This window comes from Anopheles ziemanni, chromosome 2 (assembly GCF_943734765.1).
Source record: "Anopheles ziemanni chromosome 2, idAnoZiCoDA_A2_x.2, whole genome shotgun sequence".
Taxonomy (NCBI): Eukaryota; Metazoa; Arthropoda; class Insecta; order Diptera; family Culicidae; genus Anopheles; species Anopheles ziemanni.
Genome location: NC_080705.1, coordinates 27,054,823 through 27,126,911, shown reverse-complemented (window position 1 = coordinate 27,126,911; position 72,089 = coordinate 27,054,823). Strand labels below are relative to the sequence as shown.

The 72,089-nt window shown below is 45.5% G+C and overlaps 4 protein-coding genes across 4 annotated transcripts; 2 read left to right on the top strand and 2 right to left on the bottom strand.

Annotated features, from left to right (window-relative positions):
- The first annotated feature begins 25,232 nt into the window (after window positions 1–25,232).
- On the top strand, window positions 25,233–29,236 carry LOC131287629 (anoctamin-10). Its single transcript, XM_058316697.1, has 6 exons — window positions 25,233–25,248; window positions 25,787–26,180; window positions 26,257–27,454; window positions 27,528–27,907; window positions 27,980–28,154; window positions 29,066–29,236. The coding sequence occupies exons 1-6, from the start codon at window positions 25,233–25,235 to the stop codon at window positions 29,138–29,140; spliced, it is 2,238 nt and encodes a 745-aa protein (XP_058172680.1). The 3' UTR covers window positions 29,141–29,236.
- A 2,507-nt stretch (window positions 29,237–31,743) lies between these two features.
- On the bottom strand, window positions 31,744–47,745 carry LOC131282342 (mothers against decapentaplegic homolog 3-like). Its single transcript, XM_058311775.1, is given in 10 exon segments — window positions 31,744–31,972; window positions 32,045–32,189; window positions 32,257–32,462; window positions 32,598–32,775; window positions 33,031–33,226; window positions 33,228–33,326; window positions 33,378–33,522; window positions 33,595–33,692; window positions 33,762–33,855; window positions 46,846–47,745. Coding segments are annotated over 10 exon segments (1,485 nt in total). The 5' UTR covers window positions 47,046–47,745; the 3' UTR covers window positions 31,744–31,848.
- A 1,275-nt stretch (window positions 47,746–49,020) lies between these two features.
- Window positions 49,021–66,316, bottom strand: LOC131290869 (intermembrane lipid transfer protein Vps13D). Its single transcript, XM_058320058.1, has 11 exons — window positions 66,220–66,316; window positions 63,934–64,670; window positions 61,457–63,816; window positions 61,241–61,383; window positions 60,321–60,461; window positions 57,176–60,234; window positions 56,664–57,099; window positions 55,502–56,421; window positions 55,235–55,402; window positions 49,577–55,153; window positions 49,021–49,489 (listed from the first exon to the last, which is right to left on the bottom strand). Exons 1-11 carry the CDS (start codon window positions 66,314–66,316, stop codon window positions 49,418–49,420), a joined length of 13,710 nt encoding a protein of 4,569 aa, XP_058176041.1. The 3' UTR covers window positions 49,021–49,417.
- A 1,772-nt stretch (window positions 66,317–68,088) lies between these two features.
- Window positions 68,089–69,615, top strand: LOC131293308 (RISC-loading complex subunit tarbp2-like). Its single transcript, XM_058321387.1, has 5 exons — window positions 68,089–68,380; window positions 68,478–68,559; window positions 68,640–68,952; window positions 69,146–69,289; window positions 69,367–69,615. The coding sequence occupies exons 1-5, from the start codon at window positions 68,089–68,091 to the stop codon at window positions 69,613–69,615; spliced, it is 1,080 nt and encodes a 359-aa protein (XP_058177370.1).
- Window positions 69,616–72,089: the final 2,474 nt, after the last annotated feature.

Genomic DNA, 72,089 nt, shown 5'->3' with positions numbered 1-72,089 from the left:
CCGAATGGATATAAAGTAGCCGAATTTATATTTATTCAATTTCTACATACCATTTCGTTGGCAGTATTTACCGGTTCGTCCTGGGCGTCCCGGCTCCAGCTCGCAAGATCAAGCCCTCCCGGGGAGGCCACAGGACCATCTCCTTGCACGAATGGGACACGAATTAAGGCCTGGTACGACCCGGATGACCGTTGCTTCGCTCATCGTTGCATTCCGTCGACGAACGGCCGGTGCCATGGAGTAATTTAATTTCCTTTCAGTGCATCGCACAGACGGGTTTGAGGCTTTGGAGATGGGAAGAGATTAGGAGTTAGGAGAGCACACAAAACGCTGCATAATACGTGACGTAGATGTATGCATATCTAATTTCGGCTGCACTCGGCTTTGGAAAACCATAAGGCGCTTTTGAAATGTGCATCTAACTAAACTCTTTCGACAATCTGATGAAGAAGGTAGTTCCAGATGTGTAGAAAGACATCTTCAAAGCCAAACATCTACTAAACGACCTTTATTGGGAAATAGGGACAACGTTGTCTTATTTTTTCTGGCAAAACAGTTGTCTAAAACATTTATTTATACAAGAAAATCGTTTCTTGTCTCTGATTTAATGTGGCAACACGTGTTCTATTTTCTAAAAAAACTTTCACAAGCTAGTCAAACTTTAATCAACAATCGCTGACGACTAGTATTACTACTTTTGAGACATCTCTTTCAAACCATTTGTATCTCTTTCCGTATTTACCATTTTCCAATGGCATTTGAAAGTTATACTTTTACAACTTTAAGCTATGTTTTATTTGTGTTGCTCTACCTTCCTTTCGCTACAATTAGAATTGTATTACTTACTCGGCCAACATACTAACACTAAGTCCTTGTATCCCTATTCGTATGCATTAGAATGAAATAAACTGTTTGACACAATGAGCCCAATTAAACAAAAAATCATTAAATAGTCATGCCTATTCCGAAATAAGCCATAAATATATCCTCGTCGCTTCAGACCAAAGAATACGAATAAAGTTCTACTAATGTCTTTAGCAAATTTAGTCTACCCCTATGCGCCATACCGTACTAAAAGAATCATCATGCAATGCAATGACACCACGCTGTCGATAGAACATCGGGGGTCACATAAAACGAGAAACGTTTGGAAGTTTTCCTTTATCTCAAATCCTCTATTCTTCGTGCTCATAAATTGCTTCAATTGGTGCAGTTTTTATGCCATGGTTCTTCAACTTTTGCTATCGCTCCTTAACGAGCCGTGCCACTCCACTCGTATTTGGCCGCGCGCGGGTTCGTTTTTTACCGCACACGGTATGTAGTAGCCCCGTTTCAGTGTTGGACCCTCCGGAACCGTTGGGCTCAAAAACGGTGAAAATTGAATATTCATAATCGTGAAAATGACTCATGAATAAAACATATTGGATTTCTTTCTTCCGATTATTTTTTTATTCGTTCATATGGGGAAGGTTTTTTTTTTCTTTTTGTTAGACCTCTCCATTCCACGCTGCTCACGTATTAGCGTTGTCGAAACAATCGCGACAATTGTCGTGCCAGTTTTCCGGAGCCCCGGTTTAGGATCCCGAGTGACCACGGACCAGTCAGGAAAAAGTCAACTCAGGGGGACACACGGAAGCGGGGAGCGTCGCACCGAAAACATTGACGGGCAGGAAAAATTGGCCCACGGCCAGGTGAAGCTTTTCATTTTTCTTTTCATTTTTATTCAAGCACAAATTTAGAGAAAAACCATGTCGTCGATAAAAATACAACTTCCGAAGTGGCAGCCCCGTGAGGACGGTCGCATGCTTTTCCGGCACGATTGCAGTTAAATTTGGTGTCTGCATTTATGAGCGCAGCAGGGAGTGGTGATTTTTTGTCGATTTTTCCGCTGATGTGAAAAATACACCACACCCAAGCGCAAACCAGAAGGACCAGAAGTCGGCCCAAAAGCCCACCGGTAAAAGTCAGTCATTCCGGGTGGGAAATCGTGGAATCGCACGTTCGGCAGACGAGTTAGCAAATTAAAATACCATGCAATTCCGGGCGGATTACGGACCGAACACCGATCCCCCGCGACCGGCAGACACCGAATATTGGCATTAGTTGGTGAATAAGCAAGCGAGCGTAGTGTTCCTGCTCCGTTTGCCACCCTAACGCGAACCGCGCGCTGAATTTTGACCGAAATGCATCGAAACGCAAACGGTAACAACGATACAGCGACCAGATATGGGGAGACATAAAAACCGCTCGGATGAAGAGGGATAACTTGCATCAGAAGAACGGTTCTACCCGTGGCAGGTGAAAAAAGTATCCAAACGAAAAAACGCAAAAAAGTGCATAGAGCAGATAAAACAACCATATGGTAATGTCACGTCGATACCGAACAAGTGGCCCGCTTCCGGTGGGGATGGTTTGGTTCCGCAAAAAACGGAAAACTAACAGTTTGACTAAAATCATAGTCCGGTGCACGAGCAGGAATGCTGTTCGATGGTGTTGAATAATTCAACCAGGTCGACACCGTGCGACCAAATCCTCCTAATGCTCCACGTCACAAATGGTGGGCAGTGATTTGTGAAATTTATCTGGAAATACGTTGGTATTCAGATCTGTGGTCCGTTTCATCCACTGAAACATCCACCGGAAGAGGAACAAAGGCGCGAATGTGATCAAACATCGAAACGATTAAACATGCAGCTGTACGATAGCATCGATGTCGACTGACAGGCACATGGTCACGGATTGAATTTAGAAAAACCATAAAACGTGCTGGTAATTGTTCTAGCAAACCAATCGAATCAATAGGTTTCTATTTTTAAATTTGGATGCAACTTATCTTGTCTCTACGAATGTCTTTACTTGTATTGACATCTATCTTGTCTTGATGATTTTGACATCTATCTTATCTGTTCTGTTAACAGTTAAAAAATTTGGTTAATTAACTTGGAAAAAGCTATGTTCAAACATTAGTTCATGACTTAGAAATGTTCAGAAAAAAATCGAGCTGCAAAAATGCAGCTCGTAACCGCCGACTGCATTTAAGGAACCAAAATTATTCTTTGCCCCGGCAGACAAACTCAACAAATCCCAAACATGTTGCAGTTTTACAATGTTTCTGGTGAAATCAGTTACTTTTAAGGTAAGCATTTGTAATTTGGTCTCAAACGGTACGTGCACCATAATGTGACAGTTAGGCCCGAAACGACTTACCATGAAAGCAACCGGCATCCATCGCGGGGAATGTACATTCGGACAAGTTTTCCCTTCCTTTTTCCGTCCTTTCCGACACTTTCTTGGAGATTTTTTCCCCCTTGGTTTTGGGTTCCACCGAGCCGGTAATGAAGTGTCAGTGTCTTCACTCCAACCGTCCAATCTTCCAGCGCCTGCGAAGGTAAGAGGATAGCTTGAGATACTAGCGACGAATCCGGACGGTGATCAAATGACTTCTAACATTATTACCTCCGGTGGAAAAGTTACATTGTTAGTTACGTGTTCGGGGGCGGATGAGCTGCGTCCTTTCTCGGCTATACGCTGGCGGGTCCGGGTGAGCTCGCGCATCGGCGTCAAAAGTTCCACTCTCTCGACGCGACCGGCAACCATAACCGGTAAAGTTAATTTCTCGTTCCGCCAACACCAGCAACGCACCCGAAGTAAAGTAGAGTGAAAGAGTCGAGTGGCGCACGGGATTCCGGCAGGACTTTTACTGCAGCGGAAGTTGTTTGCTTTTTCTTCTGCTGAATAAATGATGCACAATCTAGCGAAGGATCTTTGGCGAACATACACACACGCACGCACACAAAGAAGTCAACATGCGCAATCATTTCTCGGGGAGTTGGGAAGTTTACCTCTCCCTGAGCCAGGGGTTTGTGATGCGCTTCCGTCCCAAGATCTGCAACAAAAAAAAGGACTGCTCCAAAAGTTTTGCGCCAGAACAAACTTGTCGCGACACCTACGAAATCACCGAGCAGTACCGCCGCACACCTCTTTCTACACGGAACTGCGGTTAACTTTTGACAGGTGAACGGACATGTTTGACAGCCAACCAAAGCCAACTGTGACGAAGTGCCGTCCGTTTGATTTGGGCAATGAAAGTTTAATGCGTTGCATCTTGCCCAGTTGGCGTTAACGGTGTTTCACAACAACTTGCTACCGGGTGATGACTGGAATCCTTGACATTGGTCGTAGCAGGCCATTATTTTCTTTTTTTATTTGCGACCATTAAAAAAAATACTTTTCCCAGTACACGTGTCTGAGCAGGGGGAATGCTCGGTCGTGTCACGTTTCGTTCTGCCGTCCCGACGGAACATTCCTTGTCCTCGCGACGGCGGGCCAGATTTGGTGCTTGCATTTTTGGCAGACATTTGTTATAATTAAATTTCCGCCTGCGCACCATTAGCTTGAACTGGAAATTTTTCACCTCGCAACATTAAAATGGACCTTCCTTCCATGCCACGCTCGCGGTCGCTAATACTTGCCGGAGCAAAGTGCGGGTATTAGTGGCACCACGTGTAAAAGGACACCAAAAGCAACAGGAAAAGCGCAAGCTCCAGCGCGCCAAGAATAAGGCTCGTCGTGTCGTTCAGGCTGAGCCATTTGAAAACATAATAATTTGTTACAAAAAAAAGCTCTGAATTGTTGGTTCTTTTCATTTCTTATGCCCGTTTCCGTTTGTATTCGCTGGAGGTTGATATGGAAGCTTACGCTGGCAACACATCCAGGCGCACCAAAAATGGTCTATTTCATTCGTAATGAACCTCGTGGGCCTTCCAGCCGTGGCCGAGCTAAGCGTAAACGAAGATTTATGCCACTTAATTTGCCAGCTGTAAACATCTAAGAAACCTCGCCGACTTCAGAACGGCAATGGAAGCTGCTGAATATTTGATGCAGTGTCGGCCCGGTTGAGAAGTTAACCCGTAGGATGAAGGAAAGATTAAAAGGAGATAATTCATCGAAGGAAGTTATCGTGATGCGTATGTTTCCTTTGGTGGCTTAAACGTTGTTTTGAAAAAGGTTTGTGATGGGAGGAGGTTTTGAGATCGCTAGAAAAAATCAACAGAATCCATCATTAATCATCATCAAAAATAAAAAAGGATTTAAATTAAATAGCATGATAGTTTTGGTTACATTTTATTTTGATCAAATTTAAAGTCCATAATAGCGATGGTCATGCCTCTCAAATCCATTCCGATTCCTGCAAATTTTAAATATGGCTCGTAGATCCAATTTTCCACCTGAATTGTATCACAAACATATCACACGGACAATCCTCATGTTTTGCCGCATCGATCAACAAACATCCCATAATTGGGTCCCGGTGCATGTAGTCTGCGTGTACAATGCAGGATTTATAGGAACTGACCCCGTCGGCTCTGGTCCTCTCCGGCAACCCACCCCTCCGTCGAAGAATAACATTTCGAAAACATTAGTTTAGGTTTTTGTTGACAGTGAGATTGCGTCACAATAACGCACCTTTCCCAAAACCATTCGCAAAAAAACACACATCAACCATGGAATGCCGTAGAAAAATGAGAAACATTTCATCAAGCACCCCCGACTCGATGGGTGGTTAAGGTGGTTTAATTAAATTTAAATTACTATCTAAAATACGTACGGCGTGGTACGCTCAATCGGTCGGTCGGTCGGTCGCTAACTAATCGACACGTTTGGGACGCGACGCACGGTACGGTTTCAGGATTTATGCGAACCCATAATTAAGCGACTGTCCCCGTGCTCCCACGATATTTGATAGTGTCTCATCTCTCCGGGCCGCGTCCTCTCCACTGGATAGGATAATTTAAAACAGTTAATGTTGTCGAACAACACACATTAGTGGGCACGTGATCGCTGCGCTTGAACCACACAAATTATTGCAAAACTGGTGCCTGGAGGAATTATGTTGGGTAAATTAATGCTAATGCACGCCCGAATGCTGGGCAATGTGTATCGAGTTGACGGTGGCATCACGTCAAAAGGCAATGAGTAAATATTATTCTACTAAAAGGGCACATAATGTACCCCTAATGGTTGTTATGGTGTGTATAATTTACATTCAATTAGGATTAGATCCAGGAAACCATAAATATATTTTCCGTTCAAAGGGACCTTCCGTGAGACATATTGAAAATATTTCTCGAAATAATAAAATATTCCAAACATATTAAATGGCATATGTTTGCCAGTGTCAATCAATTTCCAATTCGCACCGAAAAAAGGTCACAATCATCGATAGGCATCAGGCAAAAGTCAATCTCAACCGATTCCATCCCGGCGGTTGCGATTGACATTTTCGATCATTATTGCCATGCCGTAACCGACCAAAAACTTGTCCAAATAAATCACACCGTACCAAAGACAACAGCTATCCGACCGGGAATGCCTGTACGGGATGAATATCGCAGCACAACCGCTATCAGTAAAACATACACACGGCAAACGACACGGATCGGATCCCCAGGATCTGCCACCGAAAATACCGGGCCCATACTGCTTTGGTTTTATTTGTTTTATTTTCATTGCTTTTATTTGCCTGGCTCACAAAAGCACAACCACGAGCGTCTTGTCGCCCGGTGATCGGCTGCTGCTCGGGTATGTTTTATTTGATAAAATCAAATTGTGTCTCCCGATGAAGAGGAGGTTTTCCTTACCCGAACACATGGCCGACGCGATTGTTCTCCTATTGGTTTCATTTTTTTTCCCGGGTTTTCCTCACCGGTGCTCACCGTGCTGGCTTTTCCCAAGCGCCGTGAACAGATTGTACCACCCAAAACAAAAAACCGCACCCGAATGATAGGAAATCAATTTCCTCCGTTCGGCTCGCGCTGGGAAATGGCGCCCAATGCTTGGCGGTGTGCGGTGTATCGATGCGATAAAAATTCGTATGATTGTTTTATTTCTGTTTGTCCGCCTTGTTATTTGTTATTATTTCCACTGCTTCCGTTCATGGCATCATTTTCCGGCCCATTCCTTAGAAGGCAACACGGGATGAAACGTCTCTCGTTTCGACATCGTCGCCTAAACCGCTTCGATTACGAACGTACGATGGGAGCAGATGAAAGCCTAAGAAAAGCTTTCTAAGACCGCCACCCGGTGTCATTCCTGGGAGATCCCTGCAGATAAGGGGCGAAAGAAATATTCAAATATCGATACACCCCCCACCAACTCTCCCTCGGTGTCCCACCAGCCCGCCATTCATTTTCGCAATATTTATTATCAGTACCGGCATCGGAAGACGATTGCAGCGACATCCAACCGGTGTCACATCCGGCGAGAGAAAGCTTGCGCATCGGTTGAAGGATGACGAAAACATGCAGAGTTCTTCGGTATGCGGGCATCGAAGGCCACAGAAGATAGAATAGAAATCAAATTATTGTGGAAACACCCTGGGCAGGTCGGGAAATGTGTGGCAAACAAACACACCAAAAAGGACCTCATCTCTCCAGCGTTCCCGTTCCAGGATGTGGATGTGAATTTTATTCGACTTCCTTCGTTGACATTTTGATGCCGTTGATAAGTTATTGCCTTTCTAGTAGATGGCAGATAATGAACGTATGTACGACGTTTAGGTACGACGAACTCTTCATCTCGATTGTCGCAATAAACGGTATCGAGATGAGTCGATGATTTGTCTTGTTTTTTGACAAATTGCGTCTGAAATCTAAAAGAAATACACTGTACCCATAAAGTCAGTACACAGCAGGCTAAACCAGCTACAAAGGCCAGTTACTTTGTAAGGAACCAATGTTTTAAAAAAGTAAAAACGAGGGATTGTTTCTGGCACTATCCTCTTCATTTTGATGTAATTTGGCCGCGATACGACTTTGGGTTGCCGAGATATGGTCAAAATAGTGTCACAACACCCTAAACACGCACCAAAAAAGTGAGTACACAGCAGAATGTTTCATCATGTTTTGTATTGTAGTTTCCTTTTGCGTGGTATTTTGGTGGTTGTTTGAAGTTTTATGACATAAAATGAGAACGTTCTAATCAATTCATCAATGGTTGATAACGAATTCTTTTTTGGCCCAAAATGGCCAGAAACGGAACTCCTTTGCAGAAGAGGTTTGATATCATCCAATTGTTCGAAAATGTAGCAACAAGTTAGTATGAAGATGCTATCTTACTCAATATAAACCAAACAACAGTAGCTAGAGTGGTTTAGCAACGGAAAAACGAGGACGGTGTTGAAATTTGATCGAGAAACTATAGTTTTACCGTCATATCGAACCGGATGTGGCGCATGATTGAGACGATTGTGGCTGCTGGTCGCAATATAAGTGGCCAAAACAGTGTTAACAATAGTGTATGAGATCTATGCTGACATACTGATCAATTTGGCTTTTATAATTTGCCGATTCCCTACCCCTCTTGCACCCATACAGCCCCATACTATGACGCCTTCATCTTGGTATTTAGCGTATAGCGGGATTCAGTTCTACCGTGGGTTTTCTCCACACTTTTGTTCCACCATCCCTTTGAAAAATAGTAAATTTACTCTTGATCTTTACTTGCATTGTTATGAGAACCCGAGGGAATCGTTTATTTAGTTTTTTTGGGCACCCTCATCACCGCTGGGAATGTACGGCTCTATTGCGAGACTTCTTACGTTGATTGTATGCTTTTAAGTTTAATGTGTGCATGATTTTTGAATAGATTCAACACTGATTGATATGCCATACCTCTAATGAAATATTGTCCACCAGTTTGGCCACTTGTTTTGGGCCCAGCAGCCACAATCGTCTCAATCATGCGCTTCATCCGATTCAGTATAACGGTAAAATGATCGATTCTTGATAAATTTTCAAGACGGCTAACCATTTCACATCGCTAAACCACTCTTACTACTGTATTTATGTTCCAGTTCAATAAAATAGCAACTTTATTGTACCGTTTTCCTTCATTTTTATGTAATCGGATGATATCGGACCTCTTCTGCAAAGGAGGTCCGTTTCTGGCCATTTTGGGCCAAAAAAGAAGTGAATTTGTTATCAACCATTGATGAATTGATTAGAACGTTCTCATTTTATGTCATAAAACTTCAAACAACCACCAAAATACCACGCAAAAGGAAACTACAATACAAAACATGATGAAACATTCTGCTGTGTACTCACTTTTTTGGTGCGTGTTTAGGGTGTTGTGACACTATTTTGACCATATCTCGGCAACCCAAAGTCGTATCGCGGCCAAATTACATCAAAATGAAGAGGATAGTGCCAGAAACAATCCCTCATTTTTACTTTTTTAAAACATTGGTTCCTTACAAAGTAAATGGTCTTTGTAGCTGGTTTAGCCTGCTGTGTACTGACTTTATGGGTACAGTGTACGTTCATTTACTGAACATTAAATTAGGTTTAAAATACATTGACAAACCTTCCTGGAATTTTCGGTTCAACAATTCTCTGATCATTCTGTGCCATGCTTCACCGTCGGCCCAAATTACCTTCGCATGAATCTAAAACTCATCACAGAACAAGCGCACCTTTCCATACCGATTGCTACCCGATGGGACAGAACTTCCGAACCATCATTCGAGGTTCAGTCACAATAGCGGCCCTATTGCGGTGACAAAATCATCCATAAGCAATGGAAGGAAAACTTCATCTACATCGATTTTCCATTTGCATACATTTCCGGCAGCATCCGTTTTTTTTTCTCTTTCCAAGGAAAACCCGAAATCCGACCACTTTCTCCTGTGGTAATGTGCCGCCGGCGCCTTCCTTTGAGCCCACACGCTTCAGTGAGAAGTTACTCGTTGGTTACAAACAAGTACGAAAATAACAACAGCCATTGCTATCAGTTTTGATAGAACCACTTTTTCCCGTATTTTTCACACCTTTCAAGTGTCTCGAAAATTCAAAATAACTCCATTTTACTTGTATTCGCAGTACGTTTTGCACGATGGAGATCAACAACATTCGCAAATTGATATTAAGAGGTTTTCAACATTCTGGGAGAAAAAAAAACGATTCCCCAACATAAAACGTACAATAAATTTCCATTTTCCATTTAATGAGATAAACAACAAGACAACAGCGAGTGTGAAGAAAGGACAATTTAAAAATCTAAAGTGGAAACCGAAAGCCACCGAAAGCCTTGCCACAACGCTGTATTGTTTAAACTGGTTAGTCTGATCGTTTGAGGGGTGGCCTACTACAACGAGACGTTTACAGCAAACATGAACCTACCATAAATCAACCGCCCTAGCCGACGATGACAGTTCGGCTGCAATGTGTGATATTTATTTTTCTGACGTCAACGAAAACGAGAAAAAAAAAGTTGTACATTGCCGCGCAAATAAAAACCCGGAAGGTGAGAAGAGATAATTTAATCAATTTGTTGATTAATTCATTGCATTAAAAGTTTACTCGTAAATACTTTTTCCCGCTTCCACCAGCGGAAAACTCTACCTGTAAATTTGCTTAAATGGCGCACCGGAATGCAAATGTAAAAGCACTGTTCGAAAGCAATGGGACACGTACATTTTGGAAATTTCGCTGGAAAATTTTACCCCCTCCCCTTGTTGTGCTATTGAATATTTTATCCCGTGGCATAAAGGGAACTATACAATCTGTACGTGTTTACGCATGACAGATGATGCTGAAATGGCATTGGGGAATTGCGTAAAAAAGGCTTCGTTGACATGAGAAAGGATGCTTGGTGTCACCTGTTGGCGGCAATCATACTAGCGGTGTAAATGCCACATCATTTAAAATACATCTGGAATACATCGGAGCTGGTTTTTACATTATTGTGTTCGTTGATGATTCATGTTTTCGGATTAAAAAAAAACTTCTTATTAATTTTCTTGAAGCTCTTCAGGCATTTTAATTGAATTTCAAAGACAATTATTGAATTCAAGATGGACCTAGGGGATGGAAACAACTTCGATAAAATAACTTGCAAACTATAAAAAAAAAGACAATTACTGAATTCAAGGTGGACCTAGGGGATGGAAACAACTTCGAAAAAATTACTTGCAAATGAAATATACGTTGCTTTAATGGATAGATGTCTGTATTCTTTCAACCACACTAGTGCCAATCACTTTTACTAAAACGAACGTTCCAATATTTGGCCCGTGGAGAGTTTTGCTGCAGAATTCATTCATCGCTGATATTAGCCAGGTCGGATCATTATTTGTGCTATTTAATGGGTGGCCAAAATGTATGCAAGTAAATTTCAAACATTTTGTGGATAATGTTCCGATACAGAGTAGCAAATAAACTTCGAGCCGTCTACTTTTGTGTACATAATTAATGTATAGAAAATGTGTTTGAGGTTATTCGTCTAAAAACATCAATTTGATTGGATTTCCTGAAATAATGTTCCATATAAATCTAATAACTCAACACAAACCAGTGTTATGGGAATTGCTGAAGTGCTATTCACAGAAAGCCTACATTTCATTTCGGTTTATTTAGTAGCGAGCTTTGCAGCACAGTTTAATGGAAATAAAGGATAAGAATAGATTGTACAGATTAAACAATCAAATAATACACTGTTTCCTAAAACTCAGCAAATAGGTTTAATGAATTCATCAAAAATAGTACGGAATCGAACGGGTCAAAATTATGGTTTCATTTTGACAACACAAAGCAAATATAAATCTGTAAGCATTCACATATGGAATATATGTAAGAAAGGGTTTAATCTGAAAACTGTGCTTAAAAATAAATAAATCTTTTAAACATATCATAAACCAATAAGAAAAGACTCACACGTAATTATGAATGTACGAATGAAAAGCTAGAGAGAGTGTTCTATCTTCCTGTAACCGTGTTTAGCATTCAACCACAAACGTAGGTCAACCATGGTTCGGCCCGTTGTGGCTCGTAAAATTTATGCACACCGGAAACACGCAGTAAACTAAGGTGAAAAACATGCTGCTCCACCGTGGAAAACCCCACTTCTGCACCGCCGGGGAAGCACTTTGCCCATCCATCAGCATCAGCCTTGTGTGGGAAAGATTTATTTCCGTCCATCCATCCATACACTTATCCATCCATCCATCCATCTATCCATCCAAAGGCTAACCGGGATCGGGCCGCCCGGCGCGGCGAAGTCCTTTGACCGGTCAACCATGAGATGATGAGCTCCGCAGGAATCCGTCCCGAGGACCGACTAACTATTGGAATGGGGTGGCCAGCGGCAAAACATAATCGCACGTGATGGGGACGACGTTAGCCACTTTTCTGGTCGAATTATTCCTAGCCGGTGCCGGGAGTTGGAGTGCTCCGGAGCGTTGTTCCCGGGAACGTGCCCATAAAAAAACAAACCTCATCAACGCCGGCGAAGTGCACGCCGGGGCCCGAAAAGGGGTTAGAAATGGCTCGATTTGCTTAGGCACACACAAACTCGGTGTGGCAAAAACGTGGCCACGTCGGGACCGTCGTAAACTTTTGTCCGAAATTTGTAAAAGGATAAACCAACCGACTGGCCCGCGAAGGTCCCGGGCTCGCTTGCCCGGAAAAACAACCCCATTCACCTGAAGCCACCGCCAGCAACACGGACCACAAACAACAGTTACAGTTTGCGAGGTGCATTTCCGACCACCCTTGTGCGAAGGACCCGGTCTGTTTGTGGCACACAACCCGGTGAAAACCCCACGAACCCGGCACGGAACTTTCGGTCGTGAAGCATTCCGGTATACCATTGGGCTGGTTTCGTTTTTTGCTACCCCTCCTAAACATTCCAAAACACAAATACACACACACACGCCACATGCACACAGTGGAATGGAAGCGTCCGGAATCAGGTGATCCGTACCGGTAACACCTTATCGCCGACCATTCCCACGGCTGCCGGCACGCACTTTTCACCGAACCATGGGTTTTCGAATATTTGTTTCACAGCCGAACAGTGGTGTGGTGAGTGGTGCTGGCAGAGGGGGAAAACATTCCTCATCCCCCACGGGTCCTCTTCGCTCACTTCCTCTCCGTACTAATTGGGTGCGTGTTTATTTTCCTTCCATTTTTGGTAAATCATCACCACAGGGACCTCCGCACGCAATGTGTTGTCGGTTGAAGTGGTGGGAGAATGAAATTTGGCGAGGAGGGGGAGGGATGTTGGAGGTGGATTTTCGCGAAAAGCGCTGAGGACGAGCAGATACGGCCTGTCCTAATGATACGTCTGCACGTACGCCAGCGGTCCGGTAAACCCGGGGCATATCCTTCCTCCGTTTTCGGTTCCGTGCGGTTTTCGTGTGGATGTCGTTCGCTTACGTGTAGGTGTGTTTTTAAATCAACCACCCAGCTCGGTTACTAATGACACCAGGGAGGTGGCCCATTACCACCGTGGGGCAACGGGGGCGGGAAGGAAAGCGTCCACAACAAGGACATCCCCAGCGAAGTGGCCTTCCAGAGTTACTTCACGGAATCCGTCAGTCGTGAGGGAAAGCGATGCTCCCAAGGTCCCCTTTCTGGAGTGTGTTTCCGAGTTGGGTAGGACTCGCAAGAAACCCGTACCAGCTTCTCCGGGGACGGATTCCCGGAATCATTGGGGGCCACAACCAAGATCCTTTGGGGGTGAGTGTTTGCTGAGCGATTTCGAAACAACTTACGGTCACCACCGTCTGCGGTGGTTAGCATGGGGGTAAACTTGTGAGGGGTTAACTAAGCGCTTCAAAATTGATAATTATAACCAGTGCCATGGGAATGGGAGTTTGGGTAACATTGTACTACGGCGTTGTGAGTAGAACACGCGTGTTTGATGGAAAACTTCGCACTTTTGCGGTGAACCGACTTTAAACAATCGTTCCACTTGGAGGAATGTTCAAATACGCTCGGTTAGATCTGGATTTGGGAGAAAGTTCTTGGCCTGTTCCGTGTGTTCTGTGGAATAAGAACTTAAACCTACATTTTCTACTAACATTCTTTAAATGATCAATTGCTTTCAATTTATTTCAATTATTTTAATCATCATAATTCGTAATTTACCTTGATTTCAAATTATATTCTACTAATCAACTGCTAGCGCCGAACAACTTTCCACACCAGTTCATTTTCGGTATACTTTGCAGACCCTGTTTTCTATCTCGATTTCACAACTGAAACTTCACCAACAAAACAAAACTCCACAGCAATAAAAGTTCTGCATCGTCGTAAAAATATTCGGACCACTTTCAAACTCCTTCAGCGGAGGGAACGAGAAAATCGTAAACCCGCCGTGTGCGCCGGAAGTGAAAATTAATGCAACAACTGACGCAACCGGGGGCTACCGCCTTTGCCGATGGTAATGATGGAGACGATGATGATGACGATGATGATGAACTCTGGTAGATGGGAGAAACTATTGTGGCGAAAAAAAAAACCGCAACGGAACGGAAAACAGAAAACTTTCGATTGGTCCTCGCCGTCGCCGATGGAATTACAATTTTTCCATCCCCTCGGAAAGGTAGGGGAAACAAGAGAACAGGGGATAGATTGCTAGTTAAGTGGAAAGTGGGGTCTCAAAACTAGCCAACTGTCCGTCTAGACGAGGAAATTGCATAACCGAAAGCGGTTGGAAGAAAAAGTTTACGTACTTTTGCTGGTGTTTTGTGGGGCTGTCCCATTTGATTTTCTATTGTTTTAATATACTTTCGGGTACCGCGCGTTGTTCAAAGTTTGAAAAAAATAAACAAATAATGCGTCATGGAACAAAATCAATTAACGATAAACAAAGGTACAATCAATATCGTAAATTTTTGCTAAAGAGATCAGTAGTATAAAAGTGACGTTCATTAAATTAATAACTATTTTTCTGCAATGGGTGTTTGTTTGCTTTCGTGAAAGCCTTTTATTATTAATACAATGAAAGCATTCCTTCTAAACCGAGCACGTCCCGTGCAAATCGCTGCCATTCCGTTTTATTATTTTACTACATCCACCATGACGTTGCACTTGAGAACGTTTCAATACTTTCTAACAAAACAAAAACTAAAATGGAAGAATTCATATTCCCACACCGAAACAAGCAGCACCTGCCGCTCATTGCGCGAGATTCCATGCTTTTCTGATGAGATACTTTTGCGTGATCCACTCGCAAAGAAACCCGTCTCAAGAAAATGTACAACATACAAGCTTTCCTACCTGCACTAGGACGAAAAACTCAACGAAACCCCGAAACAAAACGCTAGTGAATCAGCGAACGTGAAGACACATGCACGAGGGGGAGAGCAAGCGATCGCATAAATTCCTACCGGCGTAATTACACTCCATCCGTCTTGTGATGCAGCGCCACGGAACGCGTCGCCATTTTTCCGTGCGGATGCCATATGATTTTCAACTTCACCCTTTAGAGCATGCGGAACGGAAAACTCACGGCAGCTCACGTCGTGATGGGATGAGATCACCATTTTATAGGACTTCCAGTTTTTGAATGATGTTGCTACAACCTTCAACAGGGTGTGGTATTTTCCGTTCGTTTTTCCCGCTGTACAATGTTGGTGCAAAGAACGCGAACAACATTGCAAGTTTACGTCGTGTTTGCAATTGTTTGTGGAGATGTTTATTCTGGAGCATGTTCAAGTGTAACATAAACAACATCAACTGACCGGCACGAAACAGCAAACGTTGGAAGATAAACTTGAGGCATGCATTTTGGATATGATTGAAGCAAAAAACATAATAATTTAATGAAAATCAAACTAAGCGTCAACATATTAACAAAAAATACTCCCGAAGTGAGACGTACAGATCAAATTAATTGTAGCGCAGCAGACAAAGGATTCGTCAATCAAATAATAACATTTTGAAATGAAATCCATCCAAAACACCGATAGTAACATATTTCTATGATATGGTACACGACTGAACAAAAGCGAAAGCTATTGATTACATTTCAAAACTGTCATGATTTTACGTCGTGTTTGTAATTGTTTGTGGAGATGCTTGTTCTAAAGCATGTTCAAGTGTAACATAAACAACGTCAACTGACCGACACGAAACAGCAAACGTTGTAAGGTAAACTGGAGGCATTTTGGATATGATTGAAACAAAAAACTTAATAAATTTATTATAATCAAACTAAGCTTTAACAATTTAATTAACAAGGAATACTCCCGAAGTGAGGCGCACAGGTTTTTAATCAAATTAATTGTAGCGCAGCGGATGGAAAAAGGATTCATCAATCAAATAATTACATTTTGAAATAAAATCCATCCAAAAGACCCATAGCAACATATTTCTATAAAACGGCTGAACAAAACCGAAAGCTATTGATTACATTTCAAAACTGTCCGGTAGCAAAATGTTCTCGTATGGATGCGCTGATTTCATTGGCATAGCAAGGAAAAAATTCACAACAACATGGAAACGAAAAATAATTTTTCTATTATGTAAAAATACAAAACGGGTTCCACCTTTTCTGCTACGTATTTTTTTAAAGAACTAGTTTTAATTTTAATCACTTCCGTATGGAATCAGAAACCGAGAAGTATGCATTTCTGTATTTAATCAGCTCGAATACGAACCTGCCCGGAATAATTATCGAAGAAAAATAAATCATCGGCAGCATGATATAGCGCAGTGCAACGCGTCCATGGACGGCAATAAATAAGAGACTTACCTATCGACAAGTATTCTGAATGAATGGGCACACCAATTTCACCGAGCCGTTTATCGTAAATCATACAACCTTTCAATGGTTGCCCGCCAACAAGGGGAAAATTAAATACTATCCCAATGAAAATATGTTCCAACTTTGCGCTGAATTTCTTACCGCAACCGAAACGGTTGACCGCTCAAAGCTTGATGAAGTTTCCTGAAGCTCCCACATTTAACGATGGAGCATAAAACAAAGTAAACAAAACTAATGCACACACACACACAGCGAGGAGATGAATGCGGTGGAATCATTAGCGCCCGTTTTACCGTGCTCTGTTCCGTTTGACGTACCACACCGAGGGCGTTAAATTTCTCCATAATACATGTTCACACCATCCAAGCACTCGCTGCTTGCCCCCGTTTTTGTTCGCACCGGGCAGCCATTATCGGAAATAGCCATTTTCCCCGCATGCTGCGATCCACGTGGACCGTCAACGCTTCGCTGCGGAGCGCGTGCATCATGCAGTCGGTGCAGGACCTTCCACCGGCCACAACAGGTAAACGTTCGCTGGCCCCTCAAACCCAATCGCCCACTTCCCCTCTCTCCTTGGAAACGACAATGTCAAACACAGAAAATAAATAAATCGTGACAAATTGAAACATATGCGCATAAGCGCACCGTTGCGATGCAGGGCTTCGTAAGGGACGGCCCTGTGGGGAGTGGGTGGATCTCGCCCCCCCCCCCCCCCCCTCCCCTGCCGCCAGGTGTGTCAGTGTCTCGGACGAATAATCGAAATCGAACCATCGTGTCCTCGGTTGTGCATATCAACATTAAATATACCGTCTTTTTCATCGACTTCGATGGCCTTTGGCTTCCACAGGAAGCCGAGGTAACGGACATTCAGTGCAAACAATCTGCCATCAATGTTTGTGCGAAGGGCAGTGGAGTGTTTTGTACTGTGAAGAAGTATCATGGAAATGTTCGTAATTCAATTTGCTGTACGTTACTGATGTTGACGAACGAATAAACTAATATTGAAATAACGTTTTCGAAATTTTTTGACCAGAACTGGAAAAATCATACCAATCACATTTTCAAGCGCTTTAATTTCTTTAAAGAAACAAAGTCTATACTATTCGTTTATTTATCTTCGTGCATATAGAAACATTTAAAAGACCTTTTTCAACGACAAGGGCGATCGTAAATAATTCGAAGAAACGTGAAGGGCCGAGACTAAACAGTTCCCTCAAACAACTTATGTTTTGTAAAACCGTACTGACAACAACCACAACCTATTTCCCCCGTCATCGTCATGGTAAAAAGTAAAATAAAACAAACTCGCCGTTGTGAGCAAATAAAATGTGTACTTCAACATCACCGGTACTACCACGGTCGATTACTTCGCGTCAGTGCTTCGTGCTCACTTCTCACGTGCCCGTGACGAATAACGGATGAAGGCAAACATTTTTAAAACTCCACTCCACGTTCACCATGCCAACTCCTGCCTCATACAGTTCGCCGTGCTCCCCGTGAGTCCACTAGCCTTTGAGGGGGGGGCCACTACAGCCAAGCAAATACATTAATTATATTTTATGACATTAATATCGTGTGTGAAGCGTAAATAATCGTTTTATTAAATTAGTCTGAATGATGTGTATAATTAATGCATGGCGCAGCGACTACACAATCGACCGATGTTGCCCGATCTGACCCTAGCGGAAACTCGCCGTACAGGTGGGTTTGGAGTGTGTTGCTATTTGGTATGTTTGCATATTTTTCTCGTTTTAGTTTTTTTTTTGCACACAAACATGGGAGGAAATCACATGATCACATTTGAAACATTCTGGCGCAATATAAGCGTCATTTTTAGTAGAAATTAATCATCCGTTTTCCATAAACTACCATTATGTTGAATGATGGTTTCTGGGTAACATCATTAAAATAAGGACTCTCCTTACAAGTTTAATTGGATGGAAACACTCACAGTAATTAATAAAAAATCTGATTTAAAAAGAAAACAGATCAAAATAGACTTTTCGACTATTTGAAGATTTTTCGATTATTAAATCTCATTATACTTGATTACATTTAAGAATCATAAATTGTTGTAAATTGTTGGGAAACTTTGTTTAACAAAATTGAGTTCCGTTCAATCAAATAAGTATATTCTCAATCTGAGCTGTAAGAAAGGATATGAAAAAATACTCTACCAAGCAGGTCCATCAGTCAGTACAAAGAAATTCCGTTCGAACCAAAGTTCCGACACCACTGCTGATAGAGGAAGGATTACCTTTAAGTCCTACGGAACACATCCAGGAAGGAAGCAACTGACCATGGGTAGAGCGTACCAAATCGGGGGGGCGAGCGAAAATTAAATACTTCAATCCGCTTCCGGCAAGTCAAGAGTGGGAAATTGCATAAAATGGCGCGCCGTTGGTCGTTACCCAAGTGTGCAGCAAACACGGACGAGCACATGGCCGGCGGTGGGATTTGGGTCGTAAACATGTTGTACGGCCTTCAGAGTGACCACTCTTTCCACTTCCGACAAGCTTCAACGTACCAGTTATCGTGTCAAGCGGACGCGAAAGCTGGTTTCGATTCGAAAGATTCGATAATTCAAATCTTCCCTAAGGCCGGTCGGTTTGGCACGTGAATCGCTGAGAATGCACAGTGGGTTCGAGAAAGAATACGTCCCTTTCAACAAATTAGTGAATGATTAAAGGAAATGCTTATTAAAAATAAGTTATTAAGAAAGAATCAAGTCCAAAATGAACGCCCGTGTTTCGGATCAATCGACTTAAATTAGAAACATTTTTTTGGAAAATTCTATTTTGTCCACAATACCACTGAAACTTTCCCTCATTCCCCTTTTCAATGGCGGAAACGTCTCGGGTTAAATGTTGATCCATTATCTCCGATCCACCCCGATCAGTTAGCCTTGATGGCTAAAGGGAAATTAATAGCTGGCCTTTAGGCCATCGCTGACCGCTCCAATCGGTAGCTATCATCCAGTTTTCCGCTAGCATCGGCACCGACCCACAAACAACGGCTCAGTCAGATAGCCACAACAAGGAGCGAAGGTTCTCGGGTGCATCCCGTACGCACTCGATAATAACGCATCATCATCATGATCACCACCTACATCATCATCGTCGTCGTCGTCAGCAGTGGCATCGGTTTCAATTTTCACTTACCGAAAGCAATAAACTTCCATTTCCTCCAGGATGGTGGTGCTTCAGTTCGTCCGTCCGTTTTCCTTTCGAACTTTCAGGCACTTCCATTTCAACGAATTCATCTTTACCCGCGGGGGCTCTCTTGGGCATTGGTGTGCAAATACTTATTTATTATTATGGTTCTCTGTATGGGAGGAATGCATGGTTCCTTATATCATTCGCCAGCAAATATTGGGTACCTATGGGAACGTGGATTAAAATTTTAATTTCAATTAAGCGCATTTAAGCGCATTGGGATTTCATGAACGCTTATTTTGGTCTTACTTTATTTATATTATAATCATGTAATACTTTTTTTAATTTAATAATACTGTCATAACCAAATAGTGAAGTACAAAAAAATTACTTCCATCATCTTGGGCCGTCCCATCGGTGTGTGCGTAATGTTTATTCAAGCTCACATACGACCCCAACTGCAAGAACTTGTTGCCAAAACGCGCAATCAGTAACGACTGTGGTCGATTCCGTCCAATTAGTTCCATTTATGGCTACACGGGCACATATCGAGCAAACGATATTTGAACACTCCCCGCCCTTACCATCGTCCATACTCAGAAATCCATCTTCCAATTAATTTCCCAATCGGTAGCGTTGCGATCGATAGATCGAAAACTCCCACGACCGCGGAACATACATTCCAAGACCAGGTGGCGAAGGCGTGTGGTGTAAATGGTTCCGTTTACGTTTGCGTTTCGTCCCACTAGCACCACTTCCCCTGCGGAGAACCTCAAGAAATCCGTCAGCAAGGAAAATGCGATGAAATTGTAGATTTACTTTCCAACACTCGTCGGACCCCCCCGGTACCGAGCGTGTAAGCAAGGGCCGGGTGATGTGGTATACAAGCGATCCGTGCGATCCCGTGCTTGAGTTTCGATTTTGTTCACCCACGATTTCCCGAAGGGGGTGGGGGATGAAAGTTTCGAACGCGGTCCGGGAGTGCAACTACTACTCCTTACGGGCACTGAATAATTGAATTAACAACTATTTCCGTTCACTCGCAGCTTCTGACAGCGGCGAAGCGGGCGAGAATCGGAGGTCAAACGGGCACACTGTAAGGATTCGGCGTAACAAGGCCAAAGCAGTGAATGCAGCGCACGTCTCGCGCACCTGCATCGGCTAGACGTTTCCGGTTCGAGACGCGCGCACCGTCCACCCACCAGGAAGGGGTGTGCTATCCGATTCCCAGCTGTACCGGAAGTCGGCGCATACAAGCTCTCCTACCTGCAGCTCCTCGCTGATTCTACCCAGGCGATCCCCGAGGATCGAGGTTTTGGGGCGAGCAAATTCAATTACCACCGTACAAACAGGAAACAACTATCCACCGACCGGTGCAACGCGGAAGTCCCGAGGTTCTGTTCCGACACCGTCCGATACAAATTCGCCCAGCGCAAGCCAGCAATCGAAGGTTCAAGCATGAAGTTTCGCGGTTTAGCGTCCCATGGCGTCGGTTGGTGCAATATTAGCCTTGCCGGTAGGAACACTTTTCGTGGGACAAACATTTTCCAAACTCTTGGGCATTTGACTTGTGGATATGTACTTCCACATTTAATGTTCCCTTCGATCAACTCACAATTCACAAAAGAGCAACGATTTCTGTGGTGAAAGTGGTATAGGTATTGACTTTCACTATTTACCTTGCCAAGAGACTGATCTATTCTAGCTGCAAATATATTTCAATTTTATATTCCTGCAATGCTAAACATGATTGCAGCTTTAAATCTCAACATATTCTCGAGTGCATACATTTTTTTACAGCCTATTTAAGGCTAGATAGGTGAACATTGCCGATTTTCTTCCTTATTTTTTGGTATATTTTAACCGAGAGGCAAGAACAACGTAGAAAATTGCATCTAGATTTTCTTCTCTTCTACTAGCAAAACAATCTTCGTTCCTTTTATATTCCATAGAGATATCTCCGAGATGCAACGATTCAAACACATTCTATTATGAAAGAAAGTTATTCTAACTCTTCTTGTTACAGAATTGCTTTGTACAGTACATTAACTTACCAAAACTACATTTTAAATATGATTTTATTACACTTATCACTACTCTCGTTGTACTCTTTGATTATGTCAAAATCGGAGCTCTCATCACGATCATTTTCATATATTAATTTTAATACATTTTCCATTTGTTTCATGAAGCTTGTTTAGGATTCTTGGATTCAGTTAGATGGTAAATATTTCTGCTATTTCCATTTCATTTCTCACCAGACAACCAGACTGTTCCTACAAACGTAAATATAAAAGTAAATAATCTTCTTGTCAATGTTTTAATCATAGAAAAAATAAACGTGAAAAATATTATGTAATCCACGAAGATTTACAGTATGTTTCCTCTAAATTCATATTAAACACGCATAATCTATCCCACGTTCACAGAACGCAGCAAACAACAACGAACCACCGAAGATAAATTAGACAAGGCCCCGATGGCGGAAAGCTGACCATCAGCTGGCAACCGAAAACAAATGCTTGTTGAAACAACTTTAAAACGGAGGTTAAGCGGCTATTAATCATTAAAATCCACCTTCCACCGGTTCACGGGTGGCCTACATGGACACGGTACATGTACGGCAAACACCTTTCGGGGAAGAAAGGATCATCTTACGGCTGTTTTGCTGACGGTAGCGTACTTCCACCGGCCTTGTTGCCCCGTCGTTTTCCATCAACAGGAGTAGGATTAATAGCAACCTGAGTTGTCTTATCCAACGGACGCGGACGACGCGTCTGGAATGCCCATGTCGGCTCGTGTTCACTCTCAACGCAAATCTCGAGAGGGAGTCATCGGCTTGCCCTCGGATATGGCAAGCTTCGTTCCTTCGAGCTCCGAGAAAGTCGCACACAGCACAAAATTGTTCGACAGGTCCGTCGTCTGTATGTTACCTTCTGGCATGCTTCTCCCATCGGGATCCTTGACATCCTGGAGGATGGAGCAACCTCGAGAAGACGCATCTGAAGCGAGGATATTGTTGCTGCATCTTAAGGCTGCTTAAACGGTGTCCTTGTTGAAGCATTTGGAGCCTTTCAAATCCACCGCCTTGCATTCCGAAAGTACACGCTAGGAATTTGTCTTAACCCCAACAGCAAGATTCTAGACATCCTCCAATCTTCCCCGCCCCCTCACCTGAAAGTTTTCTCCCGAAATTATGCACACAAATAGTTGGCGTCCCCGGTTCGGCCACCGGAGAGCCCCCGGGATCCCTTGACTAATGTCCTTACGCCGTGGCATCTCCACCCTAGGCAAGTACAAAGGCAAGTACGAAGAAATGCAAAATGAACCGACACCCTAATCGCGCTGGCGCCGACAAAATATGGTAGGCAAGCATATGCATTCGTCACTACGGCCAGGAATGTTGGGGCCGGGTTTCCTCTGAGCGTGCGGTGGGGCAAAGGAGGAAGAAAAACGATGCTAAGAAAGGCGACACACTCCTGTTTCACTCGTCGTGAGTTTGTTTCTCGTGTTCAACATGCCCACGGAATGCCATTTGAAAGTGCATTTGGGCATTGGATCTGGGAACCCCAAGACATGCCGTTTGCCAGGCGTGCAATCTTGCTCTCGTAGCGATGTGTCCTTTATTGAAGCTTATTTCTTGATTCCTACCCCTGTTCCCTGGCCTGGGTTTCCTTATTAGCTCAAGATGGTGCAAATGTGTTGTACATTTGAACGTTAAGAGTTTTAAAGTAAAGAACAAAAAATCAGCATTAGCAAGAATGCATTGTCATAATGAAAGTACCAAAAACCATTTTGCTGGAATAGTATGTATGTGCTTTTGATAAATCTACTAACTCTACTAACCTAATAATCTACTAATCTACTAAAATCTAACTACCAATATTCAAACTAACAAAACACAATTGTACATCATGTTATAGAGAGTGCAATTTTCATATGACATAAAAATCATTTAAAGCCGAAAACAAAAATTGTATACAAAAAAAGTAATTTTTTACAATAAATTTCCAAATAAAATTATCAACGTCATAACTGTCACGAAAAACACTGTATCACTGTACCGTGCCCTCTATCCGTGAAAATACGAACTAATATGAGCTCATATTAAAGACTCAAACCAGAGCACGTGGATCTCATCTTCCTTGTTGGAAATCAAAACAAACAATTTTGTAGCTAACCGGCATTTTAGCGGACAAAATACGTCTAAAGATGTGAAACTGATGGCTTCAAATTTAATGAAGCATTAGCTTCAATTAAAATTGAATCGATAGGTATTTAAATGCTGCGAACATTTGATGATTATCATTAGAAAAACACGCATCGCCAAGCATCAGCTGATCAGCCGTGAGCATGAGTTCTCCTGTTTGTAAACAATGCTCCTCTCGTGTTCATCTCATCTTGACGTGTTCAAGATAAAAAAAGTTATAGTATACTTTGATGTCGTTGTAAAAGAAACCGCGACTCGCCTCTCCCATCCACTGCCAGTGACGATCGTTTACTACTCGCGATCTTCCCGCGATCTGTGTACTACTGTTTCACTACCACACGTTCGCGCGAAGAGGTCGAGTTTAAGAAAAACGCACACTCTAGCAAGCCAAAAGCCTCGCGGACGGCCGGATTCGATACTGTTCGCAGTCGTCTTACATCTTCCTTCAACAGCTGAGCATCGAGAAAGAACAACCCAGCGAGCCTAGTACCCGTGTACAGTAGGCTTCTTCTTGGCAGCTGCGCCTCGTCGTGGTGTCGTGGCGGCATCCGCGATAAGACTCGTCAAGGAAAGTAAACCGCAAGTGTCGTGTTCGCGAATTGGGTTATTATCGGAAGTGCTTATCAGAAAACCGCTATTCAATTTCGGTCAAATTATCACACAGCTGGTCGTGAATTGACACGTTTGAAGGTGGCGGTGCGGTACCATTCGGTGAGCTAATACTAATTCTCACATCAGTTCGGGCTGAAGAAGTTATAAGCAGTCGAGTTGGCGATCGTGCATATTTACACCATATAAGGAAAAATAGGGGTTTTATATTTATTCACACAGCTGTTTCTGTGTTTTTCTAGTGAAATACCATTGAGTTGTGCAGTTTTTACGCACCTGAATTATCGTGTTCGTACAATACCACCGAATATCTACGTTCAGCCATTCGAGGTATATTATTTTTAACCACTTGTGTCGGGTTTAAAAAAAAGTGTACGTCAAGAAAAGTGGCCGCAAGCGGAGAGGAAAAAATGCAAAAATCGCTTAATAATCATCACCCCGGTCCCGTGTACCACCTGTCAATACGTTCCGCGGGCTTCATTTCATGTCGATTCTTCTCTACGTCTCTCTACAGGAGGATTGGTTTTCCTTTTGGGTTCAGTTGGCACCAATCGTTACTTCCGTTCGCTTACGATGCCGTTCAATTCCGCGACCGCGACCTTGTGATCGTGTCGTGGCGGTGAAGGCCTCAAACAACGCAACCACCTTCGGTACGGTGTGTTAATACCCGGCACACGAACACACCGGTGTGCTGTAACGACAGAATGGATGACATTAAGGGTGAGATTTGAACAAATTACATTTACAACTTTTGGATTCCTTGACGTAGTTCCCCGTGCTAGAAGGCAATTAGCGATCGGATGGTGAAATGGATTTCAATTTATCCCGTGAGAAACTTTCAAATTTTCAGAGCAAATAGCGAGCTTGTATCAGCGATTTCGAACCCCTTCTGATGGAGAGGGTCAGGCTTTTGCCTTGCAAACCGTTACTCAGCGGGCTGCAATGAATATCAGGCGAGCTACGTCCGGGCGTGATTCATCTTTGCTCAAGATGGGGACCGAACGGTTTAGTACGTACTCTTTCCCATCAACCCCATGTCCTGGAAAGCCCACAAGATTGCCAGAATTGTGAGACATCAGCCATGCTATCCCCTCGCACCGATAAAACAAACCGAGCACCTTACTGCACGAATAACAGTAGAGTAGTTTCGTAGGAAGCACGATCACTTAATTGATATTGATGTGTTTGTGCTTGTACCCCGAAAATAACCTACATTGCTATTCAGTATTGACCATTTCCGTTTGTTTTGAAAACGCAGAAAACCTCATTCCGAACCTTCATTTTGCGGAAAACGACGAGGAAGAGCTTGCGGAAGAGATCGGACTTCCGAGGCGCCCCACGATCCCGTCGCTACGCCAGCGCAACTCGCAGATTAACATGCTGGAGCAGATGACGCACACCGAGGAGCAAGAGAAGCTGAACGAGCTACGCCAGCGGAAGGCTACGTCGAAGAATTCCGTTCGCCTGGGGAAGGGTAAAAATGGTCAGCAGAAAGGAGGCCCCATCGAGGAGCCGTTCGGGGAAAGCCTGATGGTGCTGGAGTTTAGCGAGAGTGCGTCGACCGAAGCGATCCAGTGGATCATGGAGAAAATAGGCGGACGTCGCGTGGACGGTGGGTTGGAGTTAATCGTACGGAAGGAACCTTTGAGCAGGTAAACTTAAACGGTGACGCCCGTGGAAGGATAGCAACTCCGTACATGAGGGATTCTTTTTGGCTTCGTTTTTTAGAGATAGTCAGACGATCATCTTTCACATCTCCGCCACACACATGAAGCTGCTTGAGTTTGCCGACGATATGGGGTTCATGAAGCGTACCAAAACCGGTATTATCAGAAACTTTAATGTGGCCTGCCTGGACGAGTTCTTCTATGACGAAAACATGACGCTGGAAGACATTCTGACGCCGGGCGATCGGCAGATCATCGTCAAGTACGCGCTGGATTCAATCAAGGCGGCCGACGATGACCACCACATACCGGGCACGAAGATCATCCTGTACCATGGTCAATCGATCGTGCAGGCGGCCCAAAGTGCCGAGCTGATTACCAACCTGTACTCGCTGCACGACAAACGGAAGCTGAAGGAACTTCGCCACCGCTGGATCAAACCGAACCGGATGCAACCGATCGACGAAATCCGAGACTACTTTGGCGAAAGTGTCGGCATGTACTTTTCGTTTCTTGGCTTCTACACGTACGCGCTCGTCGTGCCGACGGTGTTCGGTTTCCTGCAGCTCGGTCTCTCGGAGGAAACGGAAACGGTGCCGTTCTTCTGCGTGTTCTACGTCGTTTGGATGAAGGTGTTTCTGGAGCTGTGGAAACGGAAAAGTTCGTCCCACGCATACCGCTGGGGTACGATCACGATGACGAACCTAGACGAACCGCGGGTCGGTTACTACGGTAAGCTGGCGCGAGACCCCATCACGGGCAAGTGGACACCGCACTATCCGAAGTGGAAAACGTACGTCCAGATGTACTGCGTCACCGCACCGATTATCCTGCTGTGCATGGCCATCGCTGGCTTTGTCACGATCTTCCAGTTCTACGTCGAAGCCTACCTGGCGGAGCTGTTCGGGCCGGATGCGTACATCCTCTACCTGCCGTCGGTGGTGAACGCGATTTACATTGCCGTGTCGACGCTGGCGTACGATCGGTTAGCAACGTTCCTGACCGACAAGGAAAACCACCGCACCCAAAGCCAGTACGAGCGACACCGGGTGAACAAGCTGATCGTGCTGGAGTTTGTCAACAACTTCCTGTGTCTGTTCTACATCGCGTTTATCCTGCAAGATATGAAGATGCTCAAGACCCAACTGATGATGCAACTGATCGTGCTGCAATTTCTACAAAATGTCTTCGAGAACCTCTACCCCTACTTGAAAAAGAAAGTTGGCCTCAAGATCGTCCGTTTGTTTGTGAAATCAAATGTAAGTATCTCACGTGGGTCTCTATTAACACATCGGTTTCCATTGATCCTGACGATTCATTTTTCGCTTTCAGTACGAGAAGCTGAAGGAAGCGCACGAAGTGTACGATGAGATGGGCCTTCGTACGCTCGACACGGAGGATCCACGGGTTATGCAGAACCGCAAGGAGGCGATCCTTGAGGAGTACAACACGTACGACGACTACCTGGAGCTGTACATTCAGTTCGGCTATGTGGTCTTGTTCTCCTCGGTCGCCCCACTCACCGCCTTCTGGGCCATCCTCAACAACGTGATCGAGATCCGCCTGGATGCGTACAAACTGTGCAGCTTCTTCAAGCGCCCGTTTGCTAGACGCACCAAAAACATCGGCGCCTGGCAACTTGCGTTCGAAACACTTGCCGTCATCTCAATTCTGACCAACTGTGGAATTTTGTATCTTTCGCCGCAAATGAGGTAACTAAAACACATACACGGAAGATGAGAGAAAGGAGACAATGAGCCAAACGTTTTGCTTTTCCGTTCCAGGGAGCTCGGTGCTAATCTCAGCCGTGAAGGGTACACACTATCCTTCCTCGTGATCGAGCATATTCTGCTCGGGCTCACGTGGTTCATCTACAAGGCCATACCGGACACACCGCACTGGGTGCGAGTGGCGCTGGCCAAGGCGGAACACGAGTCAAGACAGGCCCTGAAACGGGAGGTACGAAATAAGCATTCGTTAGTGGATGGTGTGAGCTTTTGAGGATGAGATACGCTACACTCGCCGGCTGGATTTCGATCGATCTCATCTACCTAACCCCTCTCTCTACCGCTTTTGTGAAACAATTTTATCCCAACGTTTGCCATATTACAACTGCAACGAAACAAACACATTTAATTTCAAGTTTTGCTCTACTTTGTAGGACTAACCATACACGCGACACAGGCAACGTTTCACGCCATCTTTTCCCGATTATCAATTTTCCATCACCATGGTTACATCAAACCAGCGTCGTAGGCTGATCCTAATCCTTCACAAATACAACACGATCCAAGTCATCCATTCTTCCACATCGACTCAGCGCAAGCCGATAATGCTTAATCCTAGAGAGCATTTGATTTTTTCCGTTGTTTTTTCTATAGTATAGAATACTAAAACGTTAAACAATATGTAGTTGTTAAGCCGAACTGGATTGAAATCTACTTCCGTTCAGAGTACGAAAGCCAAGGTATAACAACAAAGATGCGGTAAGAACGGTGTGAATTCGTTTCCACAGTCATTTTTAGTAACAAAAAAAAAAGTTTTAGTTAACAATGTGCTTGTGATCGTGTATTTGCTATTTTTTATGCATTAACAGTGTTTTACAGCTTCTTTTGAAGAATCCTATGCCATAAATATGCTGCTCAATGTTCGCCGACGCTGCAACAACAAACTTGAAGGCGAGCAAATAAAAACCCCAAACACGATTTGCAAACCCCTCTCAGGAAGGCGCTGTGTTTAGATATTAAACAAAAAAGCTGTTGTTTTGCCAAGCACCGACAGGGTCTCGAAGAGAACATAGACTTTGGATCGTTTAAGGAAAAAACCAACCAATCATAAATGAAACAAAATATTTGCGTTGTTACTTACAGAACGCACAACGATCTCGCAACGTACTTTTCCGACGGTTTCGCAGTGTTCACGATACTCACTCGATGTTGAACTAGTCCAACGAAGCGAAATCACTTCACAAAATGCCAAAAATGCAGACGCGAACCGTGTGAAATGCTTCGACTGAACTTCATCATGCACAGAGCGTGCCTTCCTTCCGTCGATGATTGAGCGAGACTTAATGGATGGAAAATGTTTAGTGCACAATGTAACAAACAATTATCTTGTCAATACCTTAAAGGGACAGAAGGGAATTTTTAGATAGAATGTAATAAATCATAGTTACCATTGAAGTGGATCGTATTCTTTCTAATTGACTGCGTATGTGATAATCCAGCATGAACATCTTCGCTCTTGTTTAAGTTCCAGCTTAGTTGTTGGATTTTATTTTCTTCATTCAGCAAGCGCAACCTAACAATCGGTACTAATAATAGTTTGGTTGGATCCTCTAATTCTCTGTAATTCTCTGCCCGCGGTCACTGATGTATGTACTTCATTCTGCACCCACGATTTGGGTGCAGCGTTTTCTAAATGAAACTAAAAACAAAACTGTTTGCAATGGAGGAACAATTAAATCATATGCAGGAGGTAGGAACGGGGTTTCATTGGGTGTAAATTTAAATCAAAACTTGTCTTACTTTCGCTCTAATATTACATATCCGAAGTAATCGTTATATTATTATTATGTTTTCGATTTACTTCTACTAATTCTCCTGCTTTTAGTTATTTCTCCTGCCCACCGGCGGAACGAATCTTCACTTCTTGCTCCGCAGCAAACATCTCTTTACCTCACGCATGCACACACACACACACACACGCACTTAAAAAACTACTCGCGCTCACAAAGTTCACACCTTTTATTATTTTTGTTTATCACTCGTCGTTGCAAGTTTAGCATCATTCTTCTTCAAAGAAAAAACGAAAACATTGCTTCACCGTTTCCTCCTACTCGACATGGCGCTTCTTACTGTTTGCTGTTCGAGTTCATTTGTAATTAAGTGTCCTTTCTACTGAATTTTCCAATCGCGCAGAACGCTAGGGATAGGGCTACTAAACCTATCACTGACTTACGTTGAAATATACGAGAACTAACAAAAGAAATCATTTCAAACACACTGCATACACATGTTAACGTAATTCATACCAATCACTTCTTGCGGGGCACCCTCTTATTTCACTTATTAGTTGTCAGCCATCTATTGAGGCCAGTATCTGTTGGCAATAACCGATTACTTGTGTGTATTAAACTTCACAAAACGTCTGTTGCCAAAAGTATCGCTTCGCCCATCCAATGGATTTCGTCTTTGAGAGAACGTTTCGATCAATTTTAAATTGTACCTTTTTCTCTTGTTTATCAAACTGGGTTTCTGTTAAAGGTAGTTTTGCTGATTTGTTTTGAAAAAAATACATCTTGCCACTATTTTACATGCATATTTATCTCACGTACATAAATGTACAAAGACCATGCGTTATTATCCTTTTCCTTTCCAGCAAAAATCCATCCGAGACACACTTTGCCTTTCCTTTGCACGTATACGAAAAGGCGAAGCGCGTCAATGATTTCGTGCTTATGTCTGTTTTGTGATATTCAAGCAAGCGTTGCCCTCCCCTTAGACAACGGCTTAGCGTTGATATTTGTTATCGGCTGGGTAATTTTCCTCTCATTTTTTTGGTTCGGTTTTCATTCCCTGTCGACATTCTGGTTGTCACCAGTCGTTTGTTTCAATCTGTCTTAAAACATAAAAAAATCAACCCAAGGGGGACTAACAATTATTACAAGGCATGGACAGAATGACAAGAAAATGAGCTTAACCTGAAGGAAAATTATATTCACCTTTTCTATCCGTCCCCACACATACACACGATTCGTAATGGAGAAAAAATGCACTTCGATTAATCGGAAGTCTTACATGTTAGCTAAGGAACAGGATGTAAGGATGTTTCGGAGGTTAATTCCAGGAATTAGTACCGTAAACCGTAAGGATTGTTAATGCGACACTCGTACGTCCGACGAACGCTTTCTTTTCCCCAGGAAAATACGAATTGAAAGTGATAACATCTAACAATATAGCACTCCACTTGCCATGATCAAAGAACTAACAAAAAACAATAAAACTAAAATTGTAGCACTGCACGAATGAATTCAAAGTACGGCAGAGCCTCGATTATCCGCGATCGTTGCTGTTTTTTTGTACACATTCATAGTTTTTACTAACATTTCGCCTGTTGAATTGTTTTTTCTAGTAACTACTCTTACTTTTGACTATATATATATATATATATATATAACTATGTTACGTCCTATGTTTTTAAACACTTTTTCAAGTGTTGATCTGAATTGTTTTCTCGATGTTTTGAACTAGGTATAGATCGCCGACTGTTCTCCACCGCGGGTAATCAAGGTTCTCCTGTACCTTAACTTTGTCTCATTATTTAAAACATGATAACGGATTAAAGTTCACCATCAGTTCTGCTAGTGAAAGAGTGTCGGTCACACACAAAATCAATTACGTTATCACTGTACGAGGGTGTCAAAAAACGCGTAAAGCAAAATAACACCTACATCATTAATAAATGAAGCTTGATGCTTTCCGAAAGTCCACGGCGCACCAAAAAAGGACCGTTATCGACACTGCATACACACACACACACCCACACACACACACAATCACTCCACAGCGCGTAGGATCGAAACGGTGACAACAGACAGGAACTGCTGCGCTGCTCCTTCTCTTCTTTCTCGCTATCTTTTAATTCGGTCGCCTTAAGACATAGAACTACATGGCAATCGAGGTGAGCCCATCTGGGTGAGGACACGGTCCAGCCACTGGAGTGGACCGTTTAAATGCAGTTCTATCCAGCACGGAGTTGAGGTAACGGTTTGGCGGCTACAATGGGACGGAGGGAAAATCGAGATGAAAAAGATACAACCACGGAGGCGGATGAAGTGAATCAATTACCGGTATTCTGCTCCCCAGCCTTTGACGAACGACATTCGGATGGTGCACATCCGGGTCAGCTGGTAGACCGCCTCGAAACCCTGCGAGACGGACTGCGAGAGCAGTGTGGCGAATTCCTGATTGTTGAAGATCTTCAAATTGCAACCTGTGAAGGAAGCACGAGAGCAATCGGGTCATGGGTCGAAAGAGGAGATTCTCGCGGTCGGTCTTACCTGGTGGGATTTTGCATACCGTTGCCGGATGCCATCCGTACCGCTGGTTGCAGTTAGGGCTCTGCACGAAGATGCTCGAGTCGCTCAAACACTCCGCAAACACTTCGCCCCCGATGTAGTACAGCCGGACGCCCTTGCCAATGTGACGGCGCGTCTGCTCGACCACTTCGTTGCGGTTCACGTTGGAAAGCAGCCCCAAGCAGAACCTGTTAATACATAAGATACAGAAGGTAAGTTTTGCAACAGACATACCACGAAGTAAAACAGATCGCGGACGTGCGAGTCCTAGGAACGATCGTGACCAAAGGATGAAGGGTCGGTTTGACTGACGCTAATCTTACCGTTCCGAATTGGAAGGATCGGTGAAACCATCCACCGTGATCGACGGCTGGGACGCGTGGAACGTTTCGCCGACGCGAAGGTTCAGCTCGTAGTAACTGATCGAGCACCAAAAGGCCGGCTCGTGGTACATCACGGGCTGTGCATCCATCTCGGCCGGCGACATTCGGGACAAATCGGCTGCACCGAGCGACGAAAAACAAAATAAGTTAGTGTCGGCTTGAAGGATATATTATTAAGCAAACTCAAGAACAGCTTAATAAAGTACGAATAAATCGAACAAAAAACAATTCACGTGCTGAAAGTTTGAATGGCGAAAGTTCTCCAAGGTAGTTTGAAGACGCATGATGCGGGATGCCACGAATTGCGTGGAAATAAAGCCATGGCGGTGTAGGAACATAACATCGGTCAACGCGGATACCAACAATGACTCACTCATATTATCATTCTGATCGAGCGGATCGCCGTCCTCGGACATGTAGCCGGGCGGTGGCGTCTCGGTGTTCGGTATGTTGCCCACGCCGACACTGACCGAGTCCATAATCGTCGTGTTGGTCGGTATCTGCTGACCGAGCGTTGCCTCCATGTAGCACGGTGCGGACAGTTGCTGCTGATGCTGCTGTTGTTGTTGGTGCTGCTGTTGTTGCTGAAGTTGCTGCTGCTGCTGCAGCTGCTGATGAAGCTGTTGTGTTGATACTTGCGACGGCTGCGGACTGGTTACATAGTTATCGCTACGGGGAAAAAGAAATTTTGTGTTACACTTAAAACAGACCATTCGAAACCGGTTTGCTTAATGTGAATAAAACATACTTTAATGCGTTGTACTGTATGTTGACTGGTACGGTATTACTAAGATCGTCCAAGGTATAGGTAACGGAGTTCTCTCCCTGAGGGTTCGATAGGTTCTTCGGAACCAGAATGGTCAGCGGTGGCTGCTGTAGGGCTTGCTGCTGCTGCTGCTGCTGCTGCTGCTGTTGCTGCGAGTGCTGGGATTGCGAGTCAATGCGCGTGTAGTGATATGGGTTGATGCACACCTCGTCCTTTTTCAGATGATATGCGTACTCGCATAAGTCGAGCGCTTTCAGCTCGGCCTGGCTCTGAAGGTGAAAACGGTTTTTAACATGGGTATTGAATCAAATTCGAATGAAAAGGGTAGCTATGCTTACCAGAAGGTCAGGCCAACGCCATAAACGACAGTATATTACGTGAGGGAGTCCTTTTCTTAGCGCAACTCCATTTTCACCATTCGCAGGACGATTTCTGGAATGAGAATGAAAAAAAAAAAAAAAAAGAGAATTTAAAAAAAATTTAAGCATAAAGCATAAAGATTATTTTGTGGGATGAAAAAAGAGAAAAACGGATTAGAGTCCTTAAAAGTGATTTTTTACAAAACGAAGAAGTAATGTAATAAAATATATCCCTCCTCAGGAACGCTTAACTATTGGAAACAAACACCACTTAGCATTTAATCACTTCATCCCAGATCAGTCGCACCCATTTACCGAGTTGGCGCGTCAAACCCCCAAGATAAGCTAATTGGAATTGCCCATAAACTGAAGTTACCAGAAGTGCAGCGATTAAGTCATCAATCAAAACGCATCGGTCGCCGTCCCATGGTCGGTGGACACTTCGCTCACAACGTACCATCATCGGGCGCGAGCGATAAAAAGAAGCGAATGACGAATTTGAATGAATTCATTCCGGATGACGAAGACCCTTGCATTGCATGGCTGCATCGCAGCAAGAGGCGCTCTCTGCTGGTGAATTTGTTTATTTGACTTTATTTTCTTGTATCTGCTCATATATCCAAAACAATTCCAGCGGGAGAGCTGGCGAACGGATGCGCGCGAGAAGGTCAATTGAGTTTGAAATGTTCAAATGTGTGCGGTTGTTGCAGGAGAATTCACTCATCATCTTACATGTGATTTGTTTACGTAGAATTAATTATCGCTACCGGTTTTGCCCCCCTTACATCCCGTAAGGCAGCAATGCAAAGATCGTCGAACATTTGTAAACCTTCGTATTACGCTTGCAAAGCGGTTATTTGTACAACCCTAACCAAAAGTGAGGCAAAACAAACTGGCTACGAAAAGATGTCGAATTCGCATCCTCATTCGTTGGGAAATCTTGGAACGGCCATCGATTTGGAGAGGTAAAAAATGATGTCATCTATTAATTGTGTCTGTGTTTTTTTTAATTTCATAAGAAATATTTCAGTGATTCTTGGCCATTTGAGGCAAAACATTGGGAACGCCCAGGCTGTGGCATGTGATCCAACTATTTTCCTACTTATTTTATCTTATCACACTGGAAAATAAACGTTTATGACATGACACCACTAAACATAAGTTAGAATGGAACTCAAGAAATGTTATCCTCTGTTTTCACCATTAATGGACATTAATCACTCACTTTGTAGGTGAATTATTTTCATCAATTAAACAATTAAAGAAACAAGAAAAATGTCTAATGATCCGCATTGAATTGCATTTTTTAGATAAGATAAAAAAACATTCAATGTTTGAATGAATTTGTACAATTCTATTCAATTTGATTCAAGGTTTTCAAGGTCTAAAATCAGCATTTTAAAAACCACCCTTCTCGTCACGTAATTCAAAATTCTAGAGCAAAATGACTCTAAACCACTCTTTTCCACGCGTTATTTGAAATTCCAGTGCAAAATGACGCGAAATGTGAAAATATGAAAAAAGGAAAGGCGAGAATATGTTTATGTGTATGTGTTTTATAAAAGCGAACAAGCACTTTTAATATTAGTTTTAATAACACAATTGACCATTAACCACTGAAATTTAATCTGATTTAGGTCTTATTTAAGTCTAACACAACATTATTTGGTTCACTTCATTGGCATATGACAGGATGTGTTCACACTTTCACATCCTTACACCTACGTTGAATGAGTCATTACGTGTCCCCGTAGTAGGATGTGCCATTTGTTTTCATTATTATTCCCATTACTTATAATGTCATTATTTTTATTGGTAGTATAACAGCGCAACTGGAAATAAGTCTCCAGGTGCACGGAGAAGCTTGATGCAATTGCACAAACGAAATGGTGGTGCTGCACATCGGGCAGGTACAATTTATCTCCACCCCGGCGAACCCTTCCTTCTTCGATACACCTCACCATCGAAGGGTATATCTCGCAACCTGGCAATATCGACGCGACACGAACCTCCTACACATTTTCGCCCCGACCCCATGTAATGTCGGTGGTCGTTAATGAAATGTGCCACAATCTTGGCTTCAGCAAACATCGAAAGGCGTAACCAATTTCTTTTTTTTACTCTCAACCACACTGTCACGATGTACACCTAAACTCTGTCCGTATCGAAGCCAGGCTGTGGCAGAATGTGGTGTGTGCTGACTGGCAGGCTGGTCGTTCCGGGGGAGGAAAAAACAAGACGAATCTTGCAAACCCACACACGTCGGCATACCGGGGTAGCATCGATTTATGGAGCGAAGCGTTTCGGAACCAGCCCCGCTGCACGGCGGAGTGGACAATTGTGGCAATTGTTGCATTTCATGATGGAGAGGAAAGCTGGCCTCCTAATGACCATGTTGTTCCAATAAGCGTAATGGCTCTATCGCCCCACACGAACGGCCAGTCGCCAGATACAGCCGGTTTGAAAACGAATCGTCATTAGAAGTTCATTTTAACGCTCCCAGCGATCTCGTTACGGTCTAGAAAGCTAAGTATTGTTCTATACTTTCGTTTTGTACTTCCTCAACAATCACATGAAACCTGCACCGAAACGGTGCACCTTTTCAACCGTAACAAGATAACTTGAGACACCTTCTTAAGCTCGTATCGATCGGGTCTTACTATAGATAAATGTGGCACGTTTGTCAAACATTAATTGATCACACATTTCTTCTTCGGAAGTCGCACTAATTGGCATTCGTTTCCCGTTCGCTCCCGGTAGCCGGCGCCAAGACGAACCTCGATTCCTAGAACAACCGGACGCAGACACGTAGCATGGCTAATAAAATAACCCCGGTAACTGATGCCCTGTGTGTATTCATTATCATTCGGATCGAGTGATCGGAAGTCTTTGATATTCGTCGTTACCGTTCGTCTTCGGGAGCAAGCAAACGGATGTAGACACAAGACTGGTACCATTTCCGAAATGCATAACTGACGGTGGAACACGTCATAAGTATTGGTATATAGAATTTCGATTGGAAAACGAGTTTAGTGATTTAACAGGATCCTGTTTTTTTTTCTTTTGTTTCACTTTAATTCATGCTCTTTTATTGCAACTTTAACAGATCTTGCAGGAAATAAATAGCAAATTTGAGGAACAAAAACTCTCTCTTTCCACTAAACTACCGGTCGAGGTTTAAAATCCCTTTTTGTCAGTAACGACTACATCACTTCTGATTGAGATCTTTTTTTTTCAGTTGGCCATGTAGGTTACCATACATTTTTAACCAATCACTAGCACACGTTCACCCTAAACTGAACCACAAAAACACATAAAACAGGTACAACACAGGTAATAAAAACCTTTTTCTTCGCACACATTTGCTTGCTTTGTCGTGGCTTCGCACTAAAGGTTGTGTCTTGCTTACAAATGTTTGCTAGTTTAACACTTTGAAGGCACTTCTATTTGTAAATTTTTGATAACGTCAATTTTATGTATCGAGTTTTCTTTGATCGAAATACCAAACCATCGAAAAAAGGCACTGATAAAGCAACATGCTGATGATGGCAACCTTGGAAATGGCCAAAAAAAAGCACGCGAAAAACAAACCCACGCCGGGTTGCTTGTGACCATCAAAAAGAATCCTTTTCGTTGTAATATTAAAGGTTGCTTTGCTGGTGTGTGTGTTTCACGCCGCGAAGAGAAGAGAGCATCCACACCAAGGCCAACCAAATATCCTTGCATCATCATCGACAACACGTCGTTGGTTTTTTGGTTGGTGTACATTTTGCCAGCGTTTTCCCGTTCGTTTTCCCTATCCTCCCCTGAGGGGGATTTTCGCGCTCGTTCGATGCAACCGCCGGTAACGATTATACAATAATCAACCTGAATCAACACCAACAACAGGCTCGCGCACACATTTGAAACACGTTAGCCAAATCTGTTGTTCACAAGGGTTTCCTTTTTGTTTAATCTTCCTCATCTACAATGGGGTAGAAAAAAAATTCCAGCGTTATATTCGTATTCCCGCGGATGACACACACCAACGAAATGACGCGATATTTTTTCCTCTCGCTCACACACCGCCGTAGCCTATGTCTGGAAGTAAGTGCGAACGAGATGCCATACAATCGTACAAACACAAACTCAGCCAGGTTTGGCGTGGTCAGACGAATTTTACCAATCGCACATAAAAAAATCTCTAAAAGAATCCCCCCCCGTCTGTCGCTAGAGCAAGAGGAAATGTTGATGCTCCTACCATTCACCGATTCCCAACACCACACCACCTTCCGCACACAACGCCCTTATGTTTTTTGCTGGCGTTTGTTTTGTTATGTTCACTTCAGGTTCAGGTTCACTCGGGGAGAAGTGTGTTCTGGCCACCGCCGGTGGCTCTTCTGCAACAAGCTCGTTCTCCACGCGAATATCCGCGGCGTTCTGTTCGACCGAACATCCAAAGCGACACTGTTCGCGCCGAGCGTCGGTTGGCATGGAGCAGGCTAGAAGTCGTTCCCCACGCAACGCACAACATCAGCCGGCTGCTGCTGCCTAAACATTAGCCTGCCATTGCCCATACCCTTTCCTGTTCTCAAGGATCGGCCTGATGAGCAATTCAGTCAAGAATGGTTCACCCGAAAGAGAGATACGAGCGACGGTGAGAAAATGAGAGCCAAAGTAATCTCCTTGAACTCCACCATCCCCCGTCCCCCCTACAGGGGGTGAATTGTGCGCTGATGACGATGGTGCTGATGCTGACGATGATGACGACGTTGGAGCAGCCGCCGTCGAAATTGAGTGAGCATGAAGAAGAATATCGCACAAGTGTAGAAGGGAAGAGAATTATACCCCCGAGCGCTACCGCAAGAACGTAGTGCGTGAATTGGGTGGAATGCAATTTCCTACACCCTTTCAGAACGGAAATACAGAAAGATGCAAAATTGCAAACAACCGCAACCGTTGGCAACACCGTCGATTACAGGAACATCACTCCAGTAACCTTCCTCAGATGCAAAACAATATTTACGAGCTGATCACATGGATTTATGGATGAATGCTCGTAAGTTATTTTGTATTTTCTTTTAAAATAAATTAAAGGATGGGCTGCTTTTTTTTACGTTAAAGGTTCAAAACCAATACAACTATAAGAGGGAAGAAGGTTGTTATGAGAAACGAGGCAAATATGTTACATCAAAACAACATTGTATCAATTTTATACATCACAGTATTAAACATCGTAATCGTTAAGAAAGCATTTATCAATAGTCGATAAATACTCAATTTCCATTCCTACATGCACTTAGTTAAGTGATTTTTCTTATTCTTCTTGACGTAACGACCGTCTACTGTCTTACTAAACTTTTTCCCTTTGTGTGCACGGATAGTCGATCCTCTCTCACAGGGGAGGTTCCGGTCTCGGTTGAGATTCGAACCCACGCCGCTGAGGGAGAACGTAGGCCGATTTTCTGAGTTAAGTGATTGATTTACGTTCCTTGTACAAGCTATAGCAATGGTCGGCACACATTTCCAGAATGGGGCCAGCTGGTGCAAAAGAACCTAACACCGCGAGCCAGCTACCGTAAACGATGTTTTGATGTTTTTAATGTGATTTTAAGCCCTTTTTAAATTAAGTATAATTTTTTTCATGCAGAAAGTAACATAAACAATAAAATATTACTAAGTATAAAATATTTTTAACCGTAAATTTTGATATTTTTTCGTGGAATGCGTTGAACTCTTTCAACATATTATTCATTGTTATATTAATTTATTTTGTTATATTTCAAATTAATCATTGTTCTAAATTATGTTGCCGCATCAATGTTTTTTCTTGATTACTTTCAGTTATTGGAATAACTCATCTTCAAGAAGTTTTGAATATTGTGAACTATGATTCATGTAAAATGGCACTGAAAACATTTTTCCCTAAAGTAGTTGTGGGTTAAAAGTCTTCTGCTTCTTCTTATGAGTGTATCGCCCATCTTGGCCATGCCTGCCCGTTAAGGGCTTACAAGACTTTTTTCCTTTGGGTTCGTGGATAGTCAGTATGTTCGTACAGGGGAGAGTCTAGTCTCCGTTGGTATTCGAACCCACGCTCTCGAGGTAGTGAAGCCTCAGCGCTCATGGGCCAATTTTGTGACCGTTCGACTGTCGCGGATCCTCAAAGTAAATGTTATTTTGCCGCTAGATTATTGATGAGATACGCGAGACTGGGTAATTTTAAAACGATTAATAGTAAAATGTGGTCTAAAAATCTTATCTTGTATGTTGTTCTAAAATTTTCTTACGGGCCGGATAAAGTCTGCTGGAGGGCCGGATTTGACCCGCGGGCCGGACTTTGCCGACCGCTGACCTATAGCATTATGAAAATATATCAGACGTTCCCATATTGTCTAGTAGTTATGATATCCAGCATTGCAACCTATAAAAAGGTTATTGTAATATCAAATTTCCCATATTGTCTAGCAGTTTGGATATCCAATATATGAACCTAAAAAAAATGAAAGGAAAAATTGGAGTCAGAAAAATAAATTACGAAAATATTGGTTAGCATTGCTGAAAGTATTATTAAAAAAAGGTATACATACTTAGTACAAGGAATGGTTTCTGGGGTAAGCATCAATGTCAATATGACCCATCCTAATCCTGTTTGTTCAAATTTTTAATTGTTTTTGCACTTTTTTGACTTATTTCCGTACCATGTGAAAGAATCTTTATAGTAAGTTGGTTGCGTGTGAAGTTCAAAAACTACTTGTTTTTTTTAGCGATAATAGTTGACTGAGTGTTTAGCTGTACAATGTTTATATTGCTTGTGAGAGTCTGATGATTTAAGAAATCAATTTTAAAGCATCACCTGCAGTATTTGATTAACTGAATAGGGGTGAGTAACAAAAATCCACGTATTAACTACTTTAAAACAGCAGCAATTTTTTGAAGAAAGTAAACAAAGTATGATACGATGCAAAACTTCAAAGTGGAACCGAAAACGAGAGGGAAAAAAAAGAAACATTAAAACCTTGGCAACATGGATGGGCAACCCGCCCCTCCCGAACCTGATCGCATCCCGTGTAATCAGCCATCGATCCGTGGCCAGCACACAAATTTATGCACACAAACACCCTTAAGAGGAGGTTAAACGTATGCTCCCCTTCATAAATAATGCTCCACGTTCATCATCAACGTTTGGCTCCTTTTCGTCATTGTTTCCCCCGTTCTTCTAATTTGCGCTCTTACCAATTCCACGGCCAGCGTCAGACAACTAGATATTGTGTGTGCGGATCGTGTGTGAAACAGATTCGTTTTGCTTCTGCCCACAACGGAACACATACCCTACATTCCCCTTTTTTTCGCCTCCTCTTCACTTCCTCTTCAGCATTCCCCCCCGTCCGCCTCGGAGGGCATTTGATAGTCTACTTTGAAAAATGTGTTCCAAAACACTGATCAACCGTGGGGAACGGAGAAAGAAAAAAGAAACACAAATTCACATAAAGAAAACACACACAGCGCAGCGACATAAGGAGCAATTAACGGTCGTGGGCAGCATCGTAGCATAAAATGATATGGAATGCGAATGTAATTGCGTGTCGACGAGAAGCCCGGTACAAATGAGTTTGAAAAAGGGCAGCATGAAATAGGCATACCACGCGAAAAGGTGGTTACAATCAATACGATGAAATGAAGATGTTTTTGTTTTTTTTCTGCTAGTCTAAAAAACTCGTTGCCTTCCTACAAACATGTAAAAATACCTCCACATAATGAACACAATGCACCTGCGCTAGCCTAACCACCGTGCCCCCGCCGGTAGTATGAAAAAGATGGTAAAACATGCCGGATAAGTGTTTCATAAACAACGGGAAGGGGGCGGGTGAGCTAAAGCTTAAGCCTCTCGAGGGAAAACATCGTCAAAGGTTAAAAGAGAGTGAGATGGCGACAGAACCGACCATGCGAATGGTCCGAAGAAATGTGACGCCGCCGTAGGAAAAATATTCTAGAACAGGGGGGCAGGCGGTGTTGGGAAAACGGGAGCATTCGGAACATCCGCCGGGAAGAGGGGGACCTTGAATTCAGTAACCGTTTGCCAAAATTTCAGTTTCCCCTTTTCTATGCACACTCAAACAACGACCTGAATGGGGAACTGGTAACCGACATGAAAATGAACGCGGTTTTTATGTGATCCTCCACCGCGCGCTCAAATTACAATTTTTAGCCATTTTTAGGAACGAAACATAGGCTTATTAGACATATTAGTTTGAATTTACCATGAACGTTACATTTAAGTTGAATTGAACTTTTTAAACTTTTTAAGGATGAACTTTTGGAAACATGTAACAAACAAAATAGGGTTTTAAAGAACTTAAACAAAATGGGAATTAAGCAATCTATCTCCCTCAGCATAACAAAATACCTTGTTCACAAACACGAAACTCAACCCTCGAAAGCTGACAAAAACAAAACCAAACAAACTAGACTTGTGTGCATCATTCCCCATCCCTTCTGCGATGGCCGTGCGTGTGCGAGTGTGTGTTGGTGCGAACACTGTTGATGATGGATCTAATACGGTCGGGCGAAAGGTTTTGTTGATGAAACTACCCCCAACACACCACGCGGGGTACGCGTGGGGTTCGTAAATGGCCGACGCGATGGAGACGCATAATGTCGCTAAAATAGCGTCTGGGATGGTTTCATTTCTTTTTTCCTTTCTTTCCATTATGTCCTTCCTTTTCACCGTTTTCCCTTTGCTTGCCAGCCATTATCCTCCGCGTACGCCGTGCGCGATTTTCAAAATGCATCAAAAACCCGAGCGACCGCGCTTGCGAAAACAGAACAGAGAAGGAAATGGCGCGACCCAGACTCTGAAAGTGAACACGCACGAGAAAGATAGGGACTGGAAAGGTTGATGAAGAAAAAAAAGTGCAACAAAAACAAACCTTCCGCACGAATGCGGCGGGAAGCAGAACAGACGCAAACGGGACCAAAATAAGCAACCAGGACCAAAAACCGATTTCTATGCAAATTTTTAGACATATCGTCCGCCTCCGTGTCGCTCGGGGGGCCGTGTTTATCGACGATGTATTTGCATCCACCGCGCACACGCACCGCGCGCGTATCCTTTCTTCTCCGCCATCGCCATCCTGTTCTTCCCTTTTTTTGCCTTCGACGTGCCGGGGGGAGTACGCAACGCAACACTCACCCAGACACGAACACCCAGAAGTGCAGAAAAACGCACCTGACATACGGCGGTATGGGGAGAGAGTAGGGATACGTTGTCGTCGTCGTCTGGATATGCGGCCAACCCTCCAGTGTACCCCTTGCCATCCCACCCGATATGGAGAAGAGTGTTTCAATTCCTGACTACTACCACCACGAGACGCCATGGGCGAGTCATTTTACTACCACAACTGTGGCGTCTGCTTCCTCGTACAAACAACATAGCTATGTTGCTGGGTCGCCGGGACACAACACATGTCACCCTCGGGGTAAGTGAACTTTAGAAAGCGCACCGCCACGCATCCATCGCCGGTCACTAGCCGAAATGTCGGCTACCGCTCGGTCGAGAGGACGTGTGCGTCAATAGTGCATCTCATGGTTTTCATACCTCAACCGAATGTTGGGTTGTCAATATGTGCGTCTAGGGGTCACATCCAGCAAATCTCAGCAAAGTCCTAATCAAATCCAGACCCTCCAGCCGATTTTAACTAGCCCACCAAAATTATGATAATTAGACTTATATTGTTCAAATGTCCTACGTACGAAATTAAACTCTGTTATAAATAAAATTGTGAAATATTTTCACACACCACTGCTACACGTTACTGGTCAGGTAATTTAATGCTCCCATTTTTAAACGTTGTTGGATCAACTTATCAAAATAATTTATTGTTGAATTATGTTTTTTGATAATATTAGCAGCAACTTTACTGAAAGGTGCCAACATAAAATTTAGTTATTTTAGCATATAGCTCCTTTTTACATAAGGTTTCGGCTAAATCATATCATACCAAAACGACATTTTCTATGAAATTCTACCACTTCAAGATTATTTTATTGGTTAAGATTCGAAAAGATTTACAAAGATTTTTGGAACGACAAACGACATTAGATTACACTGCACGTAAAGTGTAATGAATATAATTAGTATTTAGGATAATACCATCGATTAATGAAAATGGCTTTTAAAAGCATTATTTAGCTTAGTTTTTAGTTAGAAAAAGGTGGGTTAAAGATGTATGGTATTAGAGATGATATGTTTATGATGCTGAATAACATATTTCTAAAACATTTCTAGACAATATTAAAATTGTGATAAAAATCTGAGCAACCTCTAACTTATGAAATCGAAGCTTAAAACAAAGAAGTAAAAAAATAAGTGAAAGTTAAATAAAAGGAAAAGTGGTGACAAATTCCCGTGCACCCCCGCACACGGCAACCAGCCTCGTCATCTGTTTGATTGTTTTACGTCCGTTGCACAAGTAGATCATGGGATTAGATCACTGTTCCTTGCTTTTTGCTAGTTTGCATGTTCCTTTACGTCCCATTTATGAACAAACACCGTTGCAACCGAATCTCTCTAGCAACCATTCCCGTGCGCCAGAGTATGGCTTCGTCGCCTTCCAAATGTGTATAGCATTAGAAATAATTGCGCGCGCGCAGTCGCGACCACCCGCTTTCCTTCTCCCTCACACTCTTACTCTCTATCGCTCAATGGGGCTTTTGTTCCTTCTGGCTGATAATTTCCTACTTCCGCAACGGTTCTCCAACGCCCAAACCCAACACACCAACCCCGATGCCAACGCCAATGGCAATGTTGTTGACCTTGTCCCTGGCTCCGGAACCCGCCGTCGCGGCGGTTAGTCTGTACGTCCGTCTGCATTTCTGTCTGTCTGCCTTTTTGCCCCACCAGCGGGTATGTTTTTGTTTTTTTAGGGAACACGCACACGCTCCAGGAGGAAACCGATGCCGGTCACAATCAATCCAGCAGCGTGGCGAAACGAAACAAGGCGAAAAAATGCGACAAATGCGACTGTGTAACAATCGGGCAAAATTATACCAGACGGTGTGGTATCGATTGTTTTTTCCACGTCGATGACCCACGGCTTGGGGGGTGGCCGCGTCGATAGCCGTCTTGGAGTTCGCAAACGCAAAGTAAAAGAAGACAACCGTATGGCGAGTAGTCGGTGGAAATTATGTCCATTCGTATTAAAGCAGTGAACCATTTTAAACACAACTTATGGAGACGCCTGGTGGTTTATTGAGAATTTTGATAAATATTTTGCAAGAAATAACAGATTAACTTTAGAATCAAAATGAATACAGGCATTATAACAAATATCAAACATGATCATTGCTAAAGTACAAAACAATCTACTATGCCAGGTCGCTGCAAGCAAGTTACGGATGCAATCTTATCTTATCAACAGCGGATAATCTACAAATCGTTCATCACACACAACTGCTTGGTTCTGCTTAAATGTGAGTGTTATTTTTTACGTTTTTAATTTTTACTTTCGTTTGTTCGCATTACGGAACTTCGATAAGCCTATCCTAGAGTATTTGTATGCGAAAAAAGTGCAGCTGAATAAACAAAATATTCTTCTACTTGGCGTAACAATAGTCTTCGGTCATGCCTGGCCTTTAAGGGCTTACAAGGCCTTTTACCTTTGGGTACAGAGGACCGCTCATGGGCCGATTTTCTAACCCGGCGCTACCACTCGGTTCTCGTGGAAACAAAGTAAGGCAAAGCCAATAAACGGGCCCAGACCGAATTTCAAAACGAACAACTTTTCTGGAATGACGCAATAAACCTGTTTTCTTCGAAGATATTCTTATTTTTAAAGTATTTGTTTTACTCAAGTGTTTTACGGGGGGCCTCCCCCTTGTGGAGGACTGTGTCCATGATTAAATCACAACTTTTTTTTATCACCACCCGGTAGAGTACGCAACATTTCCCATACTTTACACACAACACGAACGTCACCGTTCACGTTTAGGTTCACATGATGATAAGGGGGCACGATGGTGCACAAGTGCACGAGCCTAAACACATCAAAGGGATGATAAAATATTTGTTCTTCACAAGACCACACTCTGCCCCTTCAGTTCATTAAAAGCAACTTTTTCGCATACCAATCATGTACACGTGTTGCGTACTTTGTCAATGAAATTCAGAGATAAAAAATATCTAATAATTTACTTTACGGTGTGGTGTCAAAGAATTCTAGAACTTATCATTTTAAATTCAGTTTCCTAAGAGGAATAAAAAACCAGCTTCAAGCATGTGCTCTGCGCATTTTGTGATCTTCACTGTAAAGAAGTCTGCTAACAAACAATGTCAACAAAACATCGGACAACGTTCGCCATCAACCGCACAGACACACACACACACACTCATCGCAGCTTGTGCCTCCGCAATCGTTATCTCTACCGTCACCGTTACGTCCCAGCCAATATTTGAACCATCCAAAAAACAGTCCACCCAACGTCCAGGGATGCTTGACCAAGGCCGAAACACTACCTTCACGTCGATCCGATCCTTTTCCCTCCCTCCCGCGATCATGTGAGCAAGCGACCCGAACCAAAATGCTGCACGTGGAATGTTGAATGGGAACAAAACTTCTAAAGATCTGAGACCAAAATACTAGACGGTACTTATCAGCTAACGTCGGCACGGTTCCGCACGGGCAACTTCTTTCCGCCTTACGAACGATCCATCGATCGTCATCGGCACAACGGATCAACGAAACCCGTGCCGTTGTTCTTCCTATTACTCCGTTCAGGGCCAGGACGACAAACGGCGGTTGTCCTTGATCTTTAGCCGCTGTCACGATGGGACCATCATTGCGCCGTGGCTGGTTTGTGTATGCAGTCAAAATATGTATCCCCACACACAAACAAGGTTCCTTCTAACTCAACGACGTGATACGCATCTTTGTGTGTTAGTTCCATCACCGTTGGGTGTTCGCGAAGGGGGGAGGTCGAGTGTTGATTTTTCGCGTAACATGCGATTGGTTTTCGTGACGACATTATTCACACATTAAAGATGTTGCAATCTAAAAAAGAATAAAGTATAACAAATCAATTGCCTTACCTCGGTATCGGAATACACTTCGTGTGACAACTCTGCGTGGTGAGGGCCCGTTCCAGCTCGTCGAGGGCGCTCGATTTCTTCAACTTTTTCGCCAAACTTTTAACCGCTTTTTCACACCATTTTCCCTCGGCCTGATCTTCGGACGGAAGTTTCCGCCAGCCGAGCAGCCGCTTTACGATCGGTGGATTGAAGGGCAACATATTTTTTCTGTATTTTTTATTTGTGGTTTTCTTCGCTTTTCTTTCCGCGCTGCTCCGGATCGTTCAACTCGGTTCGATTCGTTTGTTCACTCGCTCGAACACACACGCCAATGATCGCTGCCTCTGTCTTGCTCGCTTTCTTATGTTAGGCCACGGCTTCTCTTTATGCGCCGCGACAACAGGAGGTAGATCTCACCCGAGGATATCAACCCGAACCGCCGCCTCCCCGTGGGTCACGCACGAAAGTATTCGACCAGCAATTGCCTAATTTGTACGATATTCAGCGTTGTGTGGAAATCACAGTGAATGACGGGGCTGTTTCAAGAATAACCTTGCTCCGCCGAAAACAAACACGCAATTTCATAGGAAATCGCACGCTAGGATCGATTTTTGACAATTTTCCACCGTACACTGTTGCTAGAGCACTTCCTGCGCGATACCACCATCCGCCCGAACGACGTGCTCGACCGCAAAGAACTGCTTCGCTAGGAACACCAAATTTTGCTGTTTAAGCGTGAAATTTTACGCCAATGGCAACGGTAACCAGACTCTGACGACGGACCAGACAGACCCCGCACAGAGGCAAATCAAAGCTAGCGCATACACGGAAGCGAAACGCAAAGTAATGGCTGCTCACCAGCGCATCCAACCCGATGTCACACTCAAATACCTTCGATTAGCTGTTTTCTTACGAAATTTTCCAGCAGCACGGTATGAGAAACTGCGCGTGTTGGGCACGAAAAAAAAATCTTCACGGTCACGACCGCACTACGCACCGCCCGACGTGTGGTGTATACCCTTGCTGGCGACTTTGAACATCCGGACACCGGGCCGCCGTCGTAATCTGCGAAGATTTGTGCACCACTTTTTTTGCTTTCACGCTCGCTGGCGACGTCAGTCGGACGACGACGAAGGACAGCAGACACAACACTTCCGACATGCACAGGTACCAAAGCCCAATGGGAGCTGGTCTCCGTTCCGAAATAAAGTACGGTCGGATTCGCGGTTTGCACAACTTTATTACTACTTTCCCGGGTTAGGTATTTTGTTTCGCAAATTGTTATTTCCACCGCTGCTGGCGGACAACGATCACCACGGTGACGACGACGACGACGACCTGGACCAACCTGGGGTTGGGAAAAGATGGATAACAAAATAATCAGGCTGCGACGTCAAAACGGCCCGGATCTGTCAAAAGTGGCAGCTGTCAAGCGATGACATTTGCATGAAGCATTTTTAAAACAACCGTTTTTATTTTTAATTTTATGGTAATTTTTGAATGTTCGATATTATCTATCAGAGTTCCAGCTCGGTAGTGCATCAGAGCGGATGTTAGCAGCGCACAAGTTTTCCTGAAGTGGTTAGCTGAAAAGTAGGGTTAGCTTAGGGCACGACCGCGTGGTCACGCCGAGCTGGAGCTCAGGTCAGACAAATCCTAGCTGCCGCACATCTCGTGCTGTTTGAGTCAATCAAGCGGACCACGAGGTTTTTTGTGTCCTGACAACGGAAGGAATTATCCCTTCCGTGGACGGCGGGTGGACATATGGCTTTTATAGCCGGTCCTAAAGGACGAGCCTCTTCATAGGAGTTCGGACAGAGTCGGTACGCCTCTGATTACGAGTAAGGGAACAAACGTTCGACTTAGCGTAGGAGGATATACCCCGACTCGCATAAAGAAAGAAGAAGAAGATATTATCTATAGGGAATAGTATTCTTTTATGATATTTGTAGAGATGGATCACCTACCATCACCTTGTAGAGATGGATTCAAGAACAACGAAACTGCTCTGAGGAAGCTGTTGTCCCTAAAATAAGAATACATAATGCTAGAACGATTACATGGAGATGGAGATTTAATGAGCACAAATCACGATGACGATAATTGCGCCCACCAAGTAAGGAAGGACAGAAATACATATTACCTTTGTGATTCTCGAAAATAATTTATATTTCACATAACATTACGCTTGCCCGGTTCCCCATATAAAAGGGTAAAATCGAATTTCCAACGCAATTTACTTGACGTAAAATAACAGAAATAATATAACTATTCTTACAATACAAACAGTTACTTAGTTCAATGGTATAAAAAAGGCATATGGTTTGGGTAAGCATTTCGGTTACCTTACATAACCAACTTATGTAAAATATTTAAAAATAAACGATAAATTCAACAAGTCTGCTTGGGTTGGATATAACACAGATTATTGCCGGAAAGGATATAGTGAGGGGACCAGCCATTTATATGTCCCGTGATGGGTTACACTTCCTTCGTCTTCTTTTGCTCTTTGCCGGATCTCTAGCTAAAGGATTGCTTTGGATTGATTATTTACAAGAAAAACAGCGCTTCTGCCAGCGATCGTTCAAGTCCACTATTCAATCACAGGGTTGTTGATATTCAATGTTTGTTCGCGTTCGTCATAGATGCATTTTGCAAAGTTCACCTACGGAATGGAAAGGGAAATAATTAATACATTGAGAATGTAATTTCCAGACAAGCCCCACATCCAATAATGGCCGCCTACACTTACATGGTAGCATATCTTTTTAGCAATTTCTTCATTTTGACAGCGTACGCGAGGCCTCTTGACCATCTCCGGCGCGCTCGGTGTCAGCGAAGATTTTGTTGGCAACGAAAGACAAAACTCTATGTAGGTAAACGTTTTCCGGTTGCCGGATCCACCCACAATCGATGATGGTGGTGCAACAGTCAATGGCTGGCAGGAAATGATCTCGCTCATCGGATAGTTGAACACGATCATCGTCGTTTCGTCGTTCTTCGAAAAGCCCCACACGTTCTCCGCCGACACGAGCAGCCGCATCTTGGAGTCCCTCGTATCGAGCAGGCACGGTTCGTACGCCATAAACTGCTCGCTAAAGTTTCGCTTATTGATGAGAAACAGGTACTGCTGACCGGTGCTCTGGAGGTACGAATAAGGTGGCAGTAATCCACCCGGCGCCCCGGTGACCGTCCGTGGTGGTCGTTTTCGTTCCGGCAGGATTCGGTTCGAGCCTTTGCTTTGCTCACGAACCGCATTCGCTGTTTCGGATGCAAGATCCAAAACTCCGATCACCGGCTTCGTGACCGTCCCGACGAGCCCCTTGCCGAGACCGGTGATAAATCCCGACAGCCCATCGTTGGCCGTACCCTGATAAGTGTGCTTGACGATACTCGTTACACCGCCCAGCAGACCGAAGGTGAACCCACGGAAACCGGCCACCAGATGATCGCCGGTCGTCCCACTTCCACTCCCACCGGACACATCCAGAATGCGTTGGCGCGTTTCCACGTGCTCATCGTCGAATACCACCTTCCCCAGGCCGTCCGAGATCGTTTCCGTCAGCTTGGCAGTTGAGTTTGAGATACCGTGCGTGACGTTCTTTACCAGCGACGAGATCGATCCCTCGAGTAGCAGACTGGAGAATCCTTCCGAAAGATCGTTTGCAAAGCCGAGCGGATTCCCAAGAAAGTCCACACTGCCCAGTATGGAGGCGGCCTGCCACTTCAGCTCCTGCTTGTAATGCGCCCGAATGGCGCTCAGGTACGCGTCCATAGTCTCGAAGTGATACTTGTGCGCGAACTGTTCGAAGTTGATGACCGCGTCCTCGAACTTGATGAATGTGAACCCAAGGTTGCGCTTAATCTCGGCAAATTCCGGCGTCAGCTTGCTTGCCGTGACGAAACTTAACCGGATCTGGGCGGGGATGATACGTAAGTCGCCAAAATAGTACCGCTTAACGTTACTATCCAGCACCTTATAGATGATCTTCTGCGCCTCGTAATCAGTCTCGTCGGGAAGTGTCGTCGGATCGACGGTGGTTTTTGCGAAGCCGAAAAACTTGACCATCCGCAGAAACAAACGTTCCTCGAGATAGACGGCCACCGGGCGGATGCTAAGAATAAAGTGCTCAAAAATGACCGCATTCGTGTTCGGCGAGGGTAGCTGCTTTACGTTCAACTGCAGCGAACTCGGCATTGTGGTACCATCGATAGACGTTCCAAGTGTAGTTCCGGTCGTCCCACCGCTTCCACCACCACCACCGCCGATCGTGTACAACATGATCGGGCATGAGGTCTCAAACAGCTGATTATCGATTTGCATATCTCCGACGGAAAAATCGAGTGAATTCACGGCCGGTGTCCGGATGTACTCCATGTGGATGTTCTCCAGCGTAACGTACGCCAGTTCTTCGCACGGTTGGTTCGAAATCAGGGACAGACCGATCCCTTTCCTCAGCTTCAGCTGCACATGATACTCGTGTACTTCCTTGCCCGTGCCACGGCGCTCAATCTCAGACGTTCGGTTACGTCTGCCCTGACTGGGACTTCCATCGAACGATCCTCTAGGGCCTCCGGATGTGAAAATGTGCGATACATGCTTCCAGCTCGAGTCCAACGTAAGCTCTCCGCGACCGCCCGCCTTTACGTCCCGTATCTGGATCGATTTGATCGGACCATCCATACGGTACGAAACCGAAAGGCATCCGGAGCCGGGCCGAAGCTTCTGCCGCTCGATTGCCTGCTCGAACGGGACACCACACTGTGTTAGGACTTTCGTGTCGGACACGCACATCCCCAGTACCGCCTCGGAACCGGCCCGAAGTCCAAAGAAGCCCCCGCGCGCTTGAACGCACATGTTCGAGTGTTCGCACATCAACCGGCCATCCTCGGTGAAGTGCCAGGTTTGGGTGGAACGGCGCTGCCTATTGGCCGGTCGCACGACCATCCCAATGAACTGCATCGGTTGCGGGGGTTTCTCAAGGTCTAGCACGTAGCGCGGTTGCTTTTTGCCCGGCTCACTCGGTGGCGACGTTCCCTCGTGCTCGAGCTGCTTCTCGTTGTTCATGCGCCACAGTTGGGACCGATCGCCGGCCTGTTTGCGTACCAACAGCACCCGACCGTCGACAACACCGAGCACCAGCTGTTGCGATTGTACTTCAAACCGACCACCGGGGTCGTTCCATTCGCCGAACGCTGGCACCGCTTCGAACGTTTGACTGAACGCGATGTAGATGAAATTTTCGTACATCAACCGGAACGGTTCGAAGCCATCCAGCCGGCAGTTGGAATAGTCTCCCCCGGGTGCTTCCAGCTGGAGGTAGGGCGCACCCGTCGGTTCATCCAGCACGTACGCAATCGAACACTGAGGGCGTACGACCGTTTTGAAGGTACTTCGCCCGTCCGCCTGGTGAAAGGTGATCGGTACGTGCGAATAGTTGTCCAAACGAATCGGAGGTGGAAGTGCCTGGGCATTACTGAAGATCATGAAGTACGTTGCACCGTGAAGGATCGTTTCGAGTCGCAGGAAGTGCATCGCACCGTTCATGTTCCGTATGTTAATGTACAAGCTTAGCCCGGTGCCGGCGATCGGGATCCCACCGGACCACAGACATTCGGGCACCTCGGGCAATCGAACGCACAGCTCGTGATCCTTCTCCAACCGTGGCCAGTGGAACGGGATGTGACATCCCGGGACGGCCTCGATGTACGCCGACTTCGCCGCCGGATCGTACACGGTCGTACTACTGACGAGACACTTCTGGAGGACCTGCAGCGTGTAGCTACTCCGGTTGTAAAGCTGATAGCGCGGCGAAAACGTCACGATCGATGTCTGGCCGTACTTTCCCCGCGCCCGACGCACCTCGATGCCGATGATGAACGTTTCCGAGGCCCCGAGCAGCTGCCGATGTTTCGTACCCTGCTCCAGCTTGAACGGTTGGCACCAGTTCAGGTTCGTCCCGAAGCGACGCCCGAGCCGCATCGTCACGCAACCCGAACAGCTGGGATCGCTAAACGCAAACATAAACGGTGTGATCATGCGTGCCTGCTCGTTTTCGGAAAACTGTCCCGCACATTCGGTGTCCAGGTCGTCCTGGCGGAAAACCAGCGGCAACCCGGTACGGTTGACGAGCCAGTAGGGTGCACCGATGGAAATCTGCACCCCGCGCCCTTTCACAACGACGATCGTGGCCGATAGCTTGAGCATCCGGGCGCCCATATCGAACAATCGCACATCCAGCGTAGTCGATCCATACGTCCCCGGTGGGATTGTGATTTGGCCCGCGTTCGGGTAACTATCGAGCGTCAGTGTAAGCGTGATCGGCTGCTCGATGTCTACCTCGGTGATGCGGGCCGTATCGGATGATGAAATACGCCCCTGACTGCCCGACGGTAGCTTGTACAGCAGATCGCACGGAAGCAGATTGTGGATGCGCATCGGTGGGAAAATGGTGATGATGTGCCCGGGCAGATGGATCACATCCTTCGTTGGGTACGGTTCCTTCCGGATTGCCAGTAGCATTTTGCACGTTTTATCCCGCGGTCCACGGCAACTGCGCAGCTCCTGATAGATTTCACCCGGCTCGATAGCTTCCGCCCACTGGACACCCCGGTCGGTAAACTGGAACCCGCTGTGGGCCGCCGTTTTCGGGATGTCGAAGCGCTGCAGTAACGTCCAACCGTCACTTGAACTGGATCCGGGAACGGGCGAAGCGGAGGGGGATAGGGAACTGATGGCGTCTTCCAGCGCGTTGGCCACATTTACCGTGACGCTCGAAACTAGCGGGCGGAAATAAAGGACGGCATGCACATGCGTCAGTGGCACGTTCAGCTGTTCGTTCGAGTGCAGAATGGCCGTCTTTGTGTCGGGCCAGTTGCGAATGTTCAGATGGCCAAACAGGTGCTCCATCTTTACCAGCACTGGTAGGTCTAGCTTGTTGACGAGTTTCAGCGCCGATCGTACCGTGATCAGTTTCTGAGCCGAACCTTCCATCGTAACACCGAACACAATCCGGGCGCGTGGTGCCTGTGAGTAATCGAGCGTATTGCATATATCGGGCCGTGCATGGCGGAAGTATGTTCCCACACGATCCACTGAAATTGGACCGACCTCTTGCCATCCTTCCACACGGACCGCTATCTGATGCAGGTTCACCTTATGGCTGTCCCGATGGCGAGCTTTATTGCGTGTTCCGTAGGAAAATGTTGCCACACCGCCCGGTTCCACCAGTGTCCAGCTAGCTTCTGCCGGGACGTTCGGTAGTGACCCGATGGTTTTTCCGCGCGAAGAAATAATCTCCGAGGAAATCAGTGTCGTGTACCACAACCGTACACCGGTGTCGTTCTTGATGGCGAACGGAATGAACGGAGCACGCTGGCGATAGTTTGCGGGACCATTGTTTTTCCCCATAGACGATGACGCTGATCCCACTTTCGAACCATCCGACTCGACGTAATAGTCCTGCATCCAGTTATCCTTCACCATCGCAAACAACTCGATCAGCGTGCTCGTGACGTTCAGCCGCAGCGTGTCGTTGCTTTCCACCCGCATATTCAACCGATTGCCTGGTCCGGCGGCATCCGATTCGATCGCCAAGCTGTAGCCCCATTTGGCCTCCAGCTTCCACGATTCGATCATCGGCTCCCAACCACTGAGTACCCGATTATAGTAATCCGCTGCGAAAACGCCCGCCATACGGCCCCCATTGTAGCCGGAAAAGGTAGCGGCCAGTGCGTCCACCACGTCCGGATCGTCCCCGGTGAGCGTGGTCATCCTGTTGCTGTGATCCGGATGCAGTTGGCCAAGCTCCTGCCGAAGGTCCAACTTGCTCAAGGAAAGCTCCACCAGTGGCACATCGGCATCACGACAGTCATCGATGACGCAGATCGATATGCATGGCGACTTCAGTTCGATAGCGATTATGTTCAGTGCTCCGCCATCAGTACGAGTCCCTCCACCTTCCGACTTGCCATTGCTGCCCGCACTGTGCAGCGGAACACGGCCAGCATCGTCGTGTCGATGGGGTTCCTTATTCTGGGTCAACCAAAGGGCCGCTTCATCTAGCTGATAGCTACATCGTTCCAGCGCAAGCAAACAATCATCCCGCCGGAACCCGAGATGGACCAGTTTATCCACGGTTTTGGAGTTCCTGCCATCACTCGCTTGAAGCTGCTGCTGATGCTGCTGTTGTTGCTGCTGCTGTTGATCCTGTTGTTGTTTGTGATCGCGTGCATTTTTCGTCTGCTCCGGCAAGGACTCCAGCATCTGTCTAAACATCCGCACATCATGGTAGGACAGACGGATGCAAAGCTGTTTTTGCATTTGTATCTGAAATAAGAAAGAGTTGAAATAAGTAACTCTTTATAGCTTTTAAAATATGCTGACTACTATAAATTTGTTTTAACTTGCCTCTAGGACACCTTTCTTTACGTCCATATTGATCGTCACTGGGTCGATGATGGAGAGGGCTGTACGTTCTTCGGCGCCCAGTACACAGGAGAACACTTCCAAATTATTCAAATTGATCGAGAGCGTTTTGTTGGTCTCAAACGGACGATACGAAACAACCGTTGTGCTCTAGGGATACAAAAGGGGAATTAGTGAAGCGAAGGGAAGGAATGAGGATTTATTTTAGTAACTTAAAAATATTACAACCTCATTCAACTTCACATTTACCTTCAATATAACAGCATTCGTGTCGTGCTGGTCCGTTTTCTCCACAAACACCAACTCCGAATCGGTAATGTTCAGCTTCAGCTCCATACGGCTATCTTCGACCGGGGTCGGCACTCGCTGCACTGCAGCAATGTCCACGGTGGATCGATTTCTCATCATCGTCGACTCGGCCCATCCTTCCAATAGTCCTCCGTCCGACAGAAGGGAGATTTGCTGCACCTCCGGTGGTGGATCTTCCTGCTGCAGTATAAAGTCCCGGGCATTTTCCAACCAATCTAGAATCGCCATCAGGCGCATGTTGTTCAGTAGGATGGTAAACTTGGTCAGATCACGCCTTCTGCGGCTATGTATTTCCGCCTGCACCAGCTCGGTGCCAGGTTCACCGCGAATCGGCTGCAAAATGTTAGGGAACACATTCAGCACCTCGGCGCTATTCTGTCGCCCCGGTGGCGTACGGTGGGAAGCGGTAGTGTCGCGTGTGTCGACGCTGCACTCCGATGGTAGGAATCTCGTATCGATCAGCTGAATTTCTTGCGATACCAGATCGATATCCTGAGCTCCGTCGCTAAAACAATCCACCAGAAGCTTCGACTTGATGAAGTTCACGCAGGCCAACGGTTTTGTGTGCGTTTCCGCGAATCCTCGCCGCTCGTCCTCGATCGTGTGGACCAAACGCACCGACACATCGAGCAGCTCGAGATGGATGGAAAGATTCTTCCACACCTCTTCCAGAGGATCGGAAGACGCATCGGCGTTGTTGAGAGAGAGCGTGCTATTTGGGATGGAAAATGCCCGCAGGTACAGTTCATCGATCGATTCGCCCAGATTGTGCGAGAGGAAACCACGGATCAGGCGATACTGTTGTAGGTCAAGCAAAGCGTCCAGCTTCGACAGTGTGCCATGTACGCTAATATCAGGTACTGGAAGAAAAGTACAAAAATAATAAATTAATACGCACAGCGTCATGTAAAGTCAATTTAACATTCGTTGCTCAAATGAATTAATTGTATTTACAAATTACGATAATGAAAATCCTATCCTTGATTTTTGAGCCTAATTATCGAAAATTGGCAACAATGACAAGCAACTTTGAAATGTTATTTAAAACACCCCGGACGTTAAAAAAAATCATTCTACTAAATAATACTTTTAACTCACTTACCAAAATGACTCGTCAACGAATCTAAATTCCGTTCCACCTCGAGCTTCAAGTGACACTTTTCCTTCAGCAAGCTGCAACCCTTCTTTACCAGCCGGTACCCCTTCATATCAATGCCGGCCGTCACCGTCGAATCAGTGGCCATCGCAGGAACGGCGCTGAACCGTTCCTCTGGTTTCGGTTCCATGCGAGCCGCAAAGATGTCCGTATGAAAGAGGTTCACGTGCATCACGTCCAGTACCTCTCGATCGCCCGCACTCAACCGGAACTCGTTCGTTAGCGTAAACTCGCCCAGATCGGCCACTATCACCTGCTCACTATTGTAGCTCATCGGGAGCAGTATGATTGGTGCGCCCGCGTTGATGGACAGTCCGAGCTGCGTCGGCCGTTGATTGTGATAGGCACGCACATCGGAGGGTTTAATTTTTCGCATCATCGGCTATAAATATATTGGGGTTGATAGAAAACAAAAACCATTAGAACATACAATAGGCGACTCTTCACTAAGAACGTACCGTTTGTAGCTGTGAAAATTCCTTGAAAAACAGCTGAATCTCCGCAATGAAGCGCTTCGTGTGGATGTACCGAACTGAGGACATGGCAATTGTGAGCTGCGCATCCTTTTCCAACCCCCGAACCGTCCTTCCTTTGGGCATGTCTCGAACGTATACAAAGTTCAGCGCCTCACTACCCGTCGTCATAAACTTCTCCCGGTAGAGCGTCCCGTACGGTGTCAGATCGCTCAGCGTAATCGAACCCAAACTGCCCTCGACCTGCTTCGCCTGCCCACGCTTGGAGATGGTCAGTTGCGCGTTCGAAACGTTCGCCTTAGCAATCTCACACGTTGGCTTGGCCAGCACCAAACTCAGCGAGCGTACCGATATTTCCAGCTTCGATTGGCCACCGGCAACCGTTTCGGTGTCGGCGCCTTGCGTAAGGAATTGAGGTCGGCTCGCCGATGTTGGAGGGTTTCTTCCATCGATTTGGTCGGTCGCATCGGTGGTCGTTGTCGCACGTGCCGTTCGTGACGAGCCTCCCTTTTCCCTGTCCACTGATGGATCGGATTCCGAGTCGGAAAGCAGTCCGAAAAAGTCCAACAGCACGAACCAACTCTCGACGGACACGATCAAATCCAGACTGTTGAAATCGATCAAACTGGACTGCTGCAGAGATTCAAACTGTGTGGCAAAGGTGGGACATGTGGGATCGACCAGCACGGAGCTGTAGATGACAAGGTTTTCCTCCGAGCTGAGGCGCGACGTACCGGGTGCGCCACGTTGCTGCTGCTGCTGCTGACGCGCTACCGACGGTGATGGTGGCGGCGTATCAGGACAGAGCGAAGAACGGTTCGCCGCCAGAAAGCTAAATCCCATCCGATCCTCCAAGTTCGTTGGCAGCGAGTTTGGAAGACCCTCCAAGTTGGCCAGCAACAACCCTACCGGATTGGGGCAGGAATGCGACGCAAACGAGGACGCATTCAGACGTTCCTCTTCGGCGTCCCGTTCCGCCGACGTAACCACCATGTAGCGTGTCTTTGCCGTGTCCGACTGCAGCAGATCCTCCATCAGCAACGAGCGAAGCGAAATCTTGATGTGCGTCTCGTATTGGTTGCGCTTGTCGAAGTCGACACAAAAATCGCGGAACGATATCTGCACCAGTGCCTCGTTGCGGTTCCCGTTCAGCTGGATGATGAACGCGGGCAGCTCGAAGTGCACTCGTACGCTAATGGCCGATCCACCCGCCGTCCGCGGATCCACCTCCAGGCTGGACTGATAAAACAAACCCTGGCGCGCTTTCGATGCCATCGGAAACGCTCGGAAAGTGAGCGAATCCTCTGCGGCAATTTCCGATACCTTTTCAAGCGTCGTCGGAACCTCGCTCGGAGGCCGCACGAGATCGCGTGGAATTTTAAACAAATTATCGATCGTTTCCAGCAGCTGCTCGTACTGTTGACGCTTGAGTGACAACCGAAGCGGTTTTACAACACAACCCACGATGCGGAATCCATCGGAATCGTCCACCGTTTCACCGCCAGCGTCGCGCTCGCGGCATATCTCCAAGCTAAAGATGGTATCGTGGATGATTGGGATCGCGTTTTCCTTGCACGAATAAAGTTCCTCCGCACGCGGTAGCCCCGCAAAGCGGAAACCCTTTCGGTTGGTCGTATCAAGCGAGTACAAGTTAATATTGCGGAAGTCGATCTTGTACAAGTCCAAATTTTCACTCGTTCTCCCGGCTCCCGCAGCATCACCCGCGATGCTATCGATAAACTCGGTCGAATCTTCCTTGGCGAACCGTATTCGGCTGCTGCTATTGTTGAAGCCTCCGTCGTCGATCGTTTCCGCTTCGGTCTGCTCGTAGATACCATCCAGATCGCTCAGATTGCAATCCACCGATGTACGATCGGCGCCACTAAACAACGTTCCTCCTTCGTCTTCTCGCAGTGGGGGACTCGTACGATTTATTATAATGCGTTCAGGACGATCCATCGCATCGGGCGGCGTTGTGTTGCTTACGGTGATACGTCCCAAGTGGGCCACGAGGACCTGTGGGCTGCTGCTGCTTCGCGGTAAGATTAACACCGGTGTCTCTAGCGTTATGTCTACCTTCAGCGTGTAGTCCGAATTGAGCAGCACATCCTGTGCGCGCGACAGTGAAACCGTGCGCTGGCGGCGAACTCTTCTCGGTGACGCATAGATACTTTCCGGACGACTTCCGGAAAGATCCGGCCGCGACTGTACCAACCCGAGCGCCATATCTGTCGCCTTTTCGCGTATCGATCGGGCCAGATTCTTTAGGTAGTGCTTGAACTCGGTCGCACACCAGCTGAGCTCCTGCATGAAACGGGCGCAGTGGATGAACCATACCGATGCCATTTTCACGCGAATATCGATGCACGCATGCAGATCTTTCGAAACGCAAAACGATAGGGCCTGCCTTTCTTCGTGCATTCCCGTCATCATATCGTCGTCGTTGAGGCGCTTCGACGCCGTTCCCATTAGGCCACCACCGTACACTTCCTGCGCCAGTGCCGTCATTAGATCCGGTCCAGCCGAATCCGTGCCATAAGGGTGGCGGGTGGCAGATGTTGATCGTCCCGGCACACTGCTGTCCGTGAGGGGATCCTTACCGACCGACAGTATCCGCTGGTGGTTTACCCCTTCCGGTGTTAGGTCGAGCACCTGTAGACCACCCAGTGACCCTTCGACGGTGATGTCGCTTCCGAGGGTAGCATGGATCTTTGCTTCCGACATCGTGAACGTGCCGACCTTACGCCCGACCAGGTAGTTATCCCGAATCAGGGCCCGAAGAACGAGCACATTCAGACGATGAAAGTCGAACGTTATCTCTAACCGAACGGGAGCGGGTGTTTCGGTTGACGAGGCTTCCGATGCACGCCGTTGCCCCGACGCTGTCGAAGGGTATGAAGATGGATCCACGGGTTTACCTTCAACTCCTACCTCTCCACCACCGTCGCTGGTGTACATTCCGGTCTGTTCCGGTGGAGCTGGTGCTGGTGCTGGAATAACTCGCTTTACAAATCCCAAAAGTTCTACGATCGTTTCTTGGTTTGCTGCAATCCGTAACAAGAAAAAAAACACAATCAGTCAAGCTTCAAACGAGCGAAACAATGTTTTCCGTTCTTTCCACGTTACTTACCAATAATGTCCAGGTTATTGAACTGTATGTTTGCCACTTGCAGCTTGTCCTCCGGCCGTTCCGCCATCACGAACACAATCTCCACCGTTATCAGCGCATCTAGATCGCCGAGTGTTGCCGCATTCCATGTGGGAGAAGTGGCTGTTTTGTTTACAACATTTCGAACAACAACACGACACGGGGTCGGGAAAGTCAAAGGTTCCGTCATCGAACCGAACAGTGCGAGAACGTAAGCAACGATAACCCCAAAACGAACCAAACAGTACAACAAACAAAACAGCAACAAACCAAAAAAAATGGCATGATCAACGGCCAGTCGGGTAACCCCGGGCACCAGTCGGGCGGCGTGAGGCGTATCGTGAATAGTTTCCGAAATGTCCAAAGGCGGGAACATATGAGAAAAGAGAGAAATGAAAACAAAAAAACGCAAGAAATTTTTTAATGAGCATGCAAAGAAATTAAAGCACGAATTTGAAATCGATCAAACTTGGTAGAAAACCTACTTGAAATTTGTAATTCAAAACAAAGCTTTGTTTGATAAATCTAATGTTTGAAGGTACTAGTTTGATTTGAAAAATAAGATAAGCTAAAAAGTTATTGACAAGAATATATAGTAAACACTCCAGCAAAATGGTTAATAATCGCTTGTTTAACGAGGTATAATATACACAGTATAATTACCGTATATTGCAAATAAAAATAAAATCCAATGAGTCCAACAGGACAACAAACAAATCTATTCTACATGTTGCATGCTTGACCTAAGTATGAAGTATTCACAGTGAGTAAGTGCTGTAGGTTTCTCTAATAGAAACCATAGTCAGGTGATGACACTTAAATCCCGTGTCGCTTCTTTAAAAAAAATCACAAAAACATAAAAATAGCTCCCACTGAACATGGGTTTACTTTAGATAATTTACCTCGTTGCAGATTGCTCAATGCTTTCGATATCGTTAGAGGGCTTGTGGGACGCCGAAATTCACTCGCCGGATCTGGTGGGGAAGCTGGTGAGCAGGGCGAGCATGGTTCACTCTGCCGTAGGCTTCCCGACAAACTATCCATACTGTGGAATAAGGGACAAAGATTATGAAATTTTCGAGAACTGGCTGTGGTTGATGCTTAGCAACTGTCCTTACCCAACATGTCGATGGCTAGCAATGAGAAGCTCAAAATCCTGCCCAAATGATTGCATCGCGTCGACTAGCAGCAACCCGTGTACGGAAAGCGTCAAGCTGATGTCTTCCGGCCGCTGACTGTAGCCCGCCTTAACCCCAGACACCTGCAGCTCGGCCACACTCCGACCGCGCGATTGCAACTCTAGCGACATCTGATCGATAGTGAACTGAAAAACGACAATATTCGTCGCGGAGGTCGTGCTGCTTCCATCCTCGTCGTCTGGCCCGCTGGGGTCACTCCCTCCCGTTACCGATTTCGCTATGACACTCGTGTCAAGCTCATCGGTCCGTGTGGTGGGTGGTTTTGGTGACGTTGAAGGTGGCACCGGGCCCGCCATGTAGGGACCGCCCGCTTTGGTCAATTTGTTCGCCAGCGTCAGAATCGATGACACCTTGTACTCGTTAATGTGCGCGTTCAGCTTCGGAAGCGTACCGGACAGCGTCAAGCTCGGATACTGCGGGTCGCTGGTGTAGACGACGCGCCGTTCCACCTGCAGCACGATGCTAAACCGATCGAGTACGTGCAGGTTCGAGGTACCTTTCACACTGGCAGAAGCCCACCGTTCCTTCGCGTGACAAACGAGCACTTGCAGATCCGTCAACTGCAGATGATAACGATCGTACAGTCTCTGGTATAGTTGGTATTCGTCCAGCGCATCGCCAAGAGCAGCCCCGCTGACCATTCCAGCCGCGTTAGCCGCTCGATCACCAACGCCACTACTTGGCTCCGGAACCTCAGAAAATGCACTAACCAACGTCGGTGAGTTGGTGGTACTCGCTTCCGAACCCGGCGGTGTCGAGCAAGGCGTCATAAATGCGTCATCCTCGTCATTCTCCGTCTGCATCTCGGGTGATGCGTCTCGTTGTCCAGCGTTGGTCGCCAGAAAGCCACCGGACGCCGTCGCACTCTGAGTACCCTGGCCGGACGTCCCTTGGTCCCCATTTGTCAGCTGTAGTCGTCCGAAATCAACCACAATAATCGTGCTGTTCGTGCGATCGCTAAAATTGTCCACAAAAATGATCTGCGGCGCGGAGATGTCAAACTCCAGCGTCCACGTTTTGCGCTCGCTTAGGTGGCCCTCGATGATGTAGTTCCAGTTTTTCATCAGCTCCTGCTTTGTTTTATTTTTCATGTCCTCCAGGCGGCGCCGTGCGTCGTACTGTTGGTGTGGCTTAGCGAGGAAATCCATCAGCCATCGGACGGCGTCCATGTTGTACACGATGTCCAACGATTCCGACTTAACCATCAACCGGTAGTCGGTGTCGAACGAAAGGGGTTTTCTTTCGTACTGCAGCTGAAATATTGGTTCGGTTGAACTGCCTGACGCACTGAGACGCCCCGACGGCGCACGTCCCAGAGGTGTGTTTCCGCTAGTGGAACTCTTTGGATTTATCGGCTGCGGTACAAGCAGCGTTTCCTCCTGCTTCTGCTGTGGTTTAACCAGATCGGGAAACTGTGAGTTCAACGTCAGTCGATCTTTGATCAAAATGGAACCTAGCGAGAGGCCTACGTAATGCGATCCACTGCGCGGTCTCGACTCCACATCCATCTTGAGATCCTGAAACAGGAATTGTAGCTTCGGTGCCATCTCGAGAGCACTGCAAAAGTCAACCGTGCCACGCTTTAGGATAAAATTAAACTTCCCAAAGACGGCATCTCGTTTGAGTAGCGAGTTTGATTCCACCGAACCGGCTAACGCGTCGAGAATTTCATCCTCGAAACTTCTGCTCGCCGGGCTAAGCTCTCCTCCTTCTTGACCCCAGCCCCCACCACCCTCTAGCGCCAATTGTTGACCGCCGTGATCATCTTGACTGGGCGTTTGAGGCTCTCCGCTTTCACTCTCACTACCTGGTGATGTAACGGTATTATTATTATTGCTGTTACTATACCACCACTGGGGAAAGAAATGGACCAGCATTGTTTTGCCCGTCTGGTTTGGGGTGGTGCTCGCTGGCGCTGGCGCAGCTGTCTTCTCTAGCGACGGAACCTGCGCCATGCACACGTCCCGTAGCAACCGCAGCTCGTCGAAGGTACGCTCGCGATCGATCCGATCCTTGAACTGTTTGTTCGCGCTCGAAAGCACCTCGTTCGGGTTGACGACGATGCGCGTGTAGATTCGAATGTACTGAAGATTTTCCCGTGCTATCTCGAACGGATCCGCACCGAGATGGCGACAGAGGCCGTGGCAACGTACGGCATACCGCCACCAATCGCGCGCACTTTCACTCACTGTGCCAGTTGGACGCTGCAGCTTAAACCTACGATATCGGGCAATATCGTCCAGTCCTCGGACACATTGCATCATTTGATTGTATTGTATCTAAAAAGAGAATAGAGTGATAAGCATTAAAAAAGTATGCCGATGACCGATTTTCAGTGTAAGTAGTAGCTTCAAGACCATTATTTATGTTGAGATAAAATTGTAAATCATACTCACATCACTTAGGGTTATCTTAATTTCCTCCCAAATCAAATCACAAACAAGCCGCGGCCGGCTGCGGGTACGCAAGGGTGTTTCGCTACGGTCCCGCCGAAGCTGCGCCCTCACGCTGATCGGACTGATCATGTGCACCATCTCAGCCTCCGCCCGTGGATCCCAGTACACGGAGAAGTTGGTCAGCTCAACCAGCTTGAACGTGACATGCTGTGCGTTCCAGTTCGCCGTACGGCCCGGCACCCAACTGGCGTCGCAACTCTGCGCCGACAGCGAGTCGATCTTGATGCCACAGCCGAACCGCTGGTTCGGTATCGTCAATCCATCCTCGTACCGAATGTGGATGCCGTTCACCGTGAGCTGCAGATTCTCGATAATGTTGGTCATGAGCGAGGTACCGTAGTTGAGCCAGCCGGAATAGGATGAAGCGTAGTAGCTTCCCTCGGTGACGGGTGTCTCTCGCTGGGCGCGCCATTTCGCTTCCAATCGGTCCAGTGAGGCAACCTTCAGATCCAGTTCGGTCTGCTGCTCGACTTCAGCGTTCCAGTCCTGTTCGAGGTCGATTGGGCCGCAGGTAACACTCACATTGTCTATGTACAGACACCAGGAGGCGGTCCGGAATGCTCGTACCGGCACGGTTAGCTTAACCTTTCCGATCGTACCACTCAGAATCTGCAACGGCAGGCCAAAGTGACGCAAAGCATCCTTGCGAAGAGGTAAATTTTCCAGCTCCACTTGACCTAAAACAATAATCAAATGGGATGACGTAAGTGGTTAGCATATGGATATTTACTGGAATAGAACATTGAAACATGAATAGATTCTTGTGTTTTCGCTTTAGCCCTGAATGTTTTCTCGATGCAAAGCAAATGTTGCCCTTTCTCCGTTTTTGTATCGCAAAACGCAAACGACAATATCTTTACATAATTACAAAAAAGTTCATATGGAAACGTATGGCGAGCACCCGCCCAGTGATGAGTCATTCGTGCAATAAATCATGAGTAATCATTCAGCTTTTGCGTTAAACCGTGTTTACCTTTTCCTTGTATATTGTCATGTGCCGAACGTTATTCCCGAACCGGTGGTTCGCTTACGAAAAAGTGACTCAAAGGTGTCGACCGCTATGGTCACATCGGTTATCTATGGTAAACATTGCGTCAGTGGTAAACATGCGACATCCAAAACCACCCAATTTTAATCCTTTTTCAATTCATTATCTTATCATGTTGACTCGGTGCAATGAGACAACGGGTAGGTAGCTTGAACACGTGAAGGGATTGGAGTGAAATATGTGTCCGGCACAAGTAATGAGGGAGCCATATAGGAATGTAGCTTACATGCTTGCTTCAAAAAGAGTATAATTTTTTTCACTTCGTAAGTGAAATAATTGTACTTGAATTGTGGATGCAAACTTCGTCGAGATTCAAGACCATGTCTATTGAAAGCATTCGGTAATCAAGGAATTGCCATTCCAAATAAAATGTTGGTGACATCCTACGCAACAGGTAGAACGCAGTAACCGAGATGGAGCACCAACCCCCACAACAGAGATGACGTTGTTGCCCACCGCGGTTACCCGCTTCTTGTCGTTATTACTCAAACGGCGGAAAGGGTAGATAGTATTTTTACTCCTCATTCAATCGGACGGACTTTTGCCAAACAATAACAACGCTTGGTGGTCGGTTTCATGGAGGCTTGTTATGTAACCTTGAACATCGCAACAGCCCGGTAGGCCATAATCGGAACCAAGCCGTGAACGCGCGGCCTCGTCATGCAATGCGGTTTTTCCTTTTCCAGTGTAGGTTTCATTTTCCGTCGCTGCCAGCTTTGATTGCTTCGGTTCGATAATTTTGCTTTGCCGCTCGCATGCACTGTACCGCGCGGATGTACGGAAGAGGCAATATTTCCGCTCAGCTGTCCACTTTGCTGATACCAATTGAACCGCAACCGATTGGGTGGGAAGGAAAGCAAAACATCGTGCGTTATGGTACGATCCTCAAAATCCTGCAGCTGACGACACTCGTTGCCCGCATCGTCGCAATAGTTGATGAAATTTCTAGTAGAGCGATGACGCCAAAGCATAGCAACCTTTGCCCTCGTACATACCCACCTCGTAGATTGCGATTAATTGCTACAGCAACGCAACCCAGCAGATGAAATTATGGTGGTCAAAACAGTAAACCGATGGCATCATCAACCCCTGGCGAGTGTCGGTTTAGAAAGCTCGCCATTTCATCGTCATACCCAGGTCGCTGAGGTGTCCCTCGGAGGCACACGATACACACTTACCCGAAAGCAGCGCAATTGTCAGCTGGGCCGTATTAAGATTTTCCACATACTTCCCGAGGTAGTTATTCAGCACCCAGGCTATCAGTTCTCTTAGCATACTACGGCCGTTTCCCTTGGGGGCATTTGGGTTGTGCTAATCACACTTCTCCGCGCCCTGCACGGATCGTGGCGCGCCAATTGATGGGCGATTTGCTGTCTCGACGTCTCGTCGGTTCCCGTTTCCTTCCCTTGATTGTTTGGGAAACTTGCTTTTCGCCACTGAACATTCACAGCACTCGCCGAGACCAGCTACTCTATTACGATACAAATCATCAATTTTGGCACACACGGAAACTGTATTTCATCACTTTTCCGTTTCGTTTCGATGCAACGCTCAATATTACGTTGTATCGGTTAATTTGGATATTTTGCACACCAAAAATTATATAACCTAAGCACTAAAAGCACTGATGAATAAACTTCACACACTACCGTTTGATTTGTCACCACTGGCCCCGGGGGGACGGCCGTCTTACTTCCTGGAGTCAACGGAATCACAACCCCATCGCTGGCAAACGGAGTGAAAGTGAAAAATCGAAATGCCCACTCAACTTCGCCTCAGCGTAATTCGCGTTTAGCAAACGCTGTTCCTATCGCACGGTCGAGGAGGTAATGAGAAACTGCTACACAAAAGTGTGGAGAGCAGTGTCGATGACAGACTTTTGTTTACATCGTATTTGCTGCCTAATGGTTGCTGATTTTCTTAATGATAATAAAACATGCACATGGCGCACTTTCTAATCGTACACAAAACATATGACAAACATAACATACAACCGAAATGATAAATATTTTATATCAATTAGAAAAACAAAATAAACTCTGTGTTCTACATTTACAAAATCCTTCTTCTTCTTCTTCTTTCGCTATGCGAGTCGGGGTATATCCTCCTACGCTAAGTCGAACGTTTGTTCCCTTACTCGTAATCAGAGGCGTACCGACTCTGTCCGAACTCCTATGAAGGGGCTCGTCCTTTAGGACCGGCTAATAATAGCCATATGTCCACCCGCCGGCCACGGGAGGGATAATTCCTTCCGTTGTCAGGACACAAGAACTCGTGGTCCGCTTGATTGACTCAAACAGAACGAGATGTGCGGCAGCTAGGATTTTTCTGACCTGAGCTCCAGCTCGGGGTGACCACGCGGTCGTGCCGTAACCTTACTTTTCCGCTAACCCTTTCAGGAAACTTGAGCACTGCTAACCATCCGCTCTGATGCGACGCCGAACTGGAACTATTTACAAAATCCAGCATATGTTTTTCACTGCCAATTCTAATAAAACAATCACTAGGCACAGGAAAAAAAATACCATGACAGATCTTTGACGGCCGGAACTTTGTGAAGCTCGCGTTGCGTTCGCTCGATTTTTCACATACGATTCTAAAGTAAAATTGTAAAGTATTATTTTGTGACTAAATCTTGACTTGCGGCACATTTTACACCGTTTTGTGGTTTGAAATTGAGGTAATTTTTCGAGCAAACAGGTGTTTCAATGCTGCTTCACGTCGAGAATGTTAGTGCCCTGCGTGTGCTTGGGGTAGATTTCCTAGTGGCAGCTGCAAGATTTCGGTGCCCGGTGTACCCCACTTCCAGATCAAATATTACTTCTGCCGTTAGATCTATAAATAGCGAGATACTTAGATTGCGGCGAGGAAGAAGGAAATCGAAGAGTTAAAATTCGCACAGAATAAATCACTATTATAAATAAAGTTGCATATGGAAATAACCGGAACATGATAGCCATTAGAAGAAAACCATCCTCGGACGCTGGACCGGTTCCTCCAGTGCAGTCCATGTCTAATACCCTTTTTTCCTCTTGCAGACATTAATGATGAATATGAATTCACTTATCGATCATAATCAACACTTGCCGCAGCAACTTACGGATCCACCAATAAGCCGGCCACCACCAAAAGCCGGAGTAAAAAGGGGTCGCAGTAAAAAGATCCCGCTCGAGGAAGCTTTAAAGATGGAGCTGACAACAAACAATATGAAAACGCCGAAGACGGCGTTGCAGGAGCTGCTGAACCGCGGCATCACACCGCAGTATAACTTGATCCAGGTGGAGGGAGCCGTACACGAACCCACGTTCCGTTATCGTGTTTCGTATCAGGACAAGGATGGTACATTAGAAGTTGTTGCAGAAACGTACTATGGTTTGGTATTGATGGGCATTTTCTTTGTTTTCGTTTTCTGCTATCCCTCCCGTCCTGTTGAAAGCTATGGGCACTGGAAAATCTAAAAAGGAGGCTAAACATGCGGCTGCCCGGGCGCTGATCGATAAGCTGGCTGTTACGCAAGAGTATGTAATTTTGTTATAGTGTTCAGTGTGTTCAACTCTCCACGTGATTATTACGTTCAACATCTTAAACTCTTTCGAAGGAACCTTGCCAATCATAACACGCCCGGCGGAGAAGAGGAACCATCGGGCAATCCGATCGTTTGGCTCCAGAAGATGTGCATTGCACGCAGCTGGCCCTCGCCATTGTACGAGATGGAAATGGAGGAAGTTCTGCCGCACGAGCGCCAGTTCACGATAGCATGCGTCGTGTTAAAATACCATGAGGTCGGTGAGGGTAAGAGTAAAAAGATCGCCAAACGTCAGGCGGCACAGAAGATGTGGCAGCGCCTGCAGGATCAGCCGCTAGAACCGAGTCAAACAATGCAGCTGCTCGACGACGATGGCAACGAAGAGGTAAGCATGGTGCACGGCTAGCTAGCGTTTCGCCCTACCCAGGAAGGTTTTCCTTTTGGCGGTATTACGCTTCCTCCCCGGTGTGGCGTACCTAGAATACTGGCGGAAAACAAAGGCAGCGGCCCTAAAAGCTTCCGGTTCACGGCGACATCCGTTTCTATAATTTCTGGTGTGGTTTTCTTCTGTACTCTAGCTACGCCCCACAGGAATTGGTGGACGCTTTGCCGACCCAAAAGATGCCGGCATACCGAGCCTCACGACCGCCCATAGCCAAAAGGTTTCCCACTTCCACAAAGCGCTCAAGTCTCGCAGTGGCGAAGCGTTGACTAAACTAAAGGTGCGCACCCCAGTGTTTTGCCCCGGATCCGTACATTCGGTTATCGCTTTGGCTTACGTTTTCGTTCCCTTCTGCAGCAAATTAACCTGAACGATAGGAGTATCAATTTCAAAGCCCTGCTGGACGATATCGCTAACGAGCAACGCTTCGAGGTAACTTACGTGGATATCGATGAGAAGACGCATAGTGGCATGTACCAGTGTCTGTTACAGCTGTCCACCCTGCCGGTTGCCGTCTGCCACGGTACGGGCAAAACTATCTTGGACGCGCAAATGCATGCCGCACGCAACTCACTGGAGTATCTGAAAATTATGCCGCGATTTTAGGTACACAATGGTAGGAAAACGAATCTTACTGGTTAGTGTAACCACGGGATGGTGTTAACACAGTTCTATTCCTTATTTTCTTATTCTTTCTCAACAGATATGGGAACGTTTCAAGCCCAAGACGCAACACAGTGTTGTAAAATTTGGGGGCGCTCTAAAAATGGTTAGCTAGCAGGGGAAAGCAGAACAAAAAGCGGGGAAACCTTGGGCTTATCGCTCACATACGCGTACCGCGGTATTCTTGGAACGTATGCGAAAACCCTGCCTCACACAGCGCAGACATTGCACGTCCCCGTATCGTTCAAGTAAGTGCGTAAATGACCATCAAGAGAATAACTGGCATAATCACCTCTCGTGGTGTGGATGATATAATGCCCTTTGTAAGGCACACATTTTTCTTCACCATTTTTGAACCGATTTCACAACGGAATTCAAAAATATGATAATGATAAGACCACTTTGCTTAGAAATATAGTTACTTTGCTTAAAAATATGAGGTATGGCTGTAGTCTTTATTTCATGTTCAATAATTTTATTTTTAAGATGATGAGTCCCACCTCTTACCCCAACACACGTTTGAGAATGGCGGAGTTATCAAAAGATATTTGTTTCAAACTTTAAAGCAAATCACGAAGTGGTGGGATCAAAGTGACCCTTCACGAAAAAGACCAGTCAGCTCTCTTTTCCTTGCGTACAGCGGTTAGCACAACTTCCATAAGACAGGAGTCGTGGAACCGCTCTCCGGAGTGCACGGCCAAAAAATGCTCTCTCCTATTCGTGTAGCCGGTATCTCCCTTGTCCAACATATGGAGGGGAGTTACCACTTTCCAGGATTGGCAAATTAAGCAAACCTTATCCGTGAAACAGTTGGTCACGTCGAAAAAATCATCAATGGATGAATTCGAGGCGCCTGCCACGTGATTGCACAAGAGCGACTGATACAGTTCCTACAGAAAGATCAACTTCAAATTTCCACTTTTACGCGCGCGTGTCTCAAAGATATGTTGTTCCATTTTTTTTTTATTTACATTTAAATTTGCAAAACAAAATCTCATCATCATCATCTGTGAGATCGTGATGACAAGTGCAATGCTTACAAACATTAAATTTTCACAATACACATCTACGAGACATTACACACTCTACTGGGTTCTACTTAACAACCTGCTTAACGTACACGGCACACAAGCGCTTGAACTCGCGAACGTTTGCAGCCTCGGCAATCTCTCTAGGCATGCTGTTATACCATTGTATACCTTAACAAAACAAAGAATTTCTAGCAAATACTGTCGAAAAGTTCGACGTTCTAGGATCATGAGCCCTTCGAGTGTTGTACCGGTGAACGTCAGAACCTCTAACTACTCTTTCTCCAAGGTACCCCGGTAAAAAGCCCCTCAGGAGTTTGAATATTAGTATCATAGTCTGGTACACGATCCGCTGCTCTACCGACATCCATTGCAGGACATCAACATTATTTCAACTACCTCTTTTTTATTTTCTCGAATTTAACTATATGTGGCGATCTAACCAGCGTTGTCGAAACGCGACTTAAGGAAACCACACGCGCCATCTGTGGGAAAACGTGATAACCACATGGAACACTATAAAAGCGCAATGCGCATTGCACACTCTCTCTTTCGTGTCCGATTAAAGAGGTGAAAGAAGCCTCCCGGCTCAAAACCTCTATAAATTATTAAATCATCATTTTTCGTGTCCGATCGTTCTCCACCACCGGTGTTGAGACCCGCGTGCTAGGCTTTTCTTCCCAATCAGTTATCACTCGTCCGATAGTTCTCCACCACTCGTGTTACGACGAACACCCGCTCTACGTGAACTTGGATAACAATAAAAACGGTAGATTCCCTCGAGAAATCGAAACCTCCGAGGGAACTTCCAAATATATATTTTCTACCTTTTCCATAGAAATTTTGATTTTCAACTAAACAAATGGGACGATCATAATGGTTACTATTTAAAGTAGCATTGAAATTGAACAAACATACTTACAGTTCATGCGCAATAAACTCTTCATACAGGTGTTTTATTTTTCAAATGTATTATAAAAGACTTGCTCGAATACTTTATTGCGTAACTGTATAAATATATTAATATATATTCTGAATACATAAATAACCTTGTATTAAATCAATCTGATAGAATTTTCCACACCAATTGGAAGAGACAACCATAAAGAAAAGTGTATGAAATGAAGCTACGTATTAATGCATCGGGAACGATACTGCTATCAGGAAATTTAAAAAATTACTCAATCGCTGTCTTGTTGTACCGGTTATTTATGTGGATAGAATCATATTGAGCAGAACCAAACCAATCAGTTATTGGAAAATCAAAATGCTAAAAAAAGAAATGAGGCCAATGTTTTCATACAAACAAACCGAACTAACGACAAATGTGAGATTGATCATTTGATCAAACGTGAGGAAGCAAAAATCTGTGTACATCTCAACGTCCTC

Excerpts from the sequence above, each read along its gene's own strand:
- LOC131290869 (XM_058320058.1), bottom strand. The coding sequence starts at position 66,316 with ATGCTAAGAGAACTGATAGCCTGGGTGCTGAATAACTACCTCGGGAAG. Across the intron at positions 64,671-66,219 it reads GACAATTGCGCTGCTTTCGG|GTCAAGTGGAGCTGGAAAAT; the intron begins GTAAGTGTGTAT and ends TTATTGTTTTAG. Across the intron at positions 55,403-55,501 it reads CGAATGCTGTTATATTGAAG|AGCACAACGGTTGTTTCGTA; the intron begins GTAAATGTGAAG and ends TTGTATCCCTAG.
- LOC131293308 (XM_058321387.1), top strand. The coding sequence starts at position 68,089 with ATGAATATGAATTCACTTATCGATCATAATCAACACTTGCCGCAGCAA. Across the intron at positions 68,381-68,477 it reads TTCGTATCAGGACAAGGATG|CTATGGGCACTGGAAAATCT; the intron begins GTACATTAGAAG and ends TCCTGTTGAAAG. Across the intron at positions 68,953-69,145 it reads ACGACGATGGCAACGAAGAG|CTACGCCCCACAGGAATTGG; the intron begins GTAAGCATGGTG and ends TCTGTACTCTAG.
- LOC131287629 (XM_058316697.1), top strand. Across the intron at positions 27,908-27,979 it reads TATCTTTCGCCGCAAATGAG|GGAGCTCGGTGCTAATCTCA; the intron begins GTAACTAAAACA and ends TTTCCGTTCCAG. Across the intron at positions 28,155-29,065 it reads GACAGGCCCTGAAACGGGAG|AACGCACAACGATCTCGCAA; the intron begins GTACGAAATAAG and ends TGTTACTTACAG.